This window comes from Muscardinus avellanarius (genome assembly GCF_963383645.1).
Source record: "Muscardinus avellanarius genome assembly, chromosome: 10".
Lineage (NCBI taxonomy): Eukaryota > Metazoa > Chordata > Mammalia > Rodentia > Gliridae > Muscardinus > Muscardinus avellanarius.
In genome coordinates this window covers 18627545-18697655 of record NC_137796.1, presented here as the reverse complement: position 1 = coordinate 18697655, position 70111 = coordinate 18627545, and the positions used below count along the sequence as shown (strand labels likewise).

Genomic DNA, 70111 nt, shown 5'->3' with positions numbered 1-70111 from the left:
CTGAATCTGCAATCCTCCTGTCTCATCCTCCCAAGTACTGGTATTACAGGTATAACTGGATGCTGCTAGAATTTCTACAGGGGGTGGGGGTGGGCAGGCAGGCAGCAGCAGGAACAAGGTAAGTTTAAAGCCAACTGAATGACCAGTTGATAATGGTGTTAACTTTTTCTTTAGTACTGGGGATTGAATCCAGGAGTATTCTACTTCTGAGCTACCCCCCAGCCTTTTTATTTTTTGAAACAGCGTCTTGCTAAGTTGCTGAGGCTGGCCTGGAACCTATAATCTTCCTCTCTGGGACTCCCAAGTACTGGGATTATAGTCATGTGCTACCACACCCAGCAACAGCGCTGACCTTTGGATTAAGCAAAGATTTTCCTCAAGTTCAAGTCAGTCCACAAAACTCACATTAAGTGCCAAGTGAGTGTTGGGCCCTGCCCCAGACAGCTTTTCACCGTTTCTCCTCTTCCCATAGTCAAAATCAGGTTGCTGGTAGGCTCCTACAGCCCAGTACCCTGAAGAGCTCTACTCGCCTTCTCCACTTCCACTCACATAATGAAGGTAAACAAATTTTCTTGCAGATTTATGTTAAAATAATAACATTTATAATTACTGTACTCTAACTTCAATAAATGTCATATATTGATAGTATTTATTTTCACTTGACTGGTCTAGTTTCCAAGGTATACAAGAACTGGCTGAGCTCACTTTTAACCTCAAAAGTTTTTGACGAGAGCCGGGCGTGGTGGCGCACGCTTGTAATCCCCGCGCTTGGGAGGCAGAGACAGGAGGATCGCGCAGGTTCAAAGCCAGCCGCGCGCGCTGGCTTAGGAGACCCTGTTTCCAAATTTAAAAAAATGTAAAAAAATAGGTCTGGGAGTGTAGCCCGGAGGTAGAAGGGCTTCCAGGAACCCCAGTACCACCCAAAAAAAAAAAAAAAAGTTTTGACGAGAAAATTTTCTCCAGTGGGTGAGTCCTCTGGCCATCTTCCCCTCCAGCTGCAAGTGTCTGCAAAAAGGTACCACTTGGGGATCAGGGATGGGCTCACATCCCTGCCCTTCACTACCACCTGGTGGGGGGACCTGGAATTAGGGACATCGCCTTGCAGCTGTGCCTGAGGAAGTCACTCTCACTTTGGAACTGTGTGCAGAGAGAAAAGGAGAACTCAGTTTCTGGCTACTCTTGAGTAAGAAATCATGTCCCAACAGCCACTACCCCCCTCCACCAAGGGTGTGGGATTTTTAAGCCAAAAATTTAGGTTTTTGCGTATGAACTTCCGGATTTGCAAGACTACCCTGCTTTCCCAAGCGCTTTGTTTAGGAGACACTGCCCAGTCCGTGGCTCAGAGTTAGGAGGAACCCCTTGCTAAACTGGCTTAGCAATTTCCCAGGAAGGCTCAACCCGAAGTCCAACGCTAAGACAATGATTCTAAAGGCCTTGGGGGTTGGGTTCTTTTCCGCTTAGCTTCCCTAAGCGTGGCCACCGGACAGCTTACTGCTACGTCAGTAAAAAAAAAAAAAAAAAAGGCTCGTACAGGCACACCTCCAAACGCCAACTTGTCCCGAAAGACACCCCCTTTCCAAACTACAGGGCGTGCAAAACCGGGAAGAGGCGGTCCAAGCCGAGGCGAACCACTGCGGTTAAGCCTTGTTTACGTCTGGGCTCCCGCCGTGTGACACAACTATAGGCAGACCCCTTTCTCCCCCGCCCATCATCAGCTCCTGGATTCCCAGAAACACCCTCCGCTTCCGGCTTCCCCACCAAGGGTGACTTCCATCCTGGCCTGAAATTTCCAGGCCCCTCAGCCCCCGCCCGCGGCTCACCCTCGAGCGTCTCGCACTGCACCAGGTTGAGGTAGTCCGCCTGACTGAGCACCCCGGCCTTCAGGCCGCGCACCAGTCCTTCCAAGTAGCCATTATCCACGTTGAAGTAAAGCTCCGGGAAGAACGACATGGCTGCGGCGGGACCGAGCAGCCCCGACCGGCGAGCGGGCAACGCTACTCCAAGATCAGCTGACGCGGCGCCCGCAACGGGCTGTCAGGCGCATCAGGTGACGCGCAAGAGCGTCACGTGACCACAACCGGGCGGGGCTCTGAGAGGCGCCCGGCTTCCGGGTGGATTCGCGCCTAAGCTTTGCGCAGGTGCGAGCTGCAGACAGCTCTCTGGCGCATGCGCGCTAAAGGGACGAGGGCTTTCTCCCTTCCCCAGCGTGAGAGCTACTTGCATGTCCAAGGACAACCGCGTGGTGGCGCCCGTGGCCGCAGGATTCTATGGATGCCCCTTCTCCAGTTTACCCGGGTTAGGTACACCTGGCACTGTAGGGGCCAGTGCGGTAAAGGTGGGAGTGGGAGGTGCTTCTTATTCTCGGAAAGACTTTACACCACAGCCTCCTCCCTCCCCCCGCCTCTAGGGGAAGTCAGGGACGGGCTTTGCTGGAGGTCACATTTAATTGGCCACAAGTAGGCCCTGGAGTTTAATGTCTATTCACTAGCGGAGAGTTAGAACCCCTATGCCGCGCTGCACCCTGCTTTCCCCACATTTGTTGCACAAGTCTCTCCAGCGCTGGAGTGCGGATCTTTTGCTTCTCCTAAAGGTGTTTGCTGCTATAAAAGCGCATATGCCTGTGCCTCGGGCGATAGGTAGCCAAGGCTCTGGCGAGGGTGTCTGACGTTTCTTGGCTTGGTGACGCCTCTGACCCCTGCCACGAACCCACCCCGCCCCCTTCGACGACACGCTCGAAATAACCACAGCTTTGGAATTGATCCCATCCTTTATTCGCGTCCCCCTCCTCTCCCCGGGATATTGGCTAGTTAGGTGCGGCTGCAGGGGTTGGTGGGTGTACCCAGCTTGCGGCAATAGCAGAAGGCGTTGAAGAAACGGCAGTAGCATGTGGCACACGGGTCGCAGCACGGTACCTGCTGTCCTAGGCAGGACTCCTGCAGCCGAACACAGCGGCGCGGGGAGCGGGGCTCGCGGTCCTGCGGGCCCAGCATCTGCATTGGTAGAGCAGGAGCGTGGGCACAGGCTGCAGAAGGCAGATTCGGGGGCCTCGCCTGTCCCAGTCAGTGTAAAATGGCACTGGAGCGGGATGAAGTGGTCCTCTTCGTTGCTCCTGGGGAAGGGGTCCCGCCCGAAGCAGGGGAGAAGGGATGGTAGCCGATGCCCCCAACCTGCCGCCTCAGCCCTTTTCCTGGGCAGTTACCTCTGCCAAAGCTTCTGCCTTCTGCAGCAAAGCCTCTTCTGCTTGTCTCCCAGTTGTCCTCTTCAGTGAGGTAAGCAGGCCTAGGCCTGGGGCAGAGAATGCAAGGGCGGACCCCCATGCAGAAAGTGCCCACTCCCCTGGGCAGGGGCTGGGAAGGGGGAGGGCTTAGACCAGGAGGGCACATTAGTGGCCCGGAGAGTACTGGGCCCCACCCAGCCCCACCCCTGCCCATACTGACCTGGGAGCTCTGGGAACAGGGCTTGGTCAGGCCTTCGGATGCCCTCGAGGGGGGCCAAGCCCATCTGGGCCCCCTGTGTAGCAGGCAGGGCCAGCAGCAGGGCACAGCTTAGCAGCACTGCAGTCAGCATGGCCTGGCTCAGCGGGAAAACCCACCACTCAGTCCCTCCTCTTCCTTGGCGTACCCCGTAGGTGCCCAGAGAGAGGTCCCCAGAGAGTAGACTTCTCCACCAACCTGAGGACTTACCTCTGTTTGCTGGTCCTTGCCTCCAGAGTTCCTGGCCACCTGCGCCCTCCGCTTATATGGCAGGGTCTAATGAATGGCCCACACGTGACCGGACCCTCTAACCGGGGTCTGAGGGGCTCTCCCTAGGGTGCGGACACAGTTCATGCCTCACTCCTTTAGTGGTCTACTAGAGGTGTGCCCCTCTCCAATTTAGAATGAGGCCTCCAGGAGCCAATTAAAGTTTAGAAACAAGTTAGGGTATCCAGGGCCCCCCAATTTCCACAGGACCAGGACCTACGGATGAGCTGGGCTGGAGCCATTAGCAGTAACAAGGCAGGCAGCCTGAGGGATAATTTAATTTGTGGCCCGGAGATGCTCACTCAGCCCCTACCAGGCATGATGTTTGCTTTGTTTCCAGGAACTTGAGGGCGTTGAAGGGGTGGTGGGCCAGTGGCTGTTGTGGGGTGGTGTGGGGTGGGATGGAGCCAGACCCTGGGTTTCTGGGGAGACGAGGGGGTGGGGCAGCCCACCTGGCCCAAACCAGGCCCTCCTGATGGCATCTTGGCCCTGTTTCCCCTCCACCACCCCCTTCCAGGCTACTCCAGGATCCCCACCCCTTCTCCTGTCTACAAACCCCTTTCTGCCCAGGGTTCCTGGAAACCAAGGGAGCAGAACGGACTGTTCCCTGGGTGGACAAGCAGCTTCCGAGTAAAAAGCTTTCAGGCCGTCTGCCTCATTAGTACTAATGGCTGCCCTCTTCCGCCTGTATTGTCAGGCCATTGCCCACACCTTGTTTGATCAGCCCGAGGCTGCAGTGAGGGCGGCTCATTTTGGACATGGCAGGACACTTAGGACCCCACCCACTCTGCCTTCCCTCACCCTCTGGGGGGCTCTTTATTACACACCTGCCGCTCTGGGAGAGGGAGGCTGGCTGAGTCACCTCGGAGGCCCTACAGACCGGGCTTGCCCAAGACAGTGCTCAGCCTTCTTTTCTTCTTCTTTTTCTTTTTTCTTGCAGAACTGGGGATGGAACGCAGAGGCATTCTACCTCCAAGCTACACCCACAGCCCTATTTTTTTATTCTTTACTTTGAAATAGGATCTCACTAAGTTGCAGAGGGTCTAAGTAGCAGAGGCTGGCTGCGAACCTGAGATCCTCCTGTTTCAGCCCCCCAGGTACTGGTATGACAAGCATGCGCCACCACACCTGGCTCTCTTTTTTTTTATTTTTATTATTATTATTTTTTTTTATGTGTGTGAGTGTGTTACAGAGGAAGGAACCCAGGGGTTTTTAGCTCCATGCTACACTTCCAGACCTGTTTTATATTGTATTTGCTAATCATCTCTGTATCGTTCCAATTTTAGTATATGTGTTGCCAAAGCGAGCTTTATATTTTATTTAGAAACAGGGTTTCAGTAAGTTAGTGAGAGCCTCACTAAGCTGCTGAGGCTGGTTTCGAACTTGCATGATCCTCATGTCTCAGGCTCCTAAGTACTGGGATTACAAGCATATGCCACTACATCCAGCTTTTTTATTTTTTATTTTTATTTTTATTTGATTTTATTTTATATTTTGTGGTACCAGGGATGGAACCCAGGCGCATTCCACCTTTGAGTGACACCCAGCCCTAATTTTTCATTCTTTTTTTATTTACTTTTTTTGTGTGTGTGTGTGGTACTGGGGGTGGAACCAAAGGGCTTTTCTACCTCTGAGCTATATTCCCAGACCTATTTTATAGTTTATTTGGAAGTGGTCTCACTAAGTTGCTGAGAGCCTCACTAAGTAGCTGAGGCTGGCTTTGAACCTGTGCAATCCTCCAGTCTCATCCTCCCAAGAGCTGGGATTACAAGCGTGTGCCACCACACCCCGCTATTCTTTATTTTTGAAACAGGGTCTCACTGAGTTGCTTAGGGCCTTGCTAAATTGCTGAAGCTGGCCTTGAGCCTGCAATCCTCCTATTTCAACCTCCAATATTGTGTGTGTGTGTGTGTGTGTGTGTGTGTGTGTGTGTGTGTGTGTGTGTGTGTTTAGTGAGAGTAGAACCCAGGGGCATTCTACCTCTGAGCTACACCTCAGACTTTTTTTTCTTTCTTTCTTTTTTTTTTTTTTTTTTTTTTTGGTGGTACTGGGGTTCCAGGAAACCCTTCTACCTCTGGGCTACACTCCCAGACCTATTTTATATTTTTTATTTTTTTATTTGGAAACAGGGTCTCTTTTTTTTTGGGGGGGGTACTGGGGTTCCTGGAAGCCCTTCTACCTCCGGGCTACACTCCCAGACCTATTTTATATGTTTGAAACAGGGTCTCTTACGCCAGCGCGGCTGGCTTCGAACCTGCGTGATCCTCCTGTCTCAGCCTCCCAAGTGCGGGGATTACAAGTGTGCGCCACCACACCCGGCGGAAACAGGGTCTCTTAAACCTCAGCACGATCCTCCCTCCTGTCTCCGTCTCCCAAGTGCGGGAATTACAAGCATGCGCCACCATGCTCTTTTTTACTTTTGAAACAGGGTCTCACTAAGTTGCTAAGGCTGCCTGCAAACTTAAGATCCTCCCATCTCAGCCTCCCAAGTATTTGGACTACAGACAAAGATCCTCTCCTCTCAGCTTCCCAAGTACTGGGATAACTGCCACTGTTACCAGTTAGTAAAAAGTATCTTAGCTGGTGACACAGCATTTGGGAGGCTGAAACAAGGATTGGGGTTCGCTGACAGCCTCGGCTACTTTAAGGCCCTTTGCAACTCAGTGAGACCCTGTTTCAAATAAAGAATAAAAAATAGGGCAGGGGGTGTAGCTCAAAAGTAGAATGCCCCTGGGTTCCATCCCCAGTACCGCAAAAAAAAAAAAAAAGAAAGAAAGAAAGAAAGAAAGAAAGAAAGAAAGAAAGAAAGAGAAAAAATAAAAGATATCTTGCCGTGCATGGTGGCACACACTTGTAATCCTAGCATTTGGGAGGCTGAGATAGGATCATGGTTCTCAGACAGTCTCAGCTACCTAGTGAGGCCCTTTGCAACTCAGTGAGACCCTATTTCAAATTAAAAAAAAAAAAAAGAGCCGGGCGTAGTGACACATGCTTGTAATCTCAGCATTCGGGAGGCTGAGACTGGAGGATTACGGCTGGCGGACAGCCTCAGCTACTTAGTAAGGTCCTCTACAGCCTAGTGAGACCCGGAGACAGGAGGATCCGGGTTTGAGGACAGCCTCAACTATTTAGTGAGGCCCTCTGCAACTCAGTGAGAAATAAAGAATAAAAAATAGGGCTGGGGGGTGTAGCTCGGAGGTAGAATGCCCCTGGGTTCCATCCCTAGTACCACAAAAGAAAGAAAGAAAGAAAGAAAGAAAGAAAGAAAGAAAGAAAGAAAGAAAGAAAGAAAGAAAGAAAGAAAGGTAGGTAGGTAGATAGGGCAGGGAGTGTAGCATGAAGGTCAAATGCCCCTGGGTTCCATCCCCAGTACTGGGGGGCAGGAAAAAGGTATCTTTAAAGTAGTAGGGTGAGTGTTTTAGTAGAAGAACACCCAAAACCCTGTAGGGCAAGGTCAGGCACCTACCTCCGCTCAAGGCAGGCAGGGAGTTGGCTAGGAAGGCTTCCTGGGAGGGGACCTTTAGTCAGTCTTGGAACTTGAGTAGCTGAGGGAAGCCAGGCCAGGAGCACTAGAAGTCTCTTGAACTCATAACTGGCGCATTGCACTATGCTATCTAGTTATACAGCGCAACGCATGCTCCAATCCAAACCTGACTCCTGCCTGAAGGCCCCAGCCTGGTATATAGTATACTCTTTTCTCTCATTTGGAGCTGGGAGGACAGCCGCTCCTCCAGGGTGCTCCCCAGAGTTGGTTCAGTCAGTAAGTCCGTCAGCAAACATCTGCAGCCTCTATGACGTGGTCCAGTGGCTGTGAGTGTGCACTGGCTCAGGCCACAGCCACAGGAACCACGTCACTCCCATCACCCATACCCCAGCTAGAGGCCAGAGGAGGAAATAGACAGTTGTTTATACCTTTTCCCAGGCCAAAGCCCTTTTGACCTCCCCCACTGAATTGTTCCAAACCATGGTCTATGGGTTTCAGATGTATTTCTATTAATCTTTGCAAATAACTACTCTTTGGTTTGTTTGCAAATAACTAAGCTTTGGTTTGTTTATCAATATTTGTTATATCTAAAAGTTGCTACTTCTATCATTTTCTGTTTCCTTTGATGATATGGGTTGAATATGGGTTTTTTTTTTTTTTTTTTTGATGGTACTAGAGGTGGAACCCAGAGGCTTTCTACCTCTGGGCTATGTTTCCAGACCTATTTTATATTTTATTTGGAAACAGGGTCTCACTAAGTTTCTGAGAGCCTCACTAAGTAGCTGAGGCTGGCTTCGAACCTGTGCGATCCTCCTGTCTCTGCCTCCCAAGTGCGGGGATTACAAGCTTCCCGCCCAGCGGAAATATGGTTTAATTGTGTCCATCCAATTAAGATTCAAATGCTTAGAGGCTTGGTCCCCAGGGTAACCATATTAAGGCAGGGTAGAACTTTTCTAGTAAGAAGTCCCTAGAGAATTACCTTCTCCTGAGACCCCTTGAGGGTTTTTTTTTTTTTTTTTTTTTTTTTTTGGTGGTACTGGGAGTGGAACCCAGGGGCTTTCTACCTCTGGGCTATACTCCCAGAGCACTTTATATTTTATTTGGAAACAGGGTCTCACTATGTTGCTGAGAGCCTCACTAAGTAGCTGAGGGTGGCTTCGAACCTGCGCGATCCTCCTGTCTCAGCCTCCCAAGTGCGAGGATTACAAGCGTGGGCCACCATGCCCAGCTGGCCCCTTGAGTTCTTGCCAGAGGGTTTTGTATAAGGATCAAGTCTGACACCCCTTCCCCAACACTCACTGTCTGTCTGTCTGTCTGTCTGTCTGTTTCTCTCTCTCTCTGTTTCATATTGAATATGTGGTCACTTGTTCTGACTGACACTGTTTCAAAATAAAACAGAGTTGGGTATGTAGCTCAGAGGTAGAATGCCCCTGGGTTCAATTCCCAGTACAAAAAAAAATTGTATAATTGGGGGATGGGTTGTAGCTCGGCGATAGAGTGCTTGAGTAGCATGCACGAGGCCTGGGGTTCTATCCCTAGCACCTCAAAAAAGAGTAGAGTCTGATACATTTTTTTGTATGTTATACTTCAATGAAGAACATTTTTCTCTTCCTTTATTAGAGGATTATAGAAAAATGGAGTGTCTAACAATAAATAACTCTAGAGTTTATGATACAGTGTACATTAGAGCACTCATACCCAGCTGGATGTGGTGGTGCACGCCTGTAATCTCAGTACTTGGGAGGCTAAGACAGGAGGATCACAGGTTTCCAGCAATTTAGTGAGGCCCTCAGGAACCTTGCGGTATCTTGTTTCAACATAAAAAGGGTTGGGAGTGTATCTCAGAAGTAGAACCTCCCCCCCCACACACACCACACATAATCTCCAATACCAAAGAAAAATCTTAAATTATAAAAATAATCTATTTGCTTATATAACTGAAAAAGTCTGCAAGTAGGGCTGGTTCCATATGAGGTTTCACTTACTACCTCTTGATTTTATAAGTGTTTGGTGGGGCAGGTGCAGTCGGTTGCCTTCCCAGGGCCCGATACCAGTTTTGTCTGGAGTGGCGCCGAAACGTACTAACTTCCTCAGATTCCCGAGATTGTGTATCCCTGGAATATATTTTTGGTGATGCAGGAACTTACAGCTGAGGCCTTCTGGGAAAGCTTGAGTTCCCTAGAGAGGTATGGGGGAGTGGTTCCTACAGACAGAGGGAGCTTCTCCACAGGAAGAAGTAACTTGCAGGAGAGCTTCTGCACAGTTGTTCACAGCTGGAATCCTAGTGGGCATTGCTGTTTCCAGCAAAACAACCTCCAACCCATACTGTCCACACTCTGTTTCCTGGTTCCCAGCTCATCTGTTTCCAGATTCAGCCCATTTCTGCTCCACCTCTCCCCCAAACCGCTAAAGATATCCCAGGGGTCTTCCCAGGAGAAGAAATCCCAAGAAAACCAAGTCACCGCTAAAGAAATCCCAGGAGGCCTGTCCCCTGGGGTTGGCAACGGGACCCTCAGTTCTTGGGACTTCTCTCCCTTGTCCCTTGAAGGTGGAGCCTCTTACTACTGCGGCAAAGAGAAGAGTGAGCATTCCCCACTGGGTGAGAGCTGATCCCCAGGCTATCCCCAGAGGGAGTGGGGAGAAGAGCCCAGGGCAGAGCTCCGCAGATGCTCTGAGCATTCACCCCTGAGGCAGGAGCAGCTCTGTAGCAACCCCCAACACCCAGAAGGGTTGTGTGAGGACTGATACTTCCTGGCAATTTTGTGTGTGTGCGCGCACGCGCGCATGTGTGTGTGTGTGTGTGTGTGTGTGTGTGTGTGTGTGTGTGTTACTGGGGATTGAACCCAGAGGTATTCTTTTTTTTTTTTTTTTTGGTGGTACTAGGGGTGGAACCCAGGGGCTTTCTACCTTGGCTATACTCCCAGACCTATTTTTTTATATGTTATTTGGAAATAGGGTCTCACTAAGTTTCTGAGAACCTCACTAAGTAGCTGAGGCTGGCTTCAAACCTGTGCGATCCTCCTGTCTCAGCCTCCCAAGCGCAGGGATTACAAGCGTGTTCCACCATGCCCGACTGAACCCAGAAGTATTCTACATGAGCTACACCTTCAGCCTTATTTATTTATTTATTTATTTATTTATATTTTGCGGTACTGGGGATGAAACCCAGAAACATTCCACCTCCAAGCTACACACCCAGCCCTATTTTTTTTATATTATTATTATTATTCTTTATTTTGAAACAGGTTCTCACTGAGTTGCAAAGGGCCTCACTAAGTAGCTGAAGCTGGCCGCAAACCATAAGCCTCTGGTCTCATCCTTCCAAATGCTGGGGTTACAAGTGTGTGCCACCATGCCTGGCTTTATTTTTTATCTTGAAACAAGGTCTAAGTTAGAGAGGACCTCATGAGATTGCTGAGGCTGGCCGCGAACCTGTGACCCCCCTATCTCAGCCTCCTAAATACTGGGATTACAAGTGTGCAGCCGCTCCTCTCTCTCTCTCTCTCTCTCTCTCTCTCTCTCTCTCTCTCTCTCTCTCTCTCTCTCTCCTCCCTCTTTCTCTCTTAGTGATGCTGAGGGTCAAACTGCATGGACCTGCAGTGCTGCAAGGGCTGGATGGCAGCTCCTGCCCTCCTCCCCCACTTCTTTCTGGGGGTGGACCCAAGCAGCTTTCCTCAGCAATGACCCAAAGGCCCAGGACGAGGAAAGGGATACAAGAAAACAAACTCTAGTTGGCCATGGTGATACACACCAGTAATTCCTGTACTTGGGAGGTTGAGACAGGAGGATCACAGGTTTGAGGACAGCCTCAGAAAGTAATGAGATGTCAACCTAGCAAGACCCTGTTTCAAAATAAAAATAAAATAAGAGAGCCAGGCATGGTGGCGCATGCTTGTAATCTCAGTATTTGGGAGGCTGAGACAGAAGGGTCTCGGTTTGCAAACAGCCTCAGCTACTTAGTGATGCCCTTTGCAACTCAGTGAGACCCTGTTTCAAAATAAAGAATAAAAAAAAAAATAGGGCTGGGGGTGTAGCTTGGAGGTAGAATGCCCCTGGGTTCCATCCCCAGTGCCGCAAAAATAAAATAAAATAAAATAAAATAAAATAAAATAAAATAAAATAAATACGGCTGGGGGTGTAACTTGGAGGTCGAGAGTTCCTGGGTTCAATCCCCAGTGCCACAAAAAGAAAGAAGAAAGAAAGAAAGAAAGAAAGAAAGAAAGAAAGAAAGAAAGAAAGAAAGAACAGACTTAGCTAGACCTGGCAACAAACATGATGTTCTCATTCCACTGAAAAGTCTACACTACTCAGCAGGGGAGCAGGGGTCAGGGGACTTGGAAGCAGACTCTTCCCCTGCCTGGGATTACTTATCCCCCAGACCCCACCTAAAGTCCCTGAGGAGGAGGAAGGGCAGCAGTCAAGAGTTCAAAGACAGGTGTCGTGGCACACGCTTGTAATACCAGCACTGGGAGGCTGAGATGGGAGGATCGCACAGGTTTGAAGCTAGTTAGCGAGGCTCTCAGCAGCTTAGTAAGACCCTGTTTCAAAATAAAGAATAAAAAACAGGGAAGGGGGTGTAGCTCGGAAGTCAAATGCCCCTGGGTTCCATCCCTAGACCCGCAAAATAAATAAATTAATAAAATAAAATAGATCTGGGAGTGTAGTCCGGGGGTAGAAAGCCCCCTGGGTTCTATCCCCAGTACCACACACACAAAAAAAAAAACCACACATTTTTGTTTCAAAGACAAGCCAGATGTGGCGGCACAGGCTTGTAATTCCAGTACTTGGGAGGCTGAGACAGGAGAATCACAGGTTCGAGGCCAGCCTCAGCAATTTAGTGAGGCTTGCATCATCAATGTAGCAAAACTCTGCTTCCAAATAAAATAAAATAGGGGCTGAGAGTGCATCTCAGAGGTAAAATATCCCTGGGTTCAAGCCCCAGCACCACACAACAACACACAGAACAACACACACACACATAATAATAATAATAATAATAATAATAATAATAATAATGGGGCTGGGCATGTAGCTCAGTGATAGAGCACCCCGGGTTCAATCCCCTGTAACGCAGAGAGAAAGCGAGAGAGAGAAGAGAAGAGAAGAGAAAAAGAGAGAGACACTCCCACTGGAACCTTTTGTCCAGCCAGGACAAAAGGTTTTTCCTTCTCACTGTGTGGCTCCTATCTTGGTCCCCTGTCTGCGTCCGCCGCATTGACCGTTGACAGCTAGCAGCTCCAGCTGCCCGCTTGTTTGGAATAAATCCCCTGCCTTAGTGAGATCCTGCTCTCTCAGAGCACTAGTCCCACCTCCCACAGAAATGGGCCATAGCCACCAGTCGACACGGGCCGGCTGAGGGCCGTGCTGTGGCGCAGTCCCCAGCAGCCTCTCCCGTGTCTGTCTACCCCCTTGCCTGTTTGCTTCTGTCTGTCTAAATCCTCCTTGTAGGTGAAAGAAAGCTGGCCTATTGATTGACCGGTTGGTTGATTGATTGATTGATTGATTGATTGATTATGGCGCTGGGGATAGAATCCAGGAGCATTCTACACCCCCAGCCCTATTTTATATTCTTTCTTTCTTTATTCCCTTCTTTATTTCTTTTGCGGTACCGGGGATGGAACCCATGGGCATTGTACATCTAAGCTACACCCCGAGCCCTATTTTTTAGTCTTTTTATTTTATTTATTTATTTTGCAGATCTGGGATGGAACCCAGGGCATTTGACCTCCAAGCTACACCCCCTGCCCTAATTTTTATTCTTTATTTCGAAACCGGGTCTCACTGAGTTGCAGAGGGCCTCACTAAGTAGCTGAGACTGTCCAGGAACTGCAATCATCCGGTCTCAACCTCCCAAATGCTGGGATTATAAGCGTGTACCACCATGCCCGGCTTAGTCTTTTTATTTTTGAAACAGGGTCTCACTGAATTGCAAAGGGCTAAGTAGCTGAGACTGTCCACAAACCGCGATCCTGTGGTTTCTGCTTCCCAAATGCTGGGATTACAAGTGTGGGCCACCATGCCCGGTTATATTCTGTGTTTTGAAACAGGGTCTCACTAAATTGCAGAAGACCTTATTAAGTAGCTGAGGCTGTCTGCGTACTGTGATCCTCTTGTCTCAGCCTCCCAAGTAATAAGATTACAAGCATGCACCACCATGCCTTCTGCCCCAGTCCTATTTTATTTTTTATTTTGAGACAGGATCTCACCGAGTTGCAGAGGATCTCACTAAATTGCCGAGGCCGGCCTTGACCTGTGATCCTCCTGTCTCAGCTCCTAAAGTACTGGGATTAGCCGGGCGTGGTGGCGCACGCTTGTAATCCCCGCGCTTGGGAGGCAGAGACAGGAGGATCGCGCAGGTTCGAAGCCAGCCGCGCTGGTTTAGGAGACCCTGTTTCCAAAAATAAAATAGGTCTGGGAGTGTAGCCCGGAGATAGACAGGCTTCCAGGAACCCCAGTACCACCAAAAAAAATAATAATAATAAAAAAATAAAGTACCGGGATTATAAGTGTACGCCACCACGGCCAACTCTGACCCATTTATTTTATCCCACGTGACCCAGCCCCTCCACAGGCACGCGCGCGCACACACACACACACACACACACACACACACACACACAGCCCCACTGACTTCTCTGAGTCTAGGAGAGATGCCTCACATTCAGGAGGATGCAGATGGAGGGACCAGAGGAGTCTGGGTGGAGGATCTGAGTGAATTCGTAGGGTGGGGAGACCTAGGGCCCCTGCTGTGCGCAGGTGCAATTGAAGAATGCCTAAGGAGCTCAGAGGCGGCTCAATTGAAGGATTCTGTCCTCCTGGCTGGGAGTATACTTTCATCAGCCACTGCTAACCCTCCCCCTCGGCCTCCCCCTCACACCTTCAAGCTCAGCACAGGATTATTGCCTCATTATCCAGACGGGCACATATTGACAGCTCACAGCTCCAGCTCCCTCCTTCTTTATAGAATTTTCCTTGCCTTAATGAGATCCTTCTTGGCTAGATATTAGTCCCACCTTCCCCAGAGGCAGGCCACAGCCAATAAAGGCCTAATGTGTTGGTTCAATACGCCGGCCTCCCTGTCTCATGGTGGGATCAACTATGTCATATAATTCACGTTCCAGACCCTCGTGCCATCTGGCTAAAGCTGGCCTCCAGATGAGGACACATCTGTTTCCAGCTTCCCCCCTGCTCTCGTCTGCTTCCTCCATTCGTCTTCTCCGGAAAGCCTTCCCTCAATAAGTCATTTGCCCAAGAAAGGCGGTAGCAAAAAGAGTCCTAGAAAGCCAGCCCTGCTAGCCACCAGACCCATCATCTCTAGGCCGAAGTGTGGCCTAAGAGGGAAAATACGAGGACTGATGGAAGAAACAGATTAAAACCAGAGCAGGTGAGCCAGCCGTGGTGGCGCACACTTGTAATCCCAGCACTTGGGAGGCTGAGACAGGAGGACTGCACAGGTTCAAAGCCAACCTCAGCTACTTAGTGGGCTCACAGCAACTTAGCGAGAGACCCTGTTTCCAAATAAAAAAATAATAAAAATAAAAGTTTTTTCTTTTTTTGTAGCTGGGCATGTTGCCACATGCTTGCACATAATCCCAGTACTCTGGAGGCTGAGACCAGAGGATCATGGTTCGTGGACAGCCTCAGCTACTTAGCAAGGCCCTTTGCAATCAGTGAGACTCAGTTTTTCAAAATAAAGAATTTTTTAAAATGGGGCTGGAGGTGTTTCTCAGAAGTAAAATACCCCTGGGTTGCCGGGAATGGTGGCACACGCTTGTAATCCCCGCGCTTGGGAGGTGGAGGCAGGAGGATCGCGCAGGTTCAAAGCCAGGCGTTTCCAAATAAAAATATAAAATAGGTCTGGGAGTGTAGCCCGGAGGTAGAAGGGCTTCCAGGAACCCCAGTACCACCCCCAAAAAAAAGAATACTCCTGGGTTACATCCCCAGTACCCCCCCAACACACACACACAAATAAAACGTAAATATTCACATGTCTACAAGAGCATAAAAGAGGTTCCTAAAGAAAACCCTAGGGGCATCTGAAACATGATTGTCTCTGGGCAGATGGTCCTAGGAGTGTTTTTCTTACAACATATTATTATTATTTATGTTTTCAAATAGATTGTCAAGTTGAAAAAATTTTCATAGTGGATTTGTATATAACTACTACCTAGAACCTATCATTACCTTAATGGAGTCTATCACTAGGTACCTACTTATTTATCTGTCTGTGCTTTGGTTTTTTATTTTTTGTTTTTTCTTTCTTTCTTTCTGCTTGCTTGTGTTTTCTGTAACAAGCACACATTGCTTCTCCCCTTCCCCCATTGGTGGGGATCCAACCCAAGGCCTCATACGCGTTAGGCAATTGCTCTCCTACTAAGCTACGTCCCCAGCCCCACAGCCTCGCGTTGCTTTGTAATATGAAAAATATGTATAGTTTTTGTTTTGGATTTTTTTTTTGCAGTACTGAGGATGGAACCCAGGGGCATTCTACCTCTGAGCTACACCCCCAGCCCCATTTTATATTCTTTATCTTTTGAAACAGGGTCTCCTTGAGTTGCAAAGGGCCTTGTTAAGTAGCTAAGGCTTGTCGCGAACCCGGATCCTTGTGTCTCAGCCTCCCAAATGCTGGGATTACAAGCGTGCACCACCATGCCCGGGTTGTTTTGGGATTTTAATTTTAAAAAAAAGTAAATTCACACCCCCTTGTAGCTGTATTACAGTTCCCCTTCCCGTTCCCTGAGCCTGCTCTACCCGATTCAGGGTTACAACCCCACAGCTCTGTCCTCTCAGGGCTACGGACTCCTGCAAAACCCATCTCTGGGCTGAATTACCCCAGGCTGAGGGTCTACCTGCCTCTGCTTCCCGGAGTCTACTTGATTGCACTAAAGCATGTCCTTCTGGGGTGATGGGCATTAGTCAGAAACATCTAGACACAGAACCCATGACATTAAATGCACACACACACACACACACACACACACACACACACTCTGAGGATAGCTGATTACTAGTAGTCACTTCACAGAAAGAGCTCCCTGGACCAATGCATGATTAGTTCCCAAATTGTACCCTGGACCAAGTACGTGGGCTCTCTCTACTAAAGGTGTCATTGGCCATCTACTATGATTCAGTGGTGGAAGCCGACTGGGCTTCCTGGGCTCGACGTCGGTGAAGACACACAGGCTCCAAGCTCAGAAGGATCCCTTGATTGTTTCCAGCCTCTGCTGTCACCCTCTTGGAATTTATAATAATTTTGAATGAGACACTCTGCATTTCATCTTGCCCTGACTCCCACAAATTATGTTCTGCGTAAAATGTTCCAAGACCAGGGCAGAGCAAGTGCGTCAACCTAAAATAACATCACAGAGAACGGCTACTAAAGAAATGAATTTACGCAGGAATAAACAGGGGATTATAACCCGGGATAGGAGTGCTGTGATGGATCACAGGCGCACCCACGGAGGCAAAGGAAGACAAAGATTTTTAAGGGGAAATGAGGAAGGTTAACATAAGTTGTTTTGAAACAGTTATCCTTAAGTATTACCAACAACGATGACATCAGTCCAAGGTTAAATAGGTGGGTAGGTGAATGTGTGTGTGTGTGAGCGTGTGTGTGTGTGTGTGTGTGTAGTTGTGGAGGCTTTTGTGCAAGGTTATAATTTTCAGAGTCCTTGTAATAGTTTTGTCATAAGCCTGGTGTGGTGGCATATGCCTGTAATCTCAGTACTTGAGAGGCTGAAACAGGAGGATCTCAGGTTCAAGGCCATGCTCAGTGATTTAGTGCAACCTTCAGCAACCTAGTGAGACTCTTTTTCAAAATAAAAAATAAGAAGCCAGGTGTGGTGGCTCACACTTGTAATCCCAGCATTTGGGAGGCTGAGACAGGAGGATCGTGGTTCTTGGATAGCCTCAGCTACTACTTAGTGAGGCCCTTTGCAACTCAGTGAGACCCTGTTTCGAAATAAAGAATAAAAAATAGGGCTGTATGTGTGGCTCGGAGGTAGAATGCCCTTGGGTTCCATCCTCAGTCCCACAAAAAATAAAATAAAATATAAAACAATAAAAAAAAAAATAGGGCTGAGGATGTAGCTCAGAGATACAATGCCCCTGGATTCAATCCCCAGTACTGCAATTAAATAAATAAATAAATAAATAAATAAATAAATAAATAAATAAATAAATAAATAAATAGGGCTAGGTCATGGCTAAGAGATAGAATGCCCTTGGGTTCAATTCCTAGCAAGGAAAGAAGGAGGGAGGGACAGAACGAGGGAGGGAAAGGAAAGGAGGGAAGGAAATTAGAAATATGAAATATTCCAGCCGGGTGTGGTGGCTCATGCTTGTAACCCCAGCATTTGGGAGGCTGAGACAGGAGGATCGTGGTTCGAGGACAGCCTCAGCTACTTAGTGAGGCCCTTTGCAACTCAGTGAGAACTTTTTTCAAAATAAAGAATAAAAATATAGGTCTGGGGGTGTAGCTTGGAGGTCAAATGCCCCGGAGTTCCATCCCCAGTACTGAATAAAAGAAATATGAAAGTCTTAGAGCTTTTTTTTGTGTGTGTGTGGGTCTGGAGATGGAACCCAGAGGCATTTGACCTCCGAGCTATACTCCCTGTCCTATTTTTTATTCTTTATTTTGAAACAGGGTCTCACTAAGTTGTGGAGAGCCTCACTAATTAGCTGAGGCTGTCCTCAAACCGCGATCCTCTCTGTTCTCAGCCTCCCGAATGCAGGGATTACAAGCGTGCGGCACCACTCCCAGCTTCTTAAAGCTTTCTTGTGTGTGGAGATTGAACCTAGAGACAGTCCACTGCAGAGCTGCACACCCATCCCTATTTTACTTTTTTATTTTGGAACATGCTCTCAGTAAGTTGCAGAGAGCCTTGTGTTGCTGAAGTTGGCTGTGAACCTGTGATCCTTCTGTCTCAGCCTCCCGAGTACTAGGATTACAAGCATGTGCCACCATGCCCAGCTACTTATAGTTTTTTAAATGTCCAGGAAGCACCAGAGACTGTATTATGTGGAAACTCAGTGAGGAAGCAAGGGGGATTTTATGTCTTCACAGGGCAATGAAGTTGCAAAGGTTCAGGGCTCACCCCTGGAGCTACAGGGCTCTGGGTTAATGAGGTCTGCCTAAGTCAGGGAAAAACCAACAACTCTGCTCTTCTCACGAGGCAACAAATCTAGGGTTTTAGATAAGAAAAGCCAGGGACAGGGTGGTGGAGTGAAAAAGCTCTCAGGTTTCCTGCAAGAAATCCCGGGGAAGAAGGGGCTGCTGGTGAGTGAGTGAGTCCTGGGCTTTATCAACCGAGGGGGGTGGAAAGCAGATTCCAGGAATAAGCAAGGAGGAATCTCAGGGAAAGTTTTAAGTTTTAGTGTGAAACTGTCAAGCTGCTCTGCTATTCTGGGAACTCGGGAGAAAACCAACAGTGAGAAAGAATAGAGAAATCGCAAGGACCCAGAAAGCTCTTGTGTGAGAGAGCCTCCCTGTGCCCACGGCCTCCGGCCATTCACAATCCAACAGGTAATCACTGAGCACCAGCGAGCTCCTGAGAAAGGCCAGGCACGCAGAGGTGAGCGCGGCTCCACGGTCCCAGACGGCTCATGGCCACTAAGCGAGTCACCGCTGCGCTTGAAGACACGAGGAAGAAAGTTCGGGGTGCGTGGCCACTGGGGTGGGGGTCCTGGAGGGCTTCGCTATGCCCATTGCTCCTAGGAGAGGAATGATCAGACATAAAGGAGGTCAGGCTGAATTCCAGGCCTCTGCCTGCAACAGAGAGAGCAGGGCTGTTCCAAAGACCTTCAAGGAGAACAGTATGGGGACAGAGGCACCAGGAAAGACTAGATGGAGCCGGGTGAATGTTAGGATTTGGGAGGCTGAGACAGGAGGGATTCCAGTATTTGGGAAGCTGAGACAGGAGGATTGCAGGTTCAAAGCCAGCCTTGGCAACTTAGATTGTTTCAAAATAAAAAACAAAATAGGGTTGGGGTGTAGCTCAGGGTTAGAAGACCCCTGGGTTCAATACCCAGGACCACAAAAGCAATATGAAACAATCAACAACAAAAGGCTGGGTGTGGTAGCACACGCGTAATCCAGTGTTTAGGAGGTTGAGACAGGAGGATTGCAGGTTGGAAGCCAGCCTCAGCAATTTAGCAAGACCCTCAGCAACTTAGCAAGGCTCTGTTTTTAAAAATAATAATATAATACCTGGGCACGATGGCACATGCTTGTAAACCCTGTAGTTGGAAGCCTGAGACAGGAGCATCACGGGTTTGAGGCCAGCCTCAGCTACTTGGTGAGACTCTCTGCATCTTAGTGAAACTCTGTTTCAAAATAAAAAATTAAGCCTGGCATAGTGGCACACAACCTTGTAATCCCAGCGCTTGGGAGGCTGAGACAGGAGGATCGCACAGGTTCAAAGCCAGCCTCAGCTACTTAGTGAGGCTCTCAGCAACTTTAGTGAGACCCTGTTTCCAAATAAAGTATAAAATAGATCTGGGAGTATAACCCAGGGGTAGAAGAGCCCCTGGGTTCCACCCCCAGTACCACAAAAAATTAATTAATTAAAAATTAAATAGGGCTGAGAGTATAGCTCAGAGGTAGAATGCCCTTGGGTTCAATTCCCAGTACCAAAATAAATAAGTAAGTAAGTAAATAGGGTTGAAAATGTAGCTTGGAGGTAGAATATTCCTGGGTTCAATTTAAAAAAAAAAACAACAGCAACAAGAAAAAAATAAAGAAAAGCCATGCACACTTGTAATTCCAGTACTTGGGAGGCTGAAACAGGAGGATCACGGGTTTGCAGCCAGCTTTAGCAACTTGTGAGGCCCTCTGCAACTCAGTGAGACCCTATTTCAAACTAAAAATAATTAGGGCTGAGGGTGTAGCTGGAAAGTAGAATGGCTCTGGGGTTCAACCCCAAGTACTGCCAAAAAAAAAAAAAGAAAAAAGAAAAAGGGCTGGGGACGTAGCTCAGAGGTAGAATGCCCTTGAGTTTAATCCCCAATACAAAAAAAAAAAAAAAGTACTGGATGGGTCCTTTCTATTCTATTTTGGGCTATTTGTTTGCTTAGCAAATTCAGTAAAGTGGAGAGGGCATCTCCTGCGTGCCTGGCGGCCTGCCGGCTACTCTCTGGCCATTTACAGAGCACTGCAGCTCATCAGTTTACTGAGCTCCCTGGGCAAGTGGGCGAGGCCACCCTTTGAGCTGGCCGCAGGCACAGAGGAGCAAAGGCTGAGGGGCCCAGGAGGCAGCCTGGGGAAGAGCCAGGAGCCATTGGGCCGCGGTGGGGCGCGGATGCTGAGCCTGCCAGCTGGTGGGCCGCTCGTCAGACTTCACGCTGGTGGGAGCAGAATGCGTCAGGAGAAGCCGAGGCCCAGTGCGGGGAGCGCCACCTCAGCACATTCCCTTCTCTATGATGTTGAGAATAATTAACCTGAGGACCATAACAGCTGCCGCCAGCACCCCGCAGGAACTCGGGCCCGTGGGAGCAGCAGTGCCATCAGGTCCTCTCGTGGTATGAGCTGACCCGCGGTCACCTGCACACCAGCCCCTTTGGCTTCCTGGGACAGCACCCTGGGCTCTCAAGAGCCTGGGATGATGGCTGCCTTTTCCCCCAAGACAGCTTCCTCTGGTCCATGTCCCACCGGCCTTCACAGATCCTAACTCAGCTCACAATGGCATCTGGGGAAGCAAGGTTGCCCTGGAGGGGAAGGTAAGAGCCTTGGGTCCCTTCCCAACCTGGCCACCGGTTCACTGTGGTGACTCCAGTATGGCCTTGACCTTCCTGGAACTCCATGGATTTTGTGTGTGTGTGTGTGTGTGTGTGTGTGTGTGTGTGTGTGTGTGTGTGTGTGTATTTTGGTACTAGGGGTGGAACCCAGGGGCATTCTACCTCCATTACACCCCCAACCCTATTTATTATTCTTTATTTTGTAACAGGGTCTCACTGAGTTGCAAAGGGCCTCACTAAGTAGCTGAGGCTGTCCTCAACTGCGATCCTCCTGTCTCAGCCTCCCCATTGCTGGGATTACAAGTGTGCGCCACCACGCCCGGCTCCTTAATGGTTTTTATGATGGAACCCTGGCGGGCCCCCGGGTCTGGTCTTGGAGTGGGGAGCGCTGGTCAGAAGCAGGTAGACTGTTTGGAAGGGAGACAGGTAAACCAGCACAGTGATGGGGGGAGCATGGGGCACTGTGAGGACAGAGAAGAGGTTCTCCATCCAGCCTGGGGTCCATGAAAGCAATCCCAAAGGGAGTGGTGTCACAGCTGAGACACAAAAGGCAAGCAGGATTTAGTCAGGTGAAAGAAAGAAAAAAATGTTCAGGTACAGTCGGGCGTGGCGGTGCATGCTTGTAATCCCAGCATTTGGGAGGCTGAGACAGGAGAATCGCAGGTTCGAAGTCAGCCTCAGCTAGTGAGGACCTCTGCAACTTAGTGAGACCCTGTTTAAAAATAAAGAATAAAATATAAGGCTGGGGTGTTGCTTGGAGGTAGAATGCCCCTGGGTTCCATCCCTAGTACTGAAGAAAAAATGTTCGGGTACATACACCAGCCTGTGGAAAAATGGGGAGACATGGGGAAGCCAGGGGTGAGGGCCCCGTGGGAAAGTGAGAAGGGGCAGAGTCCACATGCAGAGGCCATCCCGCTGTTCTGTACCAGCACGGTGAGACCAAGGACTTTTAAAACAGGGTCTCATGCCGGGCGTGGTGGCGCATGCTTGTAATCCCCGCGCTTGGGAGGCTGAGACAGGAGGATCACACGGGTTCGAAGTCAGCCTCAGCTACTTAGTGAGGCTCTCAGCAACCTAGTGAGACCCTGTTTCCAAATAAAATATATAAAAGGTCTGGGAGTATAGCCCGGAGGTAGAAAGCCTCTGGGTTCCACCCCCAGTATCACCAAAAAAAAAAAAAAAAAAAAAACAGGGTCTCACTGAGTTGCAAGGGGCCTCACTAAGTAGCTGAGGCTGTCTCAGACCTCCAGTCTCAACCGGCTGAATGCTGGGATTACAAGCGTGCGCCACCACCCCCGACAATGAGGCCCTATTTCAAACTAAAAAATAAAAATAGGAGCCGGGCGTGGTGGTACACACTTGTAATCTCAGCATTTGGGAGGCTGAGCCAGGAGGATCACCGTTCACAGACAGCCTCAGCTACTTAAGTGAGACCCTGTTTCAAAATAAAGGATACAAGCACAGGGCATGGTGACACATGCTTGTAATCCCAGCATTTGGGAGGCTGAGACAGGATTATCGTGGTTTGCGGACAGCCTCAGCTACTACTTAGTGAGGCCCTCTGCAGATCCTGTTTCAAAATAAGGAATAAGAAGCCAGGCATGGTGGTGCACGCTTGTAATCCCAGCATTTGGCAGGTTGACAGGAAACACTTGTCCCTTCTAAGGAGGTTTGGGGGGTTGGAGGTTTCAGCGGTGGCAGTGGTGTTCCAGGGTCCCTGACCTATGATGGTCAGGTGTGAATGTGAACAGGGCCGCCATACCGGGTTGGAAAGATTGTGCCCTGCACACCGCAGTGTCTATTCATTCACTAATATAGGACTGTGAGCTGTGGGGCACCCCTGGAGTTGTCTATTTGGGCAGGACTGCACCTGCAGTGCACACACATCCCACACGGTGGCGCCAAAGACTAACTGCGGACGGGCTTCGCTGTAGCAGAGGGGTCAGTAATTCGGGGATCCTGGGCCTAGGCCATTATCCTGGTGGCCGGGACACTTCCCACCACGAGACCTTCCAAGTCGCTGTCATAATATTTCTAATGATAGGAAGTCCCAGAAATAAACTATCCACCATACACAGAAGTCTGTCAGGGAGCCCCACCTGAAAGGATCCCAGGGGAGTACATCCCATGATCTGGGAGAGGCAAGGACGTCCCTCCCACTTGTCCCTTAGGAGAAGGGAGTCAGGAAGGAAGGAAGGGCGCCCAGCCCAACCCGCGGGACACAGCCACCCCACCCCTTGCCCACGCCAGCCCTGCACGGCCCTGCTCCCTGATCGCAGCGCCCCCTGGAGGCCAAAGCTGGACCAGCATGGAAAGTGGCAGAGACAACTCGGTCTTGGACGAGTTCCCAGAGAAGCTGCCTGCCCAACTTAGAAAACTTACACCTCCCAGTGCGTGTGCCAGCCAGGAGATGTCCCAGTAAATAAAGGCCATGTCACTTTGTGTGTTTGGGGATGGGTTGGGCTTCTACCTCTGAGCTACACCACCAGCCCTTTTACTTTTTTTTCTTTTCTTTTTTGCTGTACGGTACAGGGCAATTGAACCCAGGGGCATTCTACTTCTGAACTACACCCCAGCCATATATATATATATATATATATATATATATATATATATATATATATATATTTTTTTTTTTTTTTTTTTTTTTTTTTTTTTTTGTACTGGGGATGGAACCCAGGGGCCTTCTACTTCCAGGCTACATTCCCAGACCTATTTTATATTTTTGTTTAGAAACAGGGTCTCACTAAGTAGCTGAGGCTGGCTTCGAACCTGCGCAATCCTCCTATCTCAGCCTCCCAAGTACTGGGGTTACAAATATGCATCACCACACCCGGCTTTACTTTTTATTTTGAAACAGGGTCTTAGCTGGGCATGGTAGCACACACTAATAATCCTAGTACTTGGGAGCCTGAGACAGGAGGATGGCAAGTTTGAGGACAGCCTCAGCATGTAGTGAGACTCACAGAAACATAGTGATATCCTGTTTCAAAATAAAAATAAAATAGGGCTGGGGGTGTAGCTCCGAGGTAGAATGCCCCTGGGTTCAATCCTCAGTTCCACAAAAAAAAAAAAAAAAAAAGAAAAAAGAAAGAAAGAAACAGGGTCTTGCTAAATGATGGCATTCTGGCCTTGAACCTGATGTCCTCCTGTGTCAGCTTCCCAAGTACTGGTGGCACAGGCAGCCATGTCACTTTTGATGTCATATTCATTACAATGCTTCGTAGTGTAAAGAAATACAAGCCACACCGGGCATGGTGGCGCACGCTTGTAATCCCAACATCCGGGAGCTGAGACAGGAGGATCACTGTTCAAGGGCAGCCTTAGCTACTACTTAGTGAGGCCCTTTGAAACTCAGTGAGACCCTGTTTCAAAATAAAGAATAAAAAATAGGAAAATAGGTCTGGGGGCGTAGCTTAGAGGTAGAATGACCCTGAGTTCCATCCTCAGTACCACAAAAAGAAGAAAGAAAGAAAGAAAGAAAGAAAGAAAGAAAGAAAGAAAGAAAGAAAGAAAGGAGAAAAGCTTGGGGTGTAGCTCAAGAGGCTGAATACCCCAGGTTCAAGCCACAATACTACACATACACACACACACACACACACACACACACACACACACTACAAAAAAGAAAGTCCAAGTGAGTGAAATCGTAATAGCCAGCCGTGATGGTCACTACTGGTATTAAGCCATTTTCAGAGATCTAAGACCCACTCCCCATCCTGCTGGACCCTCCCTGCTCTGCCCTTACTTGCCTTCCTCTTCTCCAGCCTACACAACTCCAACACAGCCAGCAAGCGCCCACCTCCAGCCGTGCCTTTGCTGTTCCCTCTTCCTCTGGTTCATTCTGGGATGCTTCCTTGCTGTCATTCAGGTCTCAGCTCCAACATCACTACCTCAAAGAGGACTTCCTTGGCCACCCTGACTAAAATAGCCCCGTTACTCCAAACCTCACCACCCTGGCTTGTTTCCCCCATAGATCTTCTTTCTCTAAAATCATCTAGTTTATACGTTAACTTATTCCTTATGTCTCTTTGGGCTAGGGTGTAAATGTTCCTTGAGAGCAGGAACCCTGCCTACCTGGTCCACCACTGTGTCCCCAAAATCCAAAATGATACCGGATACAGAGTAGTTGCTCAGTACATGCCAGACATCCATTTTCAGTAGCATGGAGTTGTCTTGGCATGCATAAAACTCCTTTAGCCCCTTCTATCCTGATGATGAGCTGTGCATCCATTTAGCCCTCATTAAACAAGCCAGTAATCGACAACTCAGGCATAGACATTTTTCTGCTTGGATGACTACATCTTTGGGATAAATGTCCCAAGGAAGAATGGCAGGGTGAAAGGAAGGGTTGTGCTTGCCAATCTGAAATATACTGAAAAAATTACTCTGAAACACGCAAACCAATTCCCACTCTCCTGAGAGTGTCCACTTGCACATCCTGCTCATTGCTGCCAATCTCAGAGGCAAAAAAGCACGTATTGTTTATGTTTTACACTTATATTTTCATTGTGTTGATTATTAATAAGATTATATGACCCGGGTGTGCTGGCCCAGCCTGTGATCCCAGTACTTGGGAGGCTGAGACAGGAAGATCAGAGATTCAAGTACAGCATCAGAAGTAGTGAGACTCTCATCGACCTAGACTCTCTTTCAAAATAAAAATAAAATAGGGCTGAGGTGTAGCTTGTAGGTAGAATACCTCTGGCTTCAAGCCCTAGTACCACACACACACACACACACACACACACACACACACACACACAGTGAGCTGGATGTATAGTCCTAATCCCAGTATTTGGGAGACTGAAACAGAAAGATTACAGATTTGAGGCCAGCAATTTAGCAAGGCCCTCAGTGTTAGATGAATTCAGTTCTTATTTCAGATCCCCCCCCCCCATAAGCTAAGTGTCCTGAAAGGCCCTGGTCTGACCAGTTAAGCTACCATCCCCCTCTGAAACCTGGTCCCTTGCCTGGGAGACCTGCCCCCTCCTGGTGCCCTTGGCCAATCAGTGAAAGGGACATTCCCCACTGACCCCGAGCCAATTACCTGGCCGCACGACCCCCTCCCATGGGACTCTAGCCAATTAGTTCAAAGGGCATTAGCCCCCAATCTGTAACCCCAAGCCCCTATATAACCCTGATCCCAGCACATGCTCTCTCTCTTCCCGGATTCTTCTTTCTCTCTCCCCTTCTGTCTGTCTGTCTGTCTGTCTGTCTGTCTGTCTCTCTCTCTCTCACTCTCTCTCTCTCTTTCTCTCTCTCTCTCTTCCTTTCATACCGGCCCCTCCAATAAATCTCTTGGCTACAAGGTGGTCTCTGGTGTGATCAAACTTTGTCCTTTCACTCAGTAACTTAGCAAGACCCTGTTTCAAAACTTAAAAAATAAAAAGAGCCAGGATGCGGAGACAGGAGAATCATAGGTTCTAGGCCAGCTTCAGAAGCTCAGCAAGACTCTTAGCAACTTAATAAGACCTTGCTTCCAAACAAAAAATAAAACAAAGCTGGGGTGGAGCTGGGAGGTAGAATGTTTCTGGGTTCAATCCCCCAGTACCAAAAAAGGAGGAGCCGGATGTGGTGGCACACGCTTGTAATCCCAGCGCTTGGGAGGCTGAGACAGGAGGATTGCACAGGTTCAAAGCCAGCCTCAGCTACTTAGTGAGGCTCTCAGCAACTTAGTGAGACCCTACTTTCAAAAAAAAAAAAAAAATAGGAGGAGGCAGGGGTGTAGCTCGGAGATAAAATGTTCCTGGATTCAGTTCCTGGTACTAAAATAAATAGACAAAATAAAAAATAAAAAAGAGCTGGGAATGTAGCCCTGGGTTCCATCCCCAGTACCCCCCAAAAATATATATATATATAAAATAAAATAATAAAAAAAGAAGCCAGGCATGGTGGCACATGTTTGTAATCCCAGCATTTGGGAGGCTGAGACAGGAGGATTGCAGGTTTGCAGCCCATCTTAGCTACTAATTAAGGCCCTTTGCAACTTAGTGAGACCCTGTTTCAAAGTAAAGAATAAAATAATAGGGCTGGGGGTGCAGCTTGGAGGTAGAATGCCCCTGGGTTAAATTCTCAGTATAAATAAATAAATAAATAAATAAATAAATAAATAAATAGAGCTGGGGTTGTAGCTCAGAGGAAGAATGCCCCTGGGTTCAATATAGTGAAAAAATAAAATAAAATAAAGCACCAGAAAGATAAGAGACTGCAAGACCACAGAAGTGGCAAAGCCTGGGCTTGAACATGGCAGCATCTTTGGTACTTGCCCTTTGACACATGCGATGGGAACCAGGTCCAGGCTGGAGGTTGGTTTGGGGTACAGGCATATGGTCCCACATTTATCGCTCTCAAACCTGCCTCCATGGACCCTCCAATGGGCCCTGGGCCCTCCAATGGATCCTCCTGTCCATTGAAGTGATCTAGCAGGCCAGTCATCTCCTCCTCCTCCTCTACCACCTCTTCCTCCTCCTCTACCTCCTCCTCCACCTCTTCCTCCTCCTCTTCCTCCTCCTCCTCCTCCTCTTCCTCCTCCTCCTCCTCCTCCTCCTCCTCCTCCTCCTCCTCCTCCTCCTCTTTCTCTTATATGTATATGTGGCACTGGGGATTGAACCCAGGGGCATTCTGTCTCCATGCTACACCCACTATTTTATTTTAATTTGGAAACTGGGTCTCTCTAGGTTGATGAAAGTCTCACTATTTGCTAAGAATGTCCTTGAACCTGGGATCCTCCTGTCTCAGTCTCTCAAGTATTAGGATTACAAGCGTGCTCCACCATGCCTGGCTCATATCAGGCCACTTTTTTGAAACTTTTGGTCCATTTGACCCCTTGGTGACCTGATTGACCACTGTCCCCTCCAAAAGCTGTTTCCAGCCAGACTTCACTTTTCGTTAGTCACATGTCCAGGTGCCTTCTGAACACCTCCTCCAGGATGGTCCCAGACCTCTACGATGCCACCTGCCCAAACTGTGTCATCTTCACTCTAACCTGATCCTCCAGGTCCCCCTACCTGGTTGAAAATACTACCATCTATCTACCACCCAGGCCTAGAGCCCCTGCCCACCTAGGATCCTCCCTCTCTCCAGACCCCACATCTCACAGGTCACCCAGATCTGCATTCAGCCTCTGGAACATCCTTTGAATGTCTCCTTCTCTCTGTCCCACTGCACCGGCCCAGGACCAAGCCACCATCAACTCTCTAGAAATGGGACACACCTCTTTGCTTCCCCTCCCACACACAGTGCCTGAGAGACCTTTGCAAAGCACAGATATGACCACAAAAGCCCTAGCTTGAAGCCCAGGGACTCCAGCACCCCAAGGGTAAGATCCCTATGTTCCTCAGCCAGCACCCGCTCTCATGACTAGCCTCTCCCCAAAGCAGACAGTGCAATTCTGCAGCTCTGGGCTTTCGCTTCCTTCCAGTGGAGGGGACTCTTCCTCCTGTGCCTTGAACTCTGCTGCCTTTCCTGCTTCAGACGCTCCTCCAGGGACCTGCCCTCTGCCTGCCTGGAGACCAAGGGCCTGCAACAGCATGCCACACTAAGGGCCCCTTCCCCACACAGCCCTTCCTAAACACACACACACACAAACGTACACGCAATCACACATATACACACTCTCAGCTTTCTTTTTTTTTTAAGTACTGGGGATTGAACCCAGATGCATCCTACCTCTGAGCTAGACCCCCAGCCCGATTTTATTATTTACTTTGAAACAGGGTTTCAAAGTTGCAGAGGGCCTTGGGAAGTTGCTGAGGTTGGCTGCAAACCTGTGATTCTCCTGTCTCAGCTTCTCAAGCGTGGGAAGGCATGCCTGACTCACTCTCAGCTGTTTCTTTCTGTGTGTGTGTGTGTGTGTGTGTGTGTGTGTGTGTGTGTATGTGTGTTACTGGGGATTGAACTCAGGGGCATTCTACTTCTGAGCTACACTCTCAGCTCTACTTTTTATTCATTATTTTGAAACAGGGTCTCAGTTGCAGGGGGCCTCACAAGTTGCTGAGGCTGGCTGCGACCCCGTGACCCTCCTGTCTCAGCATCAAGATTACAAGCCTGTGCCACTACACCTGGCTCACTCTCAGCTTTTGATGACACAGAAGGCACAGAGACTTGGGTTCTTACCTGGTCTGCTTGACAGAAAGCGCCCGGGGGCAGGTCTGGGGTGGCCTTACCTCTGGCCTCCTCCCCCAGGGTAGGTGGACAGCAGGCATTCCACACATGCTTGCTGACTATCTGGAGAATGAATGAATGATGTGGCCACCAGCACAGTCAGGGACAGGTTTCTATTTTGTCTCTTCACAGAAAGCTGTGGGGGCGGGGGAGCTGCACACCACAGAGCTGTAACCCATGGAGGCGGTGAGGTGGGGCAAGCGAAGCCCCCATTTTTCTCGAGTTTTGGAAAAGAACGGCATAACTTCCCAAAGTAGAACAGGCAGCACCATGTGTGAGCACCCAGGGCTTATTTGGGCTCTCGCCACCCTCTCCCATCTGGGAGAGAGATTTTTTTTATTTTTTAACAGCTAAGTCCACCTCTACAAGAATGTGAACTCTTCCAGGTTAGAAGTGCCCATGCCAAAGCCAGGCATTGATGGTGCACACTTATAATCCCAGCACTTGGGAGGCTGAAACAGGAGGAGGATCCAGGATCCCGACCAGCCTCAGCTACTTAGTGAGGCCTTTGCAACTCAGTGAGACCCTGTTTCAAAATACAGAATAAAAAATAGGGCTTGGGGTGTGACTTGGAGGTAGAATGCCCTTGGGTTCCATCCCTAGCACCACATACACACAAAAAAGAAGTGCCAGGGTGGTGGTACACTCCTGTAATCCAGTACTCAGGAAGCTGTGACAGGAAGATCACAGGTGGGAGGCTAGCCTCCGCAACTTAGTGAGACCTTGATCGATCGATCTATCATCTATCTATCTATCTATCATCTATTGGTGGTACTGGGGTTCTACCTCAGGGCTACACTCCCAGACCTATTTTTATACTTTTTTTTTTTTTTGAAACAGGGTCTCTTAAGCCAGCGTGGCTGGCTTCAAACCTGTGCAATCCTCCTGTCTCTGCCTCCCAAGCGCGGAGATAACAAGCATCAAGCATGCACCACCACGCCCGGCTAGACCTTGTGTGTGTGTGTGTGTGTGTGTGTGTGTGTGTGTGTGTGTGTGTGTGTGTGGTACTGAGGTTCCTGGAAGCCCTTCTACCTCCGGGCTACACTCCCAGACCTATTTTTACATTTTTATTTGGAAACAGGGTCTCCTAAGCCAGCATGCGTGGCTGGCTTTGAACCTGCACGATCCTCCTGTCTCTGCCTCCCAAGCGCGGGGATTACAAGCGTGTGCCACCATGCCCGGCCCAGTACCTCTTTTTATATTTTTTTATTTTGGAAACAGGGTCTCTTAAGCCAGCACGGCTGGCTTCGAACCTGCGCGATCCTCCTGTCTCCGCCTCCCAAGCACGGGGATTACAACTGTGTGCCACCACGCCAGGCTTAGACCTTGTTTAAAAAAAAAAAAAAATTTGCCAGGCATGGTGGGACACACTTGTAATCCCAGTACTTGGGAGACTGAGACAGAAGGATCGCGCAGGTTCGAAACCAGCCTCAGCTACTTAGTGAGGCTCTCAGCAAGTTAGTGAGACACTGTTTCCAAAACAAAATATAAAATAGGTCTGGGAATGTAGCCCAGAGGTAGAAGGCCCCTGGGTTCCATCCCCAGTACTATGAAAAATAAATAAAATAAAATTTACAGCTGGGTGTGGTGACACACGCTTGTAATCCCAACATTTGGGAGGCTGAGACAGGAAGATCACAGTTCATGGGCAGCCTCAACTACTTAGTAAGGCTCTTTGCAACTCAGTGAGATCCTGTTTCAGAATAAAAAATAAAGCTGGGTGTGGTGATGCACGCTTTTAATCTCAGTATTCGGGAGGCTGAGACAGGAGGATCGCGGTTCGCGGACAGCCTCAGCCACTTAGGGAGTTCCTCCGCAACTTAGTGAGACCCTGTTTCAAATAAAAAATAAAAAATAGGGAAGGGGTGTAGCTCGAAGGTCGAATACCCCTGGGTTCTATCCCCAGACCCGCAAAAAGAGAGAGAGAGAGAGAGAGAGAGAGAGAATAAAAAATAGGAATTGTAGCTCCAAAGTACAATGCCTCTGGCTTCTATCTTCATGCTTATAATCCTAGTACTTGGGAGGCTGAAACAAGAGGATTGCAGGTTTGCAGCCAGATTCAGTTACTAAGTAAGACCCTCTGCAATTTAGTGAGAACCTGTTTCAAAATAAAAAATAGGCCGGGCGTGGTGGCGCACGCTTGTAATCCCCGCGCTTGGGAGGCGGAGACAGGAGGATCGCGCAGGTTCGAAGCCAGCCGCGCTGGCGTAAGAGACCCTGTTTCAAAAATATAAAATAGGTCTGGGAGTGTAGCCCGGAGGTAGAAGGGCTTCCAGGAACCCCAGTACCACCAAAAAAATAAAATAAAATAAATTAAAAAAAAATAGGCCGGGTGTGGTGGTGCATGTTTGTAATCCTTGTATTTGGGAAACTGAGACATGAGGATGTCAGGTTCGCGGCCAGTCTCGGCTACTTAGTGAGGCATTCTGCAACTTTGTGAGCCCCTGTTTCAAAATTAAGATTAAAAAAATAGGGCTGGGAAGCCAGGCGTGGTGGCACACGCTTGTAATCCCAGTCAGTACTTGGGAGCCTGAGAGGAGGATTGCGGGTTCGTAGCCAGCCTCAGCTACTTATCAAGGCCCTTTGCAACTTAGTGAGACCCTGTTTCAAAATAAAGAATAAAAAAAAAAAATAGGCTGGGCATGGTGGCACACGTTTGAATCCCAGCATTTGGGAGGCTGAGACAGGAGGATCGTGGTTCGCAGACAGCCTCAGCTACTACTTAGTGAGACCCTTTGCAACTCAGTGAGACCCTGTTTCAAAATAAAGAATGAAAAATAAAGCTGGGGGTGTAGCTCAGAGGTAGAATGCCCCTGGGTTCAATCCCCAGGACTGAAAAAAAAAAAAATGTAGGGCTGAGAGTGTAGCTTGGAGGTAGACTGCCTCTGGGCTCAATCCCCATTTAAAAAAAAAAAAATAGGGTTGGGAAAGTAGCTCAGAGGTAGAATGCCCCTGGACTCAATCTCCAGCATAAAAAATAAAATAAGCCGGGAGTGGTGGCGCACGCTTGTAATCCCTGCGCTTGGGAGGCTGAGACAGGAGGATCGCGCAGGTTCGAAGCCAGCTGCGCTGGCTTAAAAGACCTTGTTTCCAAATAAAAAAAATATAAAATAGGTCTGGGAGTGTAGCCTGGAGGTAGAAGGGCTTCCAGGAACCCCAGTACCACCAATAAATAAATAAATAAATAAATAAATAAATTAATTAATTAATTAATTAAAAAATAGGGCTGGGCGTGTAGCTCAGAAGTAAAATGCCTCTGGGTTCAACCTTCAGTACCCCCTCCAACAAAAAGTGCTCATGATTCCTTTATGCCCTAGTATGCACCCTGGGCAGGGTGCATGTGTTCCAGGAGCAGTGCTTGACGCAGGCAGAGCTCAACCATCACTGACAGTTGGGTCGGAGCTCGTATTTGGCCCTTTCTACCCCATGACTATGTAGAGTTTCTTCCTGTCTTGAGCCGCAGGTATCTCCTCTGGGAAGAGGGTTTTAGCTATACCCTTCCTAGCCCAGCTCACTGAATGTTGGAAGAAACCTTGGAGGTCTCCAGCACCCCGTGGCCCTCAGATGCTGCCCATCCCTAGAGGCCCTTGGGCAGGGAGGGCTAGGTGAAGCTGTGGGTGTGCCATCTGCTCACGGAGTCCCATCCATACCTAGTGCTTTTGGTCATGGGCCTGGTCACAGACAAGGACAACAGGGACTGATGGGCCCGCAGAGGGGGTGAGTGGGAAACTGGAGGACACAGGTTCCCACAGGAGAGGGAATTTGAGCTGGTTTTTTTTTTTTTTTTTTTTTTTTTTTTTTTTTTTAATTCAAGCGAATGGGGGGGGGGGGAGTTACAACCCAGGCAGAAAGGATTCTGGGAGAAAAGGCAGAGGCCAAAGGGTAAGGACCCAGGGAGCCTTCTGCGGGCTGGGGGAAGGAAAGCCAGGGTAGCACAAGCTGGGTGCAGCATGGGTGGGAGGGGAGGGGAGGTCATTTTATGCCAGATACAAAGGCCCTGGAGGCCCTATCAGTCTGGACTTATCCCAAGGGCAGTGGAGAACACTTGAAGCCTCCGAAGCAGGAGAACAATATGATCTGATTCATAATTTGTAGAACAATATGATCGAATTCATGATTTAAAAGATCACTCCTAGTACTTGTAGCCAATCCCGGTACCTAGGAGGCTAAAGCAGGACAATCATAGATTCAAGGTCAGCGGGCAATAACTTAGACCTGTTTTGAAATAAAATTAAATAGGCTGGGGTGTAGCTCAGAGGTAGAATGCCCCTGGGTTCAATCTGCAGTATCGCCACACTCCACAGCATACAAAGACTGCTTGTGCTGTCAGGTGGAGACCAACTTCTGGGAATAAAAATGGAGATAAGAAGGCCAGAAAAGACGGTAGCCCAGCCCCAAGAATAAGCTGTAAATGCAGAGATGTGACCAGACACAGGACAGATTCAGTGGGTGAGTGATTGTAAAGAATAAAAGAACCACCTATTTTTTTTTTTTTTTTTTTTTTTTTTTTTTTTTTGGTGGTGGTGGTACTGGGGTTCCTGGAAGCCCTTCTACCTCCGGGCTACACTCCCAGACCTATTTTTACATTTTCATTTTTGGAAACAGGGTCTCCTAAGCCAGCGCGCGCGGCTGGCTTCGAACCTGCGCGATCCTCCTGTCTCCGCCTCCCAAGCGCGGGGATGACAAGCGTGCGCCACCACGCCGGGCTGAACCACCTATTAAAAGTGGAGATCTGGCCGGGCCTGGTGGCGCACGCTTGTCATCTCCGCGCTTGGGAGGCAGAGACAGGAGGATTGCGCAGGTTCAAAGCCAGCCGCCCTGGCTTAAGAGACCCTGTTTCCAAATTTTAAAAAGTATAAAAAGAGGTACTGGGAGTGTAGCCCAGAGATAGAAGGGTTTCCAGGAACCCCAGTACCACCAAAAAAAGTGGGGAGATCTGAAGCCCCGGTGTGGTGACCCACACTTGTAATCCCAGCATTTGGGTGGCTGAGATAGGAGGATTGTGGTTCACAGCCAGCCTCAGCTACTTAGTTAGACCCTTTGCAACTCAGTGAGACCTGTTTTAAAATAAAGAATAAAGCCGGGCATGGTGGTGCACGCTTGTAATCCCAGCATTCAGGAGGCTGAATCGCAGAGAATCGCAGTTCGTGGTCAGCCACAGCTACTTAGGCCCTCTGCAACTTAGTGAAACCGTTTCAAAATAAAGAGCAAAAATAGGGCAGGGAGTGTAGCTTGGAGGTAGAATGCCCCTGAGTTCCATCCTCAGACCTGAAAAAAATTTAAGAAAGAAAGAAAGGAAGAAAAAAAGAAAGAAAGAAGAAAGAAAAGAAAAGAATTAAAAATAGGGCTAGGGGTGTAGCTCGGAGGTAGAATGCCCCTGTGTTTTATCCCCAGTACAAAAAAAAAAAAAAAAGGAGATTTAGCTGGGCTGGGTGTGGTGGCACAGGCTTATAATCCTAGTACTTGGGAGGCTGAGGATCACGGTTCACAGACAGCCTCAGCTACTTAGCGAGGCCCTCTGCAACTTGGTGAGACCCTGTTTCAAAATAAAGAATAAAATATAGGGCAGGGGGTATAGCTCAGAGGTCAAATGCTCCTGGGTTCCATCTCCAGACCTAAATAAATAAATAATAAATAATAAATAATAAATAAATAAGTAAATAAATAATAGGGCTGTAGCTGTCGCACTGAGGTAGAATCTCAATCTCCAGTACAGAAAGGAAAAAAAGTAGAGATTTTAGCGGGGGCCGGTGGCACATGTCTATAATCCCAGCACTGGGGAGGTTGAGACAGGAGCATGGCAGGTTTGAGGCCAGCAATTTGTTTTATTTGGGTACTGCAGGTTGAACCCAGAAGCATTCTACCTCTGAGCTACACCTCCAGCCGTCATGTGTGTGTGTGTGTGTGTGTGTGTGTGTGTGTGTGTGTGTGTGTGTGTGTGACTTCAGACTGAGCTCAGGGGCAACCTCCAAACTATACCCCCAACCCTATTTTTTTGTTTTTATTTTGTAACAAGGTCTTCCTAGATTGATGAGTCTCACTACTTGCTGAGGCTGTTGTCTAAGCTGTGATCCTCCTTTTTCAGCCTCCCAAACACTGGGATTACAAACATGTGCTACCACGCCCTCCTCCCAAACCCTATTTTATTTTTCATTTTGAAACAGGATCTTTACTAAATTGCTGAGACTGGCCTCAAACCTATGATCCTCCTGTCTCAGCCTCCCAAGTACTGAGATTACAAGCAGAGCCACTACACTCAGCCTGCTTCAGCAATTTTGCAAGACTCTCATCAACTTAGTGAGATGAGACTGTTTCAAAATTAAAATTTTTATTTTGTTTATGGGTTTTTAAATTTTGATAATGGGAATTGAACTCAGAGGTGTTCTACCTCTGAAGGTACACTCCCAGCCCAATTTTATTCTTTTTATTATTTTTTTTAAACAGGGTCTTGCTAAGTTGCTAAGGCTGACCTCTAACCTGCAGTTTAAGCTTTCCAAGTCCTGACTGGGATGTGTGTGGAGGCACATGCCTATAATTCCAGTACTTGGGAGGCTGTGACAGGAGGATCATAGGTTTAAGGATAGCCTCTGCAATGTAGTGACATTCTTGGCAAACTAGTGAGATCTTGTTTCAGGACAAAAAATAAAGGCTTGGAGTGTAGTTTGGAGGTAGAATGTTCCTGGCTTCATTCCCCAGTACCACGTGCACATACAAATACACACACATGCATGCGCGCACACACACACACACATACTAATAACAACAAATATAATTAAAAAATTTGGAAAAGGGCTGAGGGTAGCCAGGCGTGGTGGTACACACTTATAATCTTAGTACTTGGGAAGCAAGACAGGAGGATTGCAGATTCAAAGTTAGCCTCACCAATTTTGTGAGACCCTGTTTCCAAATAAAAAAACAAAAATAGGGTTGGGGTTATAGCTCAGAGGCAGAATGTCCTGGGGCTCAAGACTCAGTATAATCAATCAATCAATCAATCAATCAATCAGTGTGGGGATTTTCTGGCTGGGGATGTAGCTTAGGGCCTAATAAGCACAAAGCCCTGGGTTCCATCTAGAAGTGGACTTCAGAATTCCATACTGAGAAAGAGTTTCTCAGACAGTGCCCTGGTGAGCTCTGGGAAAGGCACAGGGACAGCTTTATGGCACTGCCACCCCAGCAACCAGCATGCTGCAGGGTCCTGGGTGCCCAGTGGGTATTTGCTGAGTGCAGGAATGATGAATAATGGAGAACTGATAGTGGTTGATGGTAGGGGGGAAATTGATTCAAAAGATAATGTTAGCCGGGTGTGGTGGCGCACCCTTGTAATCCCAGCATTCGGGAGGCTGAGACTGGAGGATCGTGGTTCACGGACAGCCTCAGCTACTTAATGAGGCCTTCTGCAACTCAGTGAGGCCCAGTTTCAAAATAAAGAATAAAAAATAGGGCAGGGAGTGAAGCTTGGAGGTCAAATCCCCCTGGGCTCTACCCCCAGACCCGAAAAAAAAAAAAAAAGATAATGTTAAGGAAGTTGAATCAAGAGGACTAGACAGAGCCAGGTGTGGTGGCACACATGTATAATCCTGGTACTTGGGAGGCTAAGACAGGAGGATCACAGGTTCAAAGTCAGTCTCAGTAATCTAGCAAGACTCTCAGTAACCTTATAAGATCCAGTTTCAAAATGAAAAATAAAAAGGACTGGGGGTGTAGCTTGGAGGTAGAATGCCCGAATTCAGTCCCTAGCAACACACACACCCCCCCCCACACACACATATAAGCACACACGCACACACGCAGGAATGGGCAGCTAGGTGAAGGTGGGGTAGGAGGGTGTAATGGTATAAATGGGGACATGGAGAGTTCACGCATTCACTTACTCCTTCAACAACTATTTCTTAAATTTCCACCATAAGCCAGGACAATAGTTGCTAGGACTTCTATGGCCCCTGCCTCCACAGCGAAGGCCCTCAGCACACACCAGCAGGCACGCTGCTGGGCCTGGTGAGTGGCACGAAGGGAACGGACCAGAAGCTGGACAGTGTTACAAGAGGAGGCTGTGTACAGAGAAGGGCCTTGCTGAGGAGGTGACCTGAGAGGTGGGCAGGGGCTAACTGGTACCAGTTTGGTGAATTTTAGAGAGAGGTTCAGCCTCTAACCAGATGTGGTGGCACACATTTGTAATCCCAGCATTTGGGAGGCTGAGACGGGAGGATCGCCAGTTCATGGCTAGCCTCAGCAAGTTAGTGAAGCCCTCTGCAACCTTCCAAGACCCTGTTTCAAAATAAAAAGATAAGCCAGGCGTGATGGCGCATACTTGTAATCCCAGCATTTGGAAGGCTGAGACAGGAGGATCTTAGTGTCTTAGTGAGGCACTGTGCAACTCAGTGAGACCCTGTTTCAAAATAAAGAACAAGCCGGGTGTTGTGGCATTGTGGCACACACTTATAATCCCAGCATTTGGGAGGCTGAGACAGGAGGATCGTGGTTCGAGGACAATCTCAGCTGCTTAGTGAGGCTCTTTGCAACTCAGTGAGACCCTGTTTCAAAATAAAGAATAAAATTATAAGGCTGGGGTTGTAACTCAAAGGTAGAATGCCCCTGGGTTCCATCCTCAGTACTGCCAAAAATAAAAAATAAAAAAATAAAAAATAGGGCTGGGGGTGTAGCTCGGAGGTAGAATGCCCCTGGGTTCAATCCCCAGTATGGCAAAATAAAAAATAAAAATAAAAAGATAAAATAGGGCTGGAGGTGAAGATCAGAGGTAGGATGCTCCAGGGTCCCCCAGTACCATAAAACAAAGAGGCTCAGCCTCTAGTTCAGGCAGATACCTGGGGAGAAATGGTGCTTTGTAAGAATACATAGGAAGAAGAGGATCTCTTCAGACAAACATGGGGACAGGCAGGTCATCCATAGTGTCCAGGGCTCTGGAAGAGGGGGTGGGAAAAAGAAGACTAAGAAGAGGGTTGGAGAGGGGAGAACTGGGAGAGACGGAGGGGCATATGGCAGAGCCTAGGAGGGAGAGAATGCCAGTGCCCAGAAGGTCCCTGCCCTGCTATACTGGGTTGTCAAGAAAAGTTCTCAGGACCTGGGTCAGAGGCAGCTATTCAGGGACCTCTTAGAGTCCCCCAGCCACTTCTAGGTATGTCTGACTTACCTCTAAAGATGAAGGGCTGCAGAAGGCAGGGACAGCTTAAGAGGGTGGCTTAGGGTGCCAGTGATGGAGAGGTGCCTGATTAGTGGGAGGGATGGGGGAGCAGAGCTGAACTTTTTAGCCCAGTGTGGAGTAAGCCCTCAGCCCTCACCTCAATCCTCAATCTACTCGCAGGGAAGGCCAGCATTCCAGCCCTGGCTTTAGAAAAGATGGCGCTCCAGCCCCCAACATGTGCCCCGAGTCTGTGTTCCCAAACCCTTGCAGGACCCCTACCTATGCTAAAGGAGCAAAGCCTGAAACCAGTACCCGTGAGTGGTGAGTGCAGGGCCTGGCTATGAGTCCAGATCTACCAGCCACATCATGGCAGAAAGGGCAGCCTGATCCTACAGCCTGGAAACTGAGGCTGGTTGAAAAGTCAGGGCGGGATGGGGGGCACCTCTGGACCCCGAAGGTGTCAGATAGCTAGGCTTCTGGCTTGCCTCTTGAGAAACCATCGCGAGCAGCAGCGAGCTCTGCGACCTCTTTCGGGTGGTCTTTCAGAGACCGAGGGCCTGCGAGGACCCGAGGAAGGGCCAGCAGGGGGGACTCCCTAGCGCCCCACCCCCATTTCAAGGCCGGCCCGCAGTTCCCAGGAAGCCGCCCGGTTCCCGCGGTCGCCCTCGCGCCCCCCAGGACCCCCTGGCTGCGGCTGGCTGACTCGGCGCCTCCCGCCCGCCGGGTGCCCGCGGGGCGGAGCGAGCGGTGGGCGCCTCCCGGGGCGCGGGCGCGGGGGAGCGGGAGGCGGGGCGGGGCGGGGCGGGGCGGGCGGAGGAAGGGGCCGGCGGCGGCGGCGGCGACCGCGGCAGCTGCGGCGCGACCAGGCCCCGCGTTGCCCGGCGCCCCGAGAGCGCGAGGTCCTGCAGCCAGCGCAGCCATGTGAGTGTCCGCGCCGTGTCCGGGGCCGCGGCCGGGGGCTCCGGTGCCTCCCGATCGCACCGCCCGGGGGGTCCGGGGTCCGCGGCCCCCGCCGCATCACCGCATCCCCGGGACCCCCGCCCTCGTCTCCCTCCCCTCCCCCGGGCGCCGAGGCAGCTCCCACCAAAGCCGCCGCCTCCGGGCCCGCCGCGCCGGGCGGCGCCTCCCCTCGCTCCCTCCCGCGGCGAGGCCGGCGGCCCGCGCTCGGGGGGACCAGGCCCAGGGCCGGAGCCCCAGCCCCGCCTCGGACGGCCGCGCTCCCCGGCTCCCGCCGTCCGAGCTGCGGAGGAGGCGGATCTGGGAATGGGGAGGGGGCGACTAGGGGTGCAGCTGGCCTCTGCGATGAGCTCATCTTCCTGGCCTCGGGGCCGATGTAAGCCGCTTTGGGGCTGGGACCCAGTGACTGAGCCCGGCTGAGCAGAGCGGGAGCCCGGCGTGGTCCCGGCGAGGGCTGGAAACGCAGACCCCCGTCCCAGGCCGTGGAGGCCGCGGTGGGGGCTCTGCACGCAGCTGGGCCCGGGCACCCTGCAGAACTGGTTTGGGGAAGGGGCTGCGCCTCAGGGCCAGAGGCCAGGCTAAGGCAGCCTCTGCGCTCTCTGACCTCCTGTCCCGGGTGAAGCCGGAGCTGCCCGCTGACCCTCCCAAGCCAGTTCCGACGTGTGTCCAGGCTGCCCCGCAGACACCGCCGCGTGCAGCCTAACACAACTCTAACGGTGCCGGGGAGCCGGCTGCGGGCCGCGCCCGGGGCCTGCCGCCTGCAGCCGAGGCGCAGCCTGCTGAGAAGGGTTACGACCATCTGGCAGAGGCAGAAACAGGCCCAGAGGGGTTAGAAACATTCTCAAGGTCACACAGCTGCTTGGGGAGAAGCAGGAATTAGAAGCACCATCCCCCTTCGTAGTATTGACAGTGTGGGGGAATGAAAATTGGGGATTGAGGTACAAAATACTCGAGTGGGACCAGGAGGACTGGCATGATTCCACCTGCCTCCCGGGCCCGGGTCCTGTAGGCGGAGGCGGGAGAGGAGCCTGGTGAGCCGTCTGGGGTCTGGGCTTGGGTGGGAGTCAGGGTCGCACGCCAGGCGTCCAGCCGAGTCCCGCCTCGGTGGAAAAGCAGGCGGGAGGGAGCGGGTGAGTCACCGCGGCCCCGCTCCTCCGCCGCCTCTCAGGCTCGCGTCCCAGCCAGGCCGGGACCCGGGGAGGCCGCCGGGCTCCCAGCGCGCGGCGGACCCGGAATGTGACCAGCTGACCAGGGAGGAGGCCTGCAGGAAGTGAGGCCGCCCGGCCGCCTCCGCCCGGTTCCGGGGTGGGGGGTCCCAGGCCCGCGCCTCCCTCCCCTCGTCCCTGCGCGCTCGGGTTGGCAGCTGGGGGTGACGTCAGCAGCCGGGTTTGGGGCAGTTGCCATAGAGACAGTTGCAGGCTCTGGAGCGACCCCCTTCTCCTGTGCAGCCGCCCCTGGCCCGGGTTATTTTTAGCGTCTGTTTACCTCGGTCCGGGGCGGCCACGCGGCGGGGTGGGGCGGGACCCGGGGACTCCTCGGCTTGGCCTGACATACCACTGAGCTGGGCTATGCGCGTGGCCTCTGCACCTTCTGCCCCGTAGGATGTCCCAGTCTCGGCGCTAGGAGGTTTTGGGGGGCTAGGAACTGGTGTCGTTAGACAGATCAGGGTTCCCTTCCCTACCGCTCTGTGCTTGCTAGGACCTGGATTCTTTCCCATTTCTAGAACACACCGTAGGGAGGCCATGAGCTCAGAGACAACCCTGGCTCTTACCAGTCACTCTCAGCAACTGAGATGGCGCCTCTCTCTTAGCGCAAGGGGTTATGCCTTTTCCCTCCACTCTCAGCAGGGGAGCTCCCTCTGAAATGGTCAGGTGTCCACTTACAGGGAAATCTGTGCCAACAGTTACACATCCTGGTTCCTGAAGGGGGTAGGTGCCGGCAGAGCCCCAGCCAGAAAAAGAAAATTTGTGGGGCAATGAGCACTCGGTCCAGAATCCCAGGGTACCACCCTGCACCACCCCCAGGAGGCCGGATGGCAGCAGGTGGGGTAGGGAGTCAGGGTAGACTCCCCTGCAGGTGAGGATCCTGGTCCAGTGTCCAGGGGGCCCTGCCCCCAGCTTGGCTCCCTCCACCCCTCATCTCCCAGGTGCTCAGGCCCAGAAGGCTCAGTAGTGAGCCAAGTAGACAGGCCCCAGGCCCCACAGGGCTCAGTGTGGAGGCTGGGCAGACCCTAAAGGAGAACTGACAACCGAGTTATGTGATCTTGTGGAGCAGAGAGAGGAAGCTATGGAGGCACCAAAAGGGGGAACCAATGGCGGGCAGGCTTTCTGGAAGAACATATTTTTTAAATTTTTATTTGTTTATTTTTGTACTAGGAATTAAATCTAGGATATTCTTCCTCTGGGCTACATCCCCAACCCCTTTTATTTTTTATTTTGAAACAGGGTCTCCCAGATGAGGCTGGGCTTGAACCTGCGATCCTTCTGTCTCAGTCTGCCAAGTACTGGGGTTTATAGGCATGTGCCACTGTGCGCAGCTGGAGGAAGAATGTAGAGAGTCAGACCTGAAGAAGAGTTTAGGCTGAGTGTAGTGGGCAGAGGGCACAGGAGCAATGGAGGCTGCTGCTCTGATGCCAAAGAACTTTGCAGATAAGAGAGGGGCTCACTGTTGCTGAGGGAGTATGACGTTGGGAGGAAGGGGACAGGCCCAGAAGACACTTGTGGGTCACATTAAAGAGTTTGGGCATGAAGGCAGGCTTCTGTGGGACAACTAGTACATAGGAGCCTGGAACAGGAGGATTGCAGGCCTGTGTCCAGCTCCCCAACTTAGTGAGATCCTCTGCAACTTAGTAAGCCCCTGTTTTAAAATGTAAAAATAAAGTAGGGCTAGGGGTATGGCTCAGCTGATTGAACACTCCAGGTTCAATCCCCAGTAACACACACACACACACACACACACACACACACACACACACACACACACACCACACGAATCTGGGCTTTTACCTGTGGTGCAGGGGGTAGCTTTGGATATTTCTTAAGAGTCTGAATAGATGAATATTAAAGATTTAAGGTCTTGGAGTCACAAGTCTGTTGAATCCTGACCCTGCAGCTGAGTGATCTCAGGCAGGTTAATAATCATTAATAATAACAGCAATTATTATTTGCTGTGTGTTAACAGGTAGTGTGTTAATTCCTATGAGACACAATCCTCCTTCCCCCACCTCGCCCTATAAGGAGGCGTCTCACTTCAGCCTCCTAGCTTCTCTTTGAGGTGGTGGTTGTGGTTGCCATGATTATCCTCATTGTACAGAAGTTGGAAGACCAAAAGCTTAAGAAGTGTCTTGCTCAAGGTCGCACAGTGAGTTAGTTTCAGGTTTCTCAGCTGTGAAATGGGGCTAAATAGAATTTACCCATAGGATTGTTGTGGAAATTAAATGAGAAGGTGTTTGTTAAGCACAGTGCCTGGTAGAGAAAAAGCACTCAAAAGCAAAAACAAAGGACGGTTTTTGTTTGTTTGTTTGTTTGTTTTGCGTTGTCCTGTAACTGGAATTTTCAGAAGAGAGTGTTGCTATTGGATTAAAGAATGAGTGGCCTGCAGCAGGTTGGAGAGGAGGCAGGGAGCCTGTTAGGAGGCTACTACAAGGTTCTAGGGGAGAGTTGGTGATGGTTTTGGCCCAGTTTCTGGCTGTGGAGGTGGAGGTGAGGATTCCAGAGACATTTAAAAGCTCCTTGCAGGAGTGGGTTGACTGAGTGCTTGTGGGGGAGGCAACTGAGGCACCCAGTATGACTCCCAGTTTCTGTCTTGAACAACTGGGTGTAAGGATGGTGGGGCTGTTGTGGATGGGGTAAGTCTGGGGAGACTTAGGCGTGAGGAGGGAAGTTTGGGGACCTTAGCTCATCCCCTTACAGGCCACTGTGCACTGTCAGCTCCTAGAAAGGCATCTGGCAGGCAGTTGGATATGCAGGCCCAGGGCTTGCAAGAGCGGTTTGGCCAAAGGACAGATAAGGGAGCTAACAACATTCTGCAGGCTTTGAGCTGAGGGAGATGGACACAGCCTAAGGGCAGGGAGGGTGAGGTCCATTTAGGGAAGGGCGGAAGAGCAGGGCCTCTGTGGAAGAGAAAACCTGTGGCCAGAGAAGTAGGTGGACTACCGGGAGCATATTCCCTTTTGAAATTCAAGGGAAGGAAGGGAAGGGACCCACCAAGTCAAAAGCTTGACTGAGATCAAACAGGATAAGGACTGAGCTTAGATACTGGGTTGATTCATCAATAGGGAGGTCACTGGTGACCTGGTCTGGACCAGTCACAGGAGGGTGAGCACAGAAGGCTGACAACTGAGACCGACTGACCGGGTGAGAACAGCAGTAGGTGGGTGTGGTGAGGAAATGGAGGTGACCATTCTTCCAGAAACTCAGAGAGAGGTCGGGTGTGGCGGTGCACGCTTGTAATCTCAGTACTTGGGAGGCTGAGACAGGAGGATCTCCGGTTCACAGTCAGCCTCAGCTACTTAGTGAGGCCCTTTGTAACTCAGTGAGACCTTGGTTCAAAATAATTAAAAAATAGTGTGACCTGGGCGTGATGGCACACGCTTGTAATCCCAGCATTCGGGAGGCTGAGACAGGAGGATCTGGGTTCACAGACAGCCTCAGCTACTTAGTGAGGCCCTTTGCAACTCAGTGAGACCCTGTTTCAAAATAAAGAATAGCTGGGTGTGGTGGCACACGCTTGTAATCCCCGTGCTTGGGAGGCGGAGACAGGAGGATCGCGCAGGTTTGAAGCCAGCTTGGCTGGCTTAAGAGACCCTGTTTCCAAATAAAATATAAAATAAATATGGGAGTATAGCCCGGAGGTAGAAGGGTTCCATCCTCAGTAACACACACACACACACACACACACACACACACACACAAGGAATAAAAAATAGGACTTGGGATGTAGCTTGGAGGTAGAATTCCCCTGGGTTCCATCTCCAGACCCACAAAAAAAAAAAAAAAAAAAATAGGGCTGGGTGTGTAGCTCAGTGGTAGAATGCTCCTGGGAGGTAGGGAAAAAAAAAAAAAAAGGAGAGATGGAGCAGAGAGAGTGGGGTTGCTGGAGTGAGACACAGGGCCCACAGGGGTGTCATTTTTTGTATTTACTTGTGTGTTCTTGAGTGTGTTTTGCTGTAGATCAAATCCAAGACCTCAAGATGCTAAGCACACACTTTACCACTGAGCTATAGCCCCAGCCACTTGTAGTATTTATTTAAATCCAAATTTATTTTTTGCCAGGCGTGGTGGCGCACACTTGTAATCCCCATGCTTGGGAGGCTGAGACAGGAGGATTGCACAGGTTCAAAGCCAGCCTCAGCTACTGAGTGAGGCTTTCAGCAACTGAGTTTCCAAATAAACCTGTTTCCAAATAAAGTATAAAATAGGTCTGGGAGTATAGCCCAGAGGTAGAAAAGCCCCTGGGTTCCACCCCAGCACCACACACACCAAAAAAAAAAAATTAGTTTTAAATATAATATATGCAGAAAATAGCCAGGTGCAATGTCATACTCCTATAGTCCCAGCTACTCAGGCGGGTGAGGCAGGATGATCACCAGAGCCCAGGAGTTCAAGGCCAGCCTGAGCAATATAGCAAGACACCTTCTCAAAAAAAAAAAAAAAAAAATATATATATATATATATATATATATATGTAGGTGGGCATGGTAACCCATGCCTGTAATCCTAGTATGTGGGAAGCTAAAACAGCAGGATTGCAGATTTGAGTGAGCAATTTAGTGAGGTCCTCAGGATTAGCAAGACCCAATTTCAAAGTAAACAAACAAACAAACAAACAAACAAACAGGAGCCTGGAATGGTGGCTCATGCTGGAATCCCAATACTTGGGAGGCAGAGATAGGAGGATCACAGGTTCTCGGCTAGCCTCAGCTACTTAGTGAGGCCCTCCGAAACTTAGTGAGACCCTGGTTCAAAATAAAGAATAAAAACTAGGACTGGGGTTGTAGTTCAGAGGTAGAACACCCCTAGGTTCAACCCCCAGTACCATAAATAAATAAATGATGGGACTGGGGACTGGGCATGGTGGCGCTCACTTGTAATCCCAGCATTCGAGAGGCTGAGACAGGAGGATCGCAGGTTCACAGCCAGCTCATCTACTTAGTGAGGCCCTCCTCAACTTAGTGAGACCCTGTTTCATAATAAAGAATAAAAAATAGAGCTGGGGACATAGCTTGGAGGTAGAATGCCCGTGGGTTCCATCCCCAATACTGCAAAAAAAAAAAATATATATATATGTATGCATATACATATACATATGGAAAATATATGTCATAAGTGTACAGCTTGATACATTTTTTTTGTAGTACTGGGGATGGAACCTGGGGCATTGTACCTCCAAGCTATGTCCCCAGCTCTATTTTTTTTTAGTATTTATTTATTTTGTGGTACTGGAGATGGAACCCCAGGGACCTTCTATCTCTGGGCTACACTCCCAGACCTATTTTAATAGTTTATTTGGAAACGGTCTCACTAAGTTACCAAGAGCCTCACTAAGTAACTGAGGCTGGCTTCAAACTGGTGCAGTCCTCCTGTCTCAGCCTCCCAAGTACTGGGATAACAAGTGTGCGCCACCAACGCCCAGCTAGTCTTTATTTTTTGAAACAGGGTCTCATTGAGTTGCAAAGGGCCTGGTTAAGTAGCTGAGGCTTCCCTAAGTAGCTGAGGCCAGTCTTGAACCACACAATCCTCTGGTCTCCTGAATGCTGAGATTATAAGGGTGTGCCACCATGCCTGGCCAGCTTGATACTTTTTTTTTTTTTTTTTTTTTGCAGGGGAACACACCCATATAGAATCAGGAAATAAAGCTTGGAAGACCTCTTGTGCCCCCTTCTAGTCAAAATAGCCCAAAAGTAACTTCTGAGTTCTGTTGACAAACATTACTTTTTGTGTGTGCAGGGCATTCTACCTATGAAGTACACCCTCAGCCCTATTTTATTATTTTATTTTGAAACAGGGTTTCACTAAGTTGTGGAGGGCCTCACTTAGTTGTTAAGGCTGTCCTCAAACCTGGGATCTTCCTGTCTCAGCCTCCCAAATAGTGGAATTACAGGTGTGTAATTCCACACCCAGCTGTTCTGCTTGTTTTTTTTTTTTGTGTGTGTGTGTGTGTGTGTTTTGTACTGAGGATGGAACCCAGGGGCATTCTACTTCCAATCTACACCTTAGCCCTAATTTTTATTCTTCATTTTTAAACTGTTTCTCACTGAGTTGCAAAGGGTCTTGAGGTAGCTGAGGCTGTCTGTGAACCCTGATTCTCCTGAGCCTCTCAAATGCTGGGATTACAAGTGTGCACCATCACGCCTGGCTATTTTGCTTGATTTTAAACGTCATTATCAAGGGAATCATGCATATATCCTCTCTTGCTTCTTTTTTCTTGTACTCAACATAATGTCTGTTAATAGTCATCCATAAAGCCAGGCATGGTGGTGCACATCTGTAATTCCCAGTACTTGGGAGGCTGAAACAGGAGGATTGCAGGTTCAAAGCCAGTCTCAGCAACTTAGGCCCTTCACAATTTAGTGAGATCCTGATTCAAAATAAGAACATAAAATAGGGGTGGGGTATATCTTAGAGGCAGAAAACCCCTGGGTTCAGTCTCTAGTAACACACACACACACACACACACACACACACACACACACACTCGCCCTTATTGTTGCATATAATTGTATTTTTTATTCTTTTTGCTCTATAGTAATCCTGTCATTTATTGATGGGCATTTGAGTAGTTTCAGGAATTGTTCTCACTTTTCATGTGAGGGTGACTTGAGCTTGGCGACTTGTGGACAAAGTTGGAAATATCCATGTTCTCTGAGAAGAGGCTGGAGCCATACAGGAGGACTTAGCAGGTGGGAAGTGAGAGTCTGGCGGAGGTTGAGGAGTGCTCTGTGGTTTCAGCCGTGGTGCTGTGCCAAGACCTCTAGGCTGTTTGTAGGTACAGTGAAGACAAGGAGTTGGGTTGCCAGGGTTGGCTTCTGCCAGGTGGGAGAGAGGAGCAGAATGCTGAGGATGGGACTAGTGATGGAAGGGCGGCTGTGGATGCAGGGGAAGGAGAGTGTGCAGAGAAGGTAAGGAAGGGAAAGTAGGAGGAGCTGGCAGAGAGAAAGAAAGCAGAGGCGGGCTGTGAGTTCCGCGCAGGGTGGTGTCTGTGAAATTCTGGGCTGCATCTCCAGTGGCTGGCACATACTTGGCACAAGGTTGTCACTCAGTGAATAGTTGAATAAATGAGCTGAGAGCTCAAGGGACCAGAGGTCTCAGATAAAATGTAGGTGCAGTGGAGGGTGATGGAGAAGTCAGGAGATTATGGATCGTGTGGCTGTGATTTAGGAAGATGGCATTGCAGAGCACATAAGGCTGGGGCGTTCCTCCCAGAAGGAAGGCTGAAGAAAGCAGTGTCAGTATTGGGTGGGCACTACGAAGGAACGCTTAGGTCTCCAGTGGGTGCACGCTGCCTAGTCTTCGAGGGGGAAGAAGCGCCTAGCATTTCTCAAATGGAGTCCTTGGACCTCTTGCAGCTGAATCTGTAGGCCTGGGGAGGGGGTGGACTTATTACAAATCCAGTCCCCCAGACACATCCTGGGCTTCAGGAGAAAGTGAACACCTGTGTTAGAATTGAGTCACAAGGAGCAGGAATGTTTATGGGGTGGGGGAGCATCCAGCTCCTCCAGGGTCAGGGAATGCATACCCAGTGGACCCTGAGCATGATGGCCTCTACCCATGCTGGAAATGGACAAGGGCTAGCCAATGAAGAGATGTAAGGAGCAGGAAAGAGGCAGCGCCAAGGGGATTCGGGGCCTGGGGAGCCCGTGTATTCTGGGGACCAGAAGCATAGAACCTCAGCCCTGGAAGCCGGGCAGTGGGACCTCACCACTTCTTCCTGGGCTTGAGAGAAGTAACTAGATTGAGCACCTCCTCTATGGGGATAAGGGTGCAGGTGTTGTAGGGAGCCCGAGGGATTCTCTGCGCCCCCTAGGGGCAACCAAACTAAATGGGGGTTGATCCAATCTCACACTTTAAACTTACCAGACCCTCCTGCTCAGCCCCCTGCGCAGCGCTCCACTGGCACAGTCCCGACACTCCGACACACCGAATCCCCCCACTCCCCACACGCTTAGAGCCCAAACGCTCAGCCCTCTGCCTGTTCAGCCTTCCCTCAGCACCCCTCAACAGCCAGTCTTAGAGCTCCCTCGCAGTCCTCCTGTGCCCCTTATCCTACCCCTCCACATTCATCCCGGAGCCAGCTCCCTTCGCGCGCCCACTCCTGACCCTGGCCCCCTAAGTGCCCTCCCGGAGGGGATCCCCTGGCCACCCCTCCCGGAGGCCAGGCGGGCAGAGGCTCGGCGCCCCCAAGTCCGGCGGGGCCCGCCCCATCCCGGCGGGCTGAGTCAGGCGGCAGGAACTGGGCGGAGGGAGGCGGCGAGAGGAGCCGAAGCCAGAGCGGCCGCGAGTGAGTGCGGAGCCCAGCGGGGCCCGCACCGAGTGGCCCTGGGCCGGCGGGGACGCGGGAGACGAGCGCGGGGAGGGGGCGATCCGGTACCTGCCATGAACACCAAGAAGAAAGGTAGGACCGGCCCTGCGGCTGCAAAGGCTCTGGGCTGGCCACAGGGGTGCAGGCCACTGGGGGTGCAGGCCGGATTCTGGGAGCCGGGGGTCGCTTCTTTGCCGGAGCGGGTGGGGGTCTGCCGAGGATCCCTTTTCGCCTGGGGGAGAGGTGAAGGCATGCGTTTGTGACTCAGTTTCCAGGCCCGAGCCTCGGGAAGAGTGGAGGGGGCGGGGCACTTCTCGGCACTGCCCCCCACCCTGGGATTCCCCCGGCACCCGGCGGGGGGGCCGTGGCGTCGCGGCGCCGGGGAGCGGGTGGGACTGGGGGGGCAGCTCAGCCGGGGCGGATGATCCGGAGCCCAGCCCGCGCCGGCCCGGCCTGTCGGGCAGCTCGGCGGGCTCGGCGCGCGCCCCGCCCCTGACCTCCCGCGGCCTCCCGGGGTGGGGGCGCCGGCGCTCGGGGTCCTGGGGGGGCGGCGAGGGGCCGGGCTGGGGAGGCCGCCCCGCCCCCGGGTAAACAAACAGGCGCTTCCGCACATTCTTCCCGCGCGCCGCCCCTTTCCTGCTCCTTCCCAGCGGGAGGAGGGTCCCCGCGCGACCCCCCCTTCCTGCCCCGCGGCAGGCGGAGCCCGCACCTCGGCAGGAAGTGGGGGCCGAGCCGAGGCCACGCTGAGTCCCAGGCCGAGTCCTCCGCGGCTGCCCTGTCATTAGCGCCGGCGGGGCCGAGAGCGCCCAGGCCGGAGCCCACTGGGTCGGACCCGGTGACCGGGAAGGGCCTGCCCCAGCCCCGGGACCCGGCCGCGGGGAGGGGGTTTCAGGACCCGACTAGTGCTGGACACCCTCCCCGCCCCTCACCCCGCCACCCCAGGGAGCCCCGCGCGGACTCATTCCATGATGTCCCTGTCGGTGCGGCCGCAGCGCCGCCTGCTCAGCGCCCGGGTCAATAGGAGCCAGTCCTTCGCAGGCGTCCTCAGCAGCCACGAGCGAGGGCCCAGGTACGAGCGGTGGAGTCAGACGGGGTCGGGACGGGTGTACAGTGAGGGTTTGGGGGACTCTTGTTTCCCGCGTTCTGAGCGCAGCCTCTTCTCCAGGAGCTTCCAGGTCTTCAGTCCACCGGGGCCTCCACGGAAGCCTCCAGCACTCTCCCGCGTGTCCAGGATGTTTTCTGTGGCCCACCCAGCCTCCAAGGTGCCACAGCCAGAGCGGCTGGACCTGGTGTATGCTGCACTCAAGCGGGGCCTGACGTGAGCACCTCCCTCCCCAAGCCCCCAGCTCCTTTCTTCTTGGAGATCTCTCCAAGAAGAAAGCCCTGTGCCCAGGGCTGCTTGAGGCTGGAGAGGTCACTTGACTCTCATCACCTCTCTCCAGGGCCTACTTGGAAGTGCACCAGCAAGAGCAGGAGAAGCTCCAAGGGCAGATAAAGGAGTCCAAGAGGAATTCCCGCCTGGTGAGTGACGGGAGGGATGCCCTTTGCCTTTGCTGTGGGGGGCTGGGCAGGGCCGCGTCTTTGTGACATCAGGCTATTTTCAGGGGTTACTGGGTTCAGGTGTGAGTTAAAAGGGGGTATTAGGAAAGGGCTGAAGGGTCTTTCTGTCCCCAACTTCTTTGCTGTGCGCTTTTTGTTTGGGACACTGTGCCTGCTCATGGGAGCTCCTAGTGGAGGCTGGACCCCCTCAGACATGACAGCAGATTATGTTGTAATGGTACTAAGGACATGCCAGGTGTTTCCTGGAGAAAAGGTCAAGACTCACTAGAGAGGGGCACACTTCTGCTGAGTCTTGAAGGATGGGTCTGGATGGGTCCTATGTAGACCTCCTAAGCACCCCTTCTCACCTCCCTCTGTAGGGCTTCCTGTATGACTTGGATAAGGTGAGTGAATATATATAAAATGGTGCTGGAAGGGGATGGCTTGTGGGGAGAGGAAAGGACCTTGGGCCTAGGGCCCCTCCTGACCCACTTCTCCCCCAGCAAGTCAAGTCCATTGAACGCTTCCTGAGACGACTGGAGTTCCACGCCAGCAAGGTACTTGTGCAGTAAGCATGTAGAGTGAGATGGGGCTGGCTAACAGGGAGATGGGGGTACGGGACCCTGGGTGTACAGCCCAGGAATGAGCATCAGTCTTCCTGCTGCCGCCCCACTCAACCTCTCAGATTGATGAGCTGTACGAAGCATACTGTGTCCAGCGGCGTCTTCGGGATGGTGCCTACAACATGGTCCGTGCCTATAGCACTGGGTCCCCAGGGAGCCGAGAAGCTCGGGACAGCCTTGCTGAGGCTACTCGGGGGCATCGAGAGTACACCGAGGTGAGGGATGAGTGCCCTTGAGCCAGAGACAGGGTGTGGCGGGGCTGGTGAGAGCACTGGTTCTTCATTCTCTCCTGTCCTGTCCCTCTCTCTCCCTCTCACCCAGAGCATGTGTCTGCTGGAGAGCGAGCTGGAGGCACAGCTGGGGGAATTTCATCTCCGGATGAAAGGTACTCAGTTGTGGGAGCAGGAGGGAGTTGTGCTCAACCAATCCCCCTCCAACATGGCTCATCTACTTCTCTCTGCACTCCCAGGGCTGGCTGGCTTTGCTAGGCTGTGTGTGGGCGATCACTATGAGGTATGAGGATGTGCAGGGAAGGGCTGGGAGAGAGAGGTCGCAACCCCCAGGGCTGCCTCATCCTGCCTGTTTCCTCAGATCTGCATGAAATATGGCCGACAGCGCTGGAAACTTCGGGGCCACATCGAGGGTAGTGGAAAGCAGGTGTGGGACAGCGAAGAAACCGTCTTTCTTCCTCTGCTGACGGAATTCCTGTCCATTAAGGTGACGTCTCTGCCTGCATCCACAGGACAGTTCTGAGAAGCCCATGACCCTGTGAATCCCTTATCATCCTCCTGACCCTGAAGCACTTACTCCTGTGATCCCCACATAGCTCCATGGCCCTGTGAAGATATGATCAGACCTCTGATCACCAGGGGCTCCCGGCCCCTACACCCTTGTGACCCCACTCTGTGCTCTTGGCTACAGGTGACAGAACTGAAGGGTTTGACCAACCACGTAGTTGTGGGCAGCGTCTCCTGTGAGACCAAGGACCTGTTTGCTGCTCTGCCCCAGGTTGTGGCTGTGGACATCAATGACCTTGGCACCATCAAGCTCAGCCTGGAAGTCACATGGAGGTTGGTGGGCTGACGGCCTTAGGGCCAGGGTCAGGAAGGCTGTGGCTCTGCTGACAGCTGCTTCTCTTCTAGCCCCTTTGACAAGGATGACCAGCCCTCTGCTGCTTCTACTGTCAACAAAGCCTCCACCGTCAACAAGCGCTTCTCCACCTATAGCCAGAGCCCACCAGACACACCGTCACTTCGGGAACAGGCCTTCTATGTGAGTCACAGCCCTATCTAGGCCTCACCATCCCCCGGAGGCTTTTTAGGGGTGATCCTTTCTGAAATGTCGTTCTCTCCTAGAACATGCTACGGCGGCAGGAGGAGCTGGAGAATGGGACAGCCTGGTCCCTGTCATCTGAATCTTCAGACGACTCGTCCAGCCCACAGCTCTCGGGCACTGCCCGCCATTCATCCCCCAGGCCTCTGATGCAGCAGCCCGAGACCCCACCCATCCAAGTTGCCTTTCGTAGGCCTGAGACCCCCAGCTCTCGGCCCATGGATGAGAGGGCCATGGCCCCAGCCCTGGCCAATGGGCATACCCCCTACAGCAGGACTCTGAGCCACATCAGTGAGGCCAGTGTGGACGCTGCCCTAGCTGAGGCTTCAGTGGAGGCTGTAGGCTCAGAAAGCCTAGTCCTGGGACGGAGCCTGCCCACACACCCAAATCCCACTCGTGGGGAACACCCTAGTCATGTTCCTTCTGCCATAGACCCTGGCTGTTGTGCCATAAGCCCCAGCCTCAGTGCAACTGCCCCTGCACCTCCATGTACAGAACCTGCCCCATCCGCACATCTAGAATCAGCTCATAAGGCCACAGACTCTAGCCCTGCTGAGCTGCCAAGCCCTGCCTGCCCGACTCCAAGCCCCACCTGTAGTGCCACAAGCCCTATCGACAGTGCTCCAAGCCTGCCTTCTACCACTACAGGGTCTGTCCACTCACCCATGCTCTCTACCCTCAGCACTACAGGCTCTCCCCCCAATACTACAGGCCCAGTCCAGACCACAAGCTCTACCCAAGCCACCCCAAGCCCCACCCATTCCACAGTAAGCCCCACCCACACTACCCCCAGCTCCACCCATACCACCCCCAGCCCTAACCACACCACTCCCACTCCCACTCCCACCACTGTAAGCCCCACTCACACTACCCCAAGCCCCACCCACACTAGTATAAGCCTCATACACACTATCCCAGGCCCCACCTATACCACTGCAAGCCCCACTCACACTACCACAAGCCCCGCCCACAAGGCCAGGATGCCAACTCACACCACTACAAGTCCTACCCACGATGCTGCAGGCCCAGTCCAGACCACCACAAACCCCACCCTTACAACCATAAGCCCTTCCGCTTCTGGAGATCTTGCTATGCTCCCCAGCCCCTCTGCAGACCCCACTCTTCCAAGTACTGACCTTTTGCCCTGTAGCCACCCAGCCTCCACTCCCTGTACTCAGGCTGACTCCATAGCTTCCAGCACCTCCTACTCGAGCCCTACCTATTCTGGCTGGAAACCTCTCACAAGTTCTGTACCAGATACCCCAAAGCCCATCCTTCAGAGCCCAAGTTCACCACCTTCACCCATAGCCCCTGGACCCCAGCATTCAGAACTTAGCCTGGCCACAGCTGCTCAATCCCCAGCCCCAGGGGCGACTGGAGAAGCTGGGGACAGAAGGCTGGAGGAGGCCCTGGGAGCCCTCATGGCTGCCCTGGATGACTATCGTGGCCAGTTCCCAGAACTGCAGGGCCTGGAGCAGGAGGTGACCAGGCTGGAAAGTCTGCTCATGGTGAGGAGGGCTGGGCTGCGGCAGCACAGGGAGGGTGGCCAGGTAGTGGCGGCAGCTCTGACCCTCTTCACAACCCCAGCAGAGACAAGGCCTGACTCGCAGCCGGGCCTCTAGCCTCAGCATCACTGTGGAGCATGCCCTGGAGAGCTTCAGCTTCCTCAACGAAGATGAAGATGAAGATAATGACGGTCCTAGGGACAGGTGAGACGGGGGCTAGGTGAGAGAGAGACGAAGGGAAGTGGTGGGGCAGCGCCAGGTGGAGGAGCAGCAGGTGAGCTGGGAGGAGGTCAAGGTGGGGCAACAGATGAGGCGGGGCCAGGTAGAGCACGTGAGGGTGGATTTGCTGGCAGGTACGCTTGTGTTCACTCCCACATACACCTCCTGTGTCCTTGATGTCTGCACCTCCAACCCCATCTATCTCCAGTGCTCCTAGCCACCCTGCTCCTCGGCTCTGCAGTGTCTGCCTCCCCCACCGGCCCCCGTCAGCTCACAAGCCTCCTGCCCCTCCTCTTTCCGTTGGCCTCATCTTGGACTTTCCCTGTGATGGGGCTCTTTCAGTGCCTCCCCACGCATCCTGCATCCCCCAGCATTGGTCAGGAGACAGAGGGCTGTCTCGACCCCGACTGTCCCGGAGGCGTCGGCCCCTCAGTTCTCAGTCTCGAAGTGGCCTTTACCAATTCCCACTTGAGAGCCGTGCCCACTCCCTCTTCCCTCTGCAGTTTCCCAGGTTACGGCCCCATGCCTTGCGCCCCTTACAGTCCCCGTTTCATAAACCATCCCGCCTGCAGCCCTACTCTCGCCCATCCCAGCCCCAGAAGCCTCTGCGGTCCTAGCTGGGAGTGGCCCTGGGCCAACTGACCAAAGACCTCTGCTGGTCACAGCCCCTTCCTCCTCCTGGAAGTCCTTACCCAGTGTCTGTTGTCTGTGCATTGTCTGTTCTTCCATTCTGGGATGGGAGGAGCTTAATAAAAATAAACAATGATGACCAGATGGTGATGTGTGCTCCTGGGGTGGTTGACCCCATTTTTCTCTCAGGCCCCCAAGCAGCCCGGAGGCTGGGGCTGAGGACAGCCTTGACTCACCCAGTGCCCACCCCCTCAGCACGGGGTGTCCAGCCCTGGACGCTGCCTTGGTCCAGCACCTGTACCACTGCAGTCGCCTCCTCCTGGTGAGGCTGGTGGTATTTCTCCCACCACCACCCTACCCTTGTAACCCCTGTCCCAGGGAGCCTGCCCTTATCCTGGCCCTCTGTACCTCTTGAGTTCTATACTCCAATGCCCCAGGGCCCTGGCATCTGGTTCTTACTGAATGGAATATCTCCCACACTCTGGTCCCCTGCGCCCTGCCATCTTCTCCCTGTGCATGCTGGGGCTAGTAGTCCATGTACTTCATCCTCCCCATGCCCTAGTCTGAGGTCTGTGCTATTTGGCCACCTTGTTCTTCAGAAATTGGGCACATTTGGGCCTCTTCGCTGCCAGGAGGCATGGGCCCTGGAACGGCTTCTGCGGGAAGCACGAGTGCTTGAGGCAGTGTGTGAACTCAGCAGACGATGGGAGGTCCCTGCCACCTCTGCCCAGGAAGGTAAAGCCCCTTGCACTTGGGCTCTGGTGCCTACCTGAAGATCCTACCTTACCTTACCCCTATTTACGTGTCTGCCTCCTCCTCACTGCTCTGTTGCTGACGGGTTCCCACACCAACATACACACCTCCCTTACAGTTGTGCAGTTCTCTGCCTCTCGGCCTGGCTTCCTGACCTTCTGGGACCAGTGCACAGAGGGACTCAGCCCCTTCATCTGCCCCGTGGAACGGGTGTTCCTCACCTTCTGCAGCCAGTACGGTGCCCGTCTTTCCCTGCGTCAGCAAGGCTTAGCTGAGGCTGGTGAGTGGGCTGTCCACCTGGCCTCTCTTGTCTTTTCTTGGCTCCTTAGGGACGGTCAGCCCTAAGCATATGAGCTGGACACTGAGGAGAAATAACAGTGGGTAGGGTGTGGGCAGGGAGCCGTCTTCCTCCTAGAAGCCTGGGCCCATCCTGACTCAGGCTGTGGTGCTGCCTCCCGTAGTATGCGTGAAGTTCCTGGAGGATGCCCTGGGACAAAAGCTGCCCAGGAGGCCCCAACCAAGCCCCGGGGAGCAGCTCACTGTCTTCCAGTTCTGGAGTTACGTCGAAGCCTTGGACAGCCCCTCCATGGAGGCCTACGTGACCGAGACTGCTGAAGAAGGTGAGGCAGTGACTGGTTACAGAGCGTCCTGCAGGCTCAGGTGTGCAGGAGGACCCCAAGACAAGGCCTCCTATTCTAGGAGTCTCCTTGCCTAGCCACCTTGTCCCGATTCTCCACTCTCTTTTTTCAGTGTTACTGGTGCGGAATCTGAACTCCGATGACCAGGCAGTTGTGCTGAAGGCCCTGAGGTTGGCACCAGAGGGGCGGCTGCGGAGGGATGGGCTTCGAGCCCTTAGCTCCCTGCTCGTCCATGGCAACAACAAGGTCATGGCTGCTGTCAGCACCCAGCTCCGAAGCCTATCGCTGGGCCCTGCCTTCCGGGAGAGGGTACGAGTTGGGCAGCATTCCCTTGAGGGCAAGGGCTAGGGTCCCGGGCTCTCAGTGTCTGGCTAAGTCTGCTCTCCCACCCTTGCCCAGGCCCTCCTGAGCTTCCTGGACCAGCTTGAGGACGAGGATGTGCAGACTCGAGTGGCTGGCTGCTTGGCTCTGGGCTGCATCAAGGTAACCCCTGTTAACCCACTCAGCTCTTCTCTCCAGTCTGGCACCCCCATGCCCAGACCCTTCCTACCTCCTCCCGAGTCCATCCCAACATCCTCTTCCCTAATAGGCTGCGGAGGGCATTGAGCCCCTGGTGTACCTGTGCCAGACAGACACAGAAGCTGTGAGGGAAGCTGCCCGCCAGAGCCTCCAGCAGTGTGGTGAGGCTGGGGGATGGGACACAAGGGTCAGGCGGGTTCCGGGACATCTCGGCAGTGAGAGTAGGGTGAGATGGGGTCAGGAGTAGAAGACCAGGGAGAGTCCAGGGCCACTCTTGACCTCATTCTCATGCATTACAGGGGAAGAAGGACAGTCTGCCCACCGACGGCTGGAAGAGTCACTGGATGCCCTGCCCCGGATTTTTGGGCCCAGCAGCATGGCTAGCACAGCATTCTAAACTCTCCACCACTGGCTCCCAGTGCCCTTTCCCCCCATTTTCAGGGCTCACCAGGCACTGGCAGGGAGGGTGAGGGCTGGCTCCAGACACCCCTCCCTCTCCACAGATTCCTAGCAATGAAAATCTAATATATTCTTCTGTTGCCCTCGGGGTTGGTAGGGTCAGTGCCCTCAGTCAAGTGCCTCCCAGCACATCCATGCCAGAGTGTCCAGGGCCTGGCCATCCTGCCTCTGCCTCGCCACATCCCTTGGTTTTGTATTTTATTTACAGAGTTTTACAGAAAATAAAAAAGCAAAATGCCTTTCCTACATGGTGCACTCCTGACCTTCTGCTCAAACACCCTCTGGTGTGCTCTTCCTGACGCCAGCGCATCCACTCCAGCTGTGACAACAGCTTGTGCATTTGCCCTGGAAATCCTGGTGGAAGAAAGCCCAGAAGCTGAACTAGGCTTGGAGAGCGCTGGGGAAGAGGGTGAGGGGCATTGCTGAGGAGGCTCAGCCTGCAGCTGGGCCGGGAACCACCGCCCCGGGTGGGACTCAACTGTGGACTTGGCCCAGGGAAGTCCCAAAGGGTGCCAGTCCTTGTAACAGCTGTGGCCCAGGGGGCAAAGAGTAATAAGCAGGTGGAAAAGCCGGCACAGCGTGGATGAGCTGGCCACGAGGGGGCAGCAGAACTGCAGCAGAGATGCCAGGCGGCTGGGTGTTCCCATCGGCTCTGGCAGCTTCCTGCAAAAGGGCTGAAGGAGCTCCTGTGGGAGCCAGGGGAGGAGATCCTTGCAGAGGAGAGGAGCTGAGAGGACTTGGGGGAACTGGCAATCCAGATAGGTGCCCGGTGACCCAGGACAGCCAGTCCCTCCCCTCCCCAAGATGTCTCCTGTGTAATAACAAACCTGCAGAACCCTGTGGCCCCCCAACTGACTTGTGCTGCTTCAGAAAATGGAGTTCTCAGGAGAGGGCTCCCCAGCCCCAGAGCTGCCTGGCACATGAATGTGTAAACCCAGGAGGTCAAGAGTCCTATGGGAGGAACTAGAGGATGTGGTGGGACTTCAGGATGGCAGGACTGCTCTAGGGGGGCCTGCAGGAGGCCCAGGCTCAGCACAGATCATCCTCCCTTCTTGATTTTTATCCAGGGAGATGGTGCCTGTGCAGGGCCTCCCACTCTCTCAACCCTCTCTGTGTCTCTTGTGCCTGTGGTGGTACCACTGCAGTGGGACAGCATGTGCACAGAAGCATCACGGGGGCAGGGGTATTGGTGTGTGTGTGTGTGTGTGTGTGTGTGTGTGTGTGTGTGTGTGTGTGTGTGTGGTGTCCCTGCACTCTGGAAGAGCCAGTGAAGTGCCAACAGTCGCCCTGAGGATGTAGGGCGGTGACCCAGATCCCTGGAGGCGCCCTACCCCCAATGCTTTAGAGCCCTATATGAAGAGGATTGGCTGGGGCCTTAACCACCTGCTGGGGAAGCCACACTGAGCAGAAAAAACAAAAAAAACGGTAACAGGAAGGAGTACAGGAAACACCTGCATGTGGATGCAGGTGGCCTCCAAGCAAGAGGGCACACATCAGCTCTCACACACTGGCACAACTCTGCTCCCTCTGCAACCATGAAGGGTGACCAGGGTGGGATAGTGCTGCTCAGCTTTTCAGGTGGCCAGCTGGGGTGGCATGGGGTAGATGAGGCAATCAAGTGGCCATGGTCACAGCTTCCCCACCTGCCCTTAAAGAAGGGTTGCTATCCCCAACCTACCTCTCAGAGCCCCTTGGGCCTAATCCTCCCTAAGAGGCCCACTGGTGTGGCACGACTGTCCACCTGCACCAAAAACATAGCTTTGTGATGGGGAAAAAGGAAGCGAACACCAGGTGCTGGAAAAGTGTGGATGGGGTGACTGAGCCAGCCCAAGCTCGCAGCTCAATCCTCAGAATGGTGGGGCCCGGGCAAGAAATGGAGGATGGAAAATGTCATTTCAGTGAGGGGTCAACCGCGGCTGTTACTGAAAACTCCCGCTCTCCAGTGCTAGGAAGAGACAGAACCCTTCTGTGTTCTCTACTGGGGCAGGGGGGTGGGGGCTAAGACCGGAGCCTCGTGTGCAGCTCTAGCTGAGGGTGTACACCAGGCGTGGGACAGGAACTGGAACCGGGCTCGTGGGCGTAGACCTCAGGCCTTTGCCTCCCAAGTCTTCCTGGCTCGGTGGAGGCGCTCAAGCCTTCTCATCGTCTCATCTGTAACTTCAAGTCAGGCTAGCTGGTGTCCTTTGCCCAGGCTCAGGCCCCAGACTGAGATGGTGCAGTGCAGGGCAAACCCTTGTCTTCCCACTTCTAACCCTCTCTGCGCCGTCTACTCCACAGGCCTCACACAGGGCAAAGCTACCCCTCACCTCTCCCCCGCTCCTACCCTGCTGCCATGCAGGTGGGGTGGGAGGTTGATGACATCATTATAACCACAGGTGCCGGGGCAGGGGAAGCCGGTGCCAGCTCCAGTAAGGTGGCATGTGGAAGTGGGCCTCCAAGGCCTGTGGCACACCAAGAAGTGCCATCGTTGAGTCACTGAGGCACAGCCAGGCCTGGGCCATCCTCTAAGGGCTCTGCTCAGGGGAAACTGCTACACACGCACTGCAAAAAAAGGGGCCAGGCTGAGGTGGTCTGGGCTGCAATTTATTGTGTTGGTTGTTGCTGGAGCCTTCTTCTGTGCTCCTCTTCTTGTGCCCTCGTCCAACCTTACCTTTCCTCTCGTCCTCTACTCTTCTTTTTCATGTATTCAAAGCTGCAGAGAACCAAAAAAAGAAGAAAGAAAAAAAAGGCATGTTTGTGAAGGCAAAGAAGCAGATGGGCTGGCACGTGGGAAGAGGACTGCTTCTTTGTCTCACCCACAAAGTGGGGGAGCCTTCCTTGTGCGTTGTTGTGCCTGGTGTGTGGGAACAATTTGCTGAACCCCAGGCATATGACATGCTCTCTCCCCTCCTCCCTCCCCAGACAGCCCTGGGGCGCCCTGTTGAGACCATCCACCCCCCACCGGCTCTTGCTTGGTGGCTGGGCCTGGCTTTCTGGGCATGGAAGACATGGGAGTTTGGGAAGATTGCAGTGCCTCATATAAACTGCTAAGGAAGCACCATCTACCATCTAGAAAAGAAGACTGTCATTGGCCTACAAGGAAGGTGCCTCGTTTCAGAAGGCTATGATTGGGCGATGGCCACTCGTCTAAATTTGATGTCAAAGGTCAAGTAGTCTCAGTCTTTGCTGAACTTGCTACACACTCAAAGCACATGGACTCGGGAAATGCCGACTTAGAGCAGCTGAATTTCTATGACTAATAAATACCTATGTTTCCAGCTATCACCTTAGGACCTCCTCCTTCTCCTCTGGTATCCCCTTCAGTGTCACTACACAGGGTTCCACACTTTAGGCCTGTCCTCCTCACTATTTTATTTTTTGCCGGTACTGGGGATGGAACCCAGGGGCATTCTACCTCTGAGCTACACCTCCAGCCCCATGTTTTAGTCTTTTTAAAATTTTGAAACAGGGTCTCACTGAGTTGCAAAGGGCCTTACTAAGTAGCTGAGGCTGTCTGTGAACCCAGATCCTCCTAAGCCTCCAAAATGCTGGGATTACAAGCGTGTACCACCACACCCAGCCTCCTCACTATGTGTGTGTGTACGTTTGTGTGTGTGTGGTACTGAGGGTGGAACCCAGGGGCTTTTCTACCTCCAGGCTATACTCCCAGACCTATTTTATACTTTATTTGGAAACAGGGTCTCACTAAGTAGCTGAGGCTGGCTTCGAACCTGTGCAATCCTCCTGTCTCAGCCTCCCAAGCGCTGGGATTACAAGCGTGCCTGGCCTCTCCTCACGATTTAGTACACACTCCTGCCAGGTGTGATGGTGCACGCCTGTAATCCCAGTACTTAGGAGGCCAAGACAGGAGGATCTCGGGTTTAAAACCAGCCTCAGCAACCTAGTGAGATCCTTTTTCCAAATAAAAAATAAAAAGGCTTGGGGGTTAGCTAAGAGGTAGAATGCCCTGGGTTGAATCCTCAGTACCACACATGCACACGTGTGTTCACACACACACACACACACACACACGCACGCACACAAGAACACACTCCCTGGACTAGCTCACCTACTCACACCAACCTACCTGCGGAGCTGCTGAGGCTGTATGACAACCATTTGCACAGTTCTCACTTCACTTCTAGACCCCAGCACCTAACTGCAGACTGGAAACTTCTTTTTTATTGTTGTTGGTTTTTGTTTTGTTTTTTGGTGGTCCTGGGGGTGGAACCCAAGGGCTTTTCTACCTCTGGGCTATACTCCCAGTCCTATTTCTATATTTTGTTTGGAAACAGGGTCTCAGTAAATTGCTGAGAGCCTCACTAAGTAGCTGAAGCTGGCTTCGAACCTGTGCGATCCTCCTGTCCCAGCCTCCCAAGCGCGGGGATTATAAGTGTGCGCCACCACGCCAGGCTCAGACTGGAAACTTCTGGTTTTTTGTTTTGTTTTTTGGTGTATAATACTAGGCACTGAACCCCAGCACACACTGCCACTGAGCAAATGCCCCAGCCCTTTTTATTTCTTGATTTAAAACAGGGATTTACTGATTGCTAAGGCTAGCCTTGAACTTGCAATCCTCTGTCTCACCCAAGTACTGGAATTGTAGAGACGTCCCACAGTGCCAGGGTTAGAAACTTCCTTTTGAAACATATGAAGCATTTCAAACTCACCATTTCAAGATTAAACTCAACATCTCAAAATCTGCTTCTCCAGAGCTCTTGGGGTCACCAACTACATAGGTGCCCAAGCCATAAAACTGGGCCTCATCCCTGGCTTTTTCTTGTCCTCTTATCCTGTCCCAGCCATCAGAATCCTCTCGATTAAATACCCTAAATATTTCTTTCATTTACTCATTGATTTATTTATTTGTAGTACTGGGGATGGAACCCAGGGGCAGTCTATCTTCAAGCTATACCCCCAGCCCTATTTTTTTTTTTATTGTATACTTAATTTTATTTATTTATTTGGTGGTACTGGGGATGGACCCCAGGGGCCATCTATCTACCTCCAGGCTACACTCCCAGACCTATTTTATATTTTATTTGGAAACAGGGTCTCTTAAACCAGCTGAGGCTGGCTTCGAACCTGCGCGATCCTCCTGTCTCAGCCTCCCAAGCGCAGGGATTACAAGTGTGCGTCACCACGCCCAGCTCCAGCCCTATTTTTTTTTTAATTCTTATTTATTTATAGTGGTGCTGGGGATGGAACCGAGGGCTATTCTATCTCCAAGCTATACTTTCAGCCCTATTTTTTATTCTTTATTTTGAGACAGGGTCTCATTGAATTGCAAAGGGCCTAAGTAGCTGATGTTGTCCTCTCGACCACGATCCTCCTGTATCAGCCTGCCGAATGCTGGGATTATAAGTGTGCGCCACCATGCCTGGGTTCAGGCACTTTTTTTGGTGGTACTGGGGGTGGAATCCAGAGGCTTTCTACCTCAGGGCTATACTCCCAGAACTATTTTATATTTTATTTGGAAACAGAGTCTCATTAATTTGCTGAAAGCCTCACTAAGGCCGGGCGTGGTGGCGCACGCTTGTAATCCCCGCGCTTGGGAGGCAGAGACAGGAGGATCGCGCAGGTTCGAAGTCAGCTGCGTTGGCTAAGAGACCCTGTAGCCCGGAGGTAGAAGGGCTTCCAGGAACCCCAGTACCACCAAAAAATAAAAAAAAAAAAGCCTCACTAAGTAGCTGAGGCTGTCTTCCAACCTGTGCAGATCCTCCTGTCTCAGCCTCCCAAGCATGGGGATTACAAGCGTGTGCCACCACTCCTGGCAATCTTTTTTTTTTTTTTTTTTGGTGGTACTGGGGTTCCTGGAAGCCCTTCTACCTCCGGGCTACACTCCCAGACCTCTTTTTACATTTTATATTTGGAAAGAGGGTCTCCTAAGCCAGTGCGCGCGGCTGGCTTCGAACCTGCGCGATCCTCCTGTCTCTGCCTCCCAAGCGCGGGGATTACAAGCGTGCGCCACCACGCCCGGCTATCTTTTTATTTTTTTAAACAGAGTCTTACTGAGTTGCAAAGGGCCTTGCTAAGTAGCTGAGGCTGTCCACAAACTGCCTTATTTATTTATTTTGTTGTACTGGGGATAGAACCCTGGGACTTTCTACCTCTGAGCTATACTCCCAGACCTATTTTATATTTTATTTGAAACATGGTTTCACTAAGTTGCAGAGAGCCTCACTAAGTAGATGAGGCAGGCCGCAAACCTGTGATCCTCCTATTTCAGCCTCCCAAGTACTGGGATTACAAGCATGAGCCACCATGTCCAGCTGGTCCCTATTATTTTAATACTTATTTTGATATTGAGGATTGAACCCAGGGGTAATTCTGTCTCTGGGCTATACCACCAGCCTTTTTTTTTCTTTTAGTTTAAAACAGGATCTTGTAAAGTTGCTGAAGGTCTTGTTAAATTGCTGACACTGGCCTCAAACCTGTGATCCTCCTGTCTCAGTCTCCCAAGTACTAGGAATACAAGTATCCACCACCATAACCTGCTGGTCCATGTTGTTGGTAAACAGCTTTGTTGAGAATCCACATACCATGCAACTCAACCATAAAGTATATAGTTCTGCCACGTGTAGTGGTATATGCTTGTAATCCCAGCATTTGGGAGGTAAGCCAGGAGGATCACAGGTTTGTGGGCAGTCTCAGCTACTTAGCAAGGCCCTTCTCAACTTTGTAAGACTCTGTTTCAAAATAAAAAATAAGCCTGGTGTGGTGGCACACACTTGTAATCCCAGTACTTGGGAGGCTGAGACAGGAGGATCACAGGTTTGTAGCCAGCCTCAGATACTTAGTGAGGCCCTCTGCAACTTAGTGAGACCTTGTTTCAAAATAAAAAATAGAAGTGGGCATGGTGGCACACACTTGCAATCCCAGCACTTGGGAGAATGAGACAGGAGGATCACCGTTTGCAGACAGCCTCAGTTACTTAGTGAGGTCCTCTGCAACTCAGTGAGATCCTGTTTAAAAAAAAAAAAAAGGATAAAAATCGGGCTGGAGGTGTAAGCTCAGAAATAGAAGGCCCCTGGGTTCAATTCCCAGTAACACACACACACACACACACACACACACACACACACACACACACACACGATAAAAAAATAAAATCAGCCAGGCATGGTGGGGCACCCTTGTAATTCTAGCACTTGGGAGGCTTAGGAGGATCGCAGTCCCTAGTACCACAAAAACAAAACAATATAACCTCTCCCCCCAAAAATAAAATAAGCCGGGCGTGATGGCGCACGCTGGTAATCCCCATGGTTGGGAGGTGGAGAAAGGAGGATCGCGCAGATTCGAAGTCAGCCACGCTGGCTTAAGAGACCCTGTTTCCAAAGAAAAAAGTATAAAAATAATTCTGGGAGTGTATCCCGGAGGTAAAAGGGTTTCTAGGAACCCCAGTACCACCAATAAATAAATAAATAAATAAATAAATAAATAAATAAATAAATAAATAAATAAATAAAATATAGAGCTGGAGGTATAGCTTATAGGTAAATAATCCCTGGGTTAAATCCCAAGCACCGCAAAATAATTAATTAATTAATTAATTAATTCAATGGCTTTTAGTATATTCAGAATTGTGCAACCATCACTTTTTGTATGTATGTGTGGAACGAGGGGTTGAACCCAGGGACATTCTACCTCTGAGCTACACCCCCAGCCCTACTTTTATTCTTTCTTTTTACCTTCCTTTCTTTTTTTTTGCGGTACTGGGGATGGATCCTGGGGGCATTGTACCTCCAAGCTATACCCCCAGCCCCATTTTTTATTCTTTATTTTGAAACAGGGTCTCGCTGAGTTGCAGAGGGCCTCACTAAGTAGCTGAGGCTGTCCTCGAACCATGATCATCCTGTCTCAGCCTCCCATATGCTGGGATTATAAGCATGCACCACCATGCCCAGCCTACTTATTCTTCTTTTCTCTTCTTTTCTTTCTTTCTTCCCTTTCTTTCTTTCTTTCTTTTTTCATTACTAGGGGCATTCTACCTTCGAGTGACATCCCTAGTCCTATTTTTTCATTCTTTATTTTGGAACAGGGTCTCACTGAATTGCAAAGAGCCTCACTAAGCTGAGGCTATTGCCATCCTTCTGTCTCAGCCTCCCAAATGCTGGGATTACAAGCATGCGCCACCACGCCTGGCTCCTGTTATTTATTTGTTTGTTTGTTTATTTATTTAGTGCTACTGGATTTATTTATTTATTTATTTAGTGCTACTGGTGTTTCTGGAAATACTTCTACCTCCGGACTACACTCCCAGACCTATTTTATATTTTTATTTGGAAACAGGGTCTCTTAAGACAGCACGACTGGCTTCGAACCTGCGCGATCCTCCCGTCTCTGCCTCCCAAGCGTGGGGATTACAAGCGTGCGCCACCACGCCCGGCTGGATATTTATTATAAAGGAAATCAGGTTAGGTTTATCCAATTTACCTGGTTCTAAGAGTCACATGAGAATTTTCCTGGTGGTTCAAATTCAGCAGATAGGGCAATTTTCTATTTAGTCAGGTTGTATCTCCACTTATTATCTATCCCAACACCCAAGGCCAGATACATAGTGGTGATCAAGAAATGTCCTTTCATGATTGCCTCTAAAATCTGTCTAACTCTGGGCTCCTTATATCCAGCTCCCCAATCCAGGTAAGGTTCTACTCTTATCTCAAAAGCAATAAAAAATATTTTGAGCATGACAATACCACATGTTCAATACAAAAGAAGTCAGGAAACTCAAAACACTACCCTTGGGGTCATCATTTATCTGTGGTATTACCCAGCCTAGAGCATAAACCTGGGTCCTGAGCAATTACTCAGGAAATACTTATTAACAAGTCATCCCAAATACCTTGCTATCTGCCTGAAATTTCCACCACTAAAACTCTTTCTTTGAGCCACGTTTGGTGGTGCATGCTTTTTTTTTTTTTGGTGGTGGTACTGGGGTGGAACCCAGAGGCTTTCTACCTCTGGGCTATACTCCCAGACCTATTTTATACTTTATTTGGAAACAGGGTCTCACTAAGTTGCTGAGAGCCTCACTAAGTAGCTGAGGCTGGCTTTGAACCTGTGTGATCCTCCTGCCTCAGCCTCCCAAGCGCGGGGATTACAAGCATATGCCACCACGCCCGGCAGTGATGGTGCATGCTTTTAATCCCAGCATTTGAGACAGGAAGATCAAGGTTTGTGGACAGTCTCAGCTACTACTTAGTGAGACCCTTTGCAACTCAGTGAGATCCTGCTTCAAAATAATGAAGCCAGGAATGGTGGTGCATGCTTGTAATCCCAGTTTTCGGGAGGCTGAGACCAGAGGATTGCAGTTCGCGGACAGCCTCAGCTACTTAGTGAGGCCCTCTGCAACTCAGTGAGACCCTGTTTCAAAATAAAGAATAAAAAATAGGGCAGGGGGTGTAACTCAGAGGGCAAATACCCCTGGGTTCTATCACCAAACCCGCAAAAATAAATACATACATTAAAAAAGAGAAGAATGAAAAATAGAAGCTGGGTGGTGGCGCACGCTTGTAATCACAGTATTTGGGAGGCTGAGACATTATGATCATGGTTCACGGCCAGCCTTAGCTACTTAGTGAGGCCCTTTGCAACTCAGGGAAACCCTGTTTCAAAATAAAGAATAAAAATAGGGATGGGGGATGTTGCTTGGAGGTAGAATGCCCCTGGATTCCACCTCCAGTACTGTAAAAACAAACAAACAAAAAAACAGGGTCACGCTGAGTTGCAAAGGCCCTTACTAAGTAGCTGATTTATTTTGAAACAGGATCTTACTAAATTGCAGAAGGCCTCACTAAGTTGCTAAGGCTAGATGAGAATTTGGGATCCTCTTGTCTCAGCCTCTCAAGTACTAAGATTACAAGCATGGGCCACCATGCCCGGCTATATGTTGTAGAGGGCTTCACAAGTTGCTTAGGCTGGCCTAGAACCTTCAATCCTGTCTCAGCCTCTTAAGTACCGGGATTACATTGTGTGCCACCATGCCCAACTGATTTTAGGTTCTGGGAGGCGCCCCCACCTCAAATTAACAGAGGATCCGACAGAGACTGCAAATTGCAGGCAGAGTTTATTAAAAAGGAACTGGCTAGCCAGGGTCAAGCCTCTCACACGGGCACACAGGTCCGGCGAATAAAGCAAGACCCCCGAGCACTTTCCTGGCCGCGCCTTTATAGCCTCCAGGGCCATTACATCTGGGCCCGTGAAACTCACAGCCAATAAATTTAAAGACAAGCACCAATGAATTTAAAGAGAAGCGCGTGCGACATTTACAGCCAATGATTTTAAAGAGAAGCACATTTTGAAAGTGAATCACAGCAAATAGGTTTGAAAGTCAATCCCCCACGTCATAGCCCGCCAAGAAGCGAGCCCTCCCACGTACAGGGTACCTGCCTAGTCACCCATGCCTGCATTCAGGCGGGGTTGTAAAACCAGATGTTACTTACAGATAGAGGGTGACAGGTTTTAGTTCTATGCGGGGGAGGGGTGAGGCCTCTCAAGACTCTAATATCACTTCAAACACTTTTAACATCAAACATTTCATCAAACATCAAACATTTCTAATATTCCTAACATTATTCTAACATTCCCCCCTTTTTCTTGATCATACTGAGGAATCATCCTCAGGGGGATGAATTATTTGGTACTGTTGCCGGAGGACGAGGAGCTGGACGGTGTTAATGCGCTCCTTTATAAAGCTAACTAGTTTATTTAGGACGCATGGTCCTATAGTGACTAGAAGGAGTAAAATAACCAAGGGCCCAGCAATGGCTGATAGGAGGGTCACTAGCCATGGTGTCTGGTTGAACCAAGATTCGAACCATTCCTCTTGTGCCTCGCGTTCCTTTTTACGCTTGTCTAATCCCTTTCTTAATATGGCCATGGAGTCTTTCACTACCCCTGTATGGTCAGCATAAAAACAACATTCTTCTCCTAGAGTCGCACAGAGTCCCCCATTTTTCAGGAATAGCAGGTCTAGTCCCCGTCGATTTTGGAGGACCACCTCTGATAGGGACATTAAGGATTTTTCCAAGAGACTAATAGATTGTTCTATATGGTCTGGGTCCTCATCTATAGCTGCTCTCAGAGATGAGAACACTTGTCTTTGTGTGGCCAGAGATGCAATACCTGTTCCTGCCCCCGCGAGGCCCAGGCTGAACAAGGTGGCAATGGTGAAGGTAGTGATGGGCTCCCTTCTTACTTGATTGGAACTTTCACCCCACTGGGTCTTTCTTTCCCAATAGTGGAAAAGTGTTTCTCTGGGATGGTAAAGAATGCAGGGCACTAGTATCACCATAATACAAAATTCTTTGGAGGCATTAAAAACTGCCCCGGAGAGATGTGAGGTCAGTCTGGTGAGGGAGCATGCCCACCACACATCTTCTTGGGAGGTACCCAAACGTTATTTTTCCAGCCAGGGGAAGAGATGGTGGTGGCACAGTCTCTTTTTATCCCTCGGGACTGTCCCTACACAGGTTCCCTGACCTCCCACCCGGGTCAAGGTTAACCCAACAGGTTGGGTCTTCCATCCTGTGGGAGTCCTAGAGTTTATGATGAAGGTACTATTTATGCCCACAGCCTCATAAAAAGGCAGTGTGGGCATGTAACACAGCCAACAGTTTTCAGTAAGTTGTGGGGCGGTGCTGTTTAAGGTAGTGAACATAGCCTTGACCATCCCCCACAGTGGGTCCACTGGTCTTGCTGTGGGAGACACTGTTGTAGGGGCTGTGGTCAACCTCAAGGAGCCTGTGTTTAGCTTAGTGGGAGCCGAGGGGGATCTTCGCCTTAAGGGATGGCACTGGCACAGGGGCTGGCCTTAGGGCTGAGTTCAGGCCGACTGGGGAGGGTTCAAAAACTGGCTCCATCTTAAGGAGTATCTGAAAAACAGCACCATGCCATGGTGTTTGAAAAAGCGTCAAACCCCAGGACAGCCCGTGCATCCACCGAGTTTCAGATCGTGCCTTTTCGGTGAAGGTGATTTTAACCAAATTACTGTCATCCCAGACTCTAGTTCTTTGGTATGGGCGAACAAAACTCATGATTATCAATTCTGGGGTCACCTGCCATCTAGATTCTCCATCATTAGTAACAACACAGTCCCATGATGCACAGTATAGACTTTCTGCTCCTCCACATTTTTGCCTCCAGGCCCCAGTTTTATATCCTGGGCAAACAAAGAATCCATTTTTTCTCATTGTCTGACGAGCTCGTGGCTTGTGGGAACAAGCTACATCATCAAAACTCCCAAGTACTTTTTCCAGGTTAAAATATAGGTCAGGAAACCAAGTTCCGGGAGAAGCGATGGAGGAAGTTGTATTCCATTCCTCAAATGTCACTCCGCTCCTCAGTACCCATGTAAGTTTTACCGGTCGGTGAGGGTTGGGGTCGGCTGCGGTGCTGGTCATCCACATCAGAGTTCCGCAGAGGAGAAGAAGATATTGGTGGGCTGTCATCTTGGGACCTTCGGGTGAGGTGCAGCTTTAGCGGGTTGGTGGGGTGTCGTCTATGTCCCACTTTTCTATCTCCTCCTGCTTGCTGACCCGAGCCCTTCGCACATGAGAATAGTGCACCCAAGGTCCGATGCCGTCAACCTTTAGAGCAAACAACACAACATAAGGCCCCTTCCATCTGGGTTCTAGGGTTTTTGACTGGTGCTGCTTGACCCATACAATATCCCCAGGGACTATTCCATATTCCAGGCTTGGAATTTCATCCTTTTTGTAGTAAGCCTGTATTAGGGGCCAAATTGTCTGCTGGACCATGGACAGGGCCTGCAGCATTGTCAGATAATTTGGGGTCAGGTTTTCTGTTGTGCGAGCTAAAGCACGCTGAATGATGGGGGAGGGGCCCCATACAAGATCTCAAAGGGAGTCAGGCCATGGACATACGGAGAGTTCCGAACCCGGAGGATGGCTAAGGGAAGGAGTGTCACCCAGTCACCGCCAGTCTCCATTACCAATTTAGTCAAGGTCTCCTTTAGGGTCCGATTCATCCTTTCTACCTGCCCGGAACTTTGGGGGTTATATTCGCAATGTAGCTTCCAATCAACCCCCATTGCTTGGGCTAGTCCTTGGAGGACTTTACTAACGAAAGCTGGACTGTTGTCTGACCCTATTGACTCTGGAATCCCGTATTGGGGAATTATTTCTTCTAGTAAGGCCTTAGCTACCACCT

The 70111-nt window shown here is 50.9% G+C and overlaps 3 protein-coding genes across 5 annotated transcripts in view; 1 reads left to right on the top strand and 2 right to left on the bottom strand.

Annotated features, from left to right (window-relative positions):
- ATP6V0D1 (ATPase H+ transporting V0 subunit d1) overlaps positions 1-1950 on the bottom strand; it is a gene marked incomplete at both ends in the record, with an annotated part of 49608 nt that extends 47658 nt beyond the window's left edge. Inside the window, one exon of the mRNA XM_080704651.1 lies at positions 1821-1950. Coding sequence (XP_080560777.1) covers positions 1821-1950 — 130 coding nt within the window. The remainder of the gene's footprint in view (positions 1-1820) is intronic.
- An 857-nt stretch (positions 1951-2807) lies between these two features.
- Positions 2808-3567, bottom strand: AGRP (agouti related neuropeptide; the record flags this gene model as incomplete). 2 transcript variants are annotated; one of them, XM_080704543.1, is made up of 3 exons in its annotated part: positions 2808-2990; positions 3200-3285; positions 3438-3567. In XM_080704543.1, the coding sequence occupies 3 exons, from the start codon at positions 3565-3567 to the stop codon at positions 2808-2810; spliced, it is 399 nt and encodes a 132-aa protein (XP_080560669.1). The 2 variants fall into 2 exon arrangements, with proteins under 2 accessions (XP_080560669.1, XP_080560670.1); XM_080704544.1 differs by having other exon boundaries at positions 3200-3279.
- A 36456-nt stretch (positions 3568-40023) lies between these two features.
- On the top strand, positions 40024-56897 carry RIPOR1 (RHO family interacting cell polarization regulator 1; the record flags this gene model as incomplete). Of its 2 annotated transcripts, none has more annotated exons than XM_080704491.1 (22): positions 40024-40051; positions 49685-49811; positions 49908-50060; positions 50185-50263; positions 50662-50685; positions 50785-50838; positions 50967-51119; positions 51226-51289; positions 51374-51417; positions 51496-51621; positions 51826-51974; positions 52047-52176; positions 52260-53744; positions 53824-53945; positions 54780-54912; positions 55190-55325; positions 55462-55623; positions 55805-55963; positions 56094-56290; positions 56381-56464; positions 56571-56661; positions 56800-56897. In XM_080704491.1, the coding sequence occupies exons 2-22, from the start codon at positions 49708-49710 to the stop codon at positions 56895-56897; spliced, it is 3747 nt and encodes a 1248-aa protein (XP_080560617.1). In that variant the 5' UTR covers positions 40024-40051; positions 49685-49707. The 2 variants fall into 2 exon arrangements, with proteins under 2 accessions (XP_080560617.1, XP_080560616.1); XM_080704490.1 differs by lacking the exon at positions 40024-40051 and adding an exon at positions 48598-48835.
- Positions 56898-70111: the final 13214 nt, after the last annotated feature.